This window comes from Tachysurus vachellii, chromosome 6 (genome assembly GCF_030014155.1).
Source record: "Tachysurus vachellii isolate PV-2020 chromosome 6, HZAU_Pvac_v1, whole genome shotgun sequence".
NCBI lineage: Eukaryota > Metazoa > Chordata > Actinopteri > Siluriformes > Bagridae > Tachysurus > Tachysurus vachellii.
The window spans coordinates 28,963,777-29,035,865 of NC_083465.1; the positions used below are offsets into that span (position 1 = coordinate 28,963,777).

Below are 72,089 nucleotides of genomic sequence, written 5' to 3' on the forward strand. Positions count from 1 at the left end.
GTTTTATTAGCTATTATTTGATGGAACGAGAACCGTTTCACACAGGATATGAGATCGTGGGAAAGAAAAGAAAAGAAGCTGCTGTACGCGAGAGATTTTTTGGCTGGTAGTGGAGTGTCTAGAGAGTGTGCCTTAAATTAGCAAACAACGCTAACATCTGTATAAGCATGGTGTGCTACCTTAGACTACAAGATTATCAAACATCTACGTTATACGTTAAAGGTGTATCGTACTGTTTAGCTTGTAAACAAAAAATCGTATTGGTTTCGTTCTGCGAGCGTGTGAAGATCAATCCATTCAGCGAGACGATTTATTGAACGATTCACCGGTTTGCAGCCATGAGAATCGTTTTCAACAAGTTGCACTGTGAACTGTATTTATCCATGTATTTATTTATTTATTCCTTTGTTTATTTGTATATACTCCTTTTTTTGGTCTACGATTCCACAGCCGAACAGGGTGTAGCCTCCATCTATACATTTGTAAGACTCAGAAAGCAGCAGAGGCAGACGATACTTATGTTTCTCATTATAGTGATCTATTTATTTTTTATAATGCTGTTATGGGTAAAAAGTACGACACGGAAGAAACAGAAGAAAAGAACTAGGCAGCATTTGTGATCATAACGTTTTAAAGATTCTTATTAAAAATGATGAAGCATCCGCATTGTTGTCTTTTCTTTTTATTCCTTTTTTTTAAAATAAAGTTGATCAATTTTCCTTCATTATTAATTCACACTAATTTTTGTTATCGATTGTAGGGAAGGTTTTGTTTGTTCGTTTGTTTGTTTGTTTTTACCTCAGGACATTTTGCATTTAATCCTATTAAAGTCTCATCTAGCATTTTTTTTCTGACCAACCAGGTTTTAAAAATATTTCTAGCTTTTATTTAACATCGCCTAGTGTTAACATATAAGATACGCTCACTAGGCACTTTATTAGGAACACCTGTGCACATTCATACAATGATCCAATCAGCCATAACATCCTGCAGACACGATCAGCAGCTTCATGTAATGTTCATTAACGTTAGAGTAAATAAAAGTAAATAATAGGATCTTAGTGGTTAGCACGTTCGCCTCACACCTCCAGGGTTGGGGGTTCGATTCCCACCTCCACCTTGTGTGTGTGGAGTTTGCATGTTCTCCCCGTGCCTCGGGGGTTTCCTCCGGGTACTCCGGTTTCCTCCCCCGGTCCAAAGACATGCATGGTAGGTTGATTGGCATCTCTGGGAAATTGTCCATAGTGTGTGATTGCGTGAGTGAATGAGAGTGTGTGTGTGTGTGTGCCCTGCGATGGGTTGGCACTCCGTACAGGGTGTATCCTGCCTTGATGCCCGATGATGCCTGAGATAGGCACAGGCTCCCCGTGACCCGAGGTAGTTCGGATAAGCAGTAGAAGATGAGTGAATTTAACCGTGGTTTCTCAGGAATTGTGACCGTTTCGAACTAACCTGTTTCATGGATGTTCAGATTCATCACAGCGTTACTATGTAGCTATAAATAAAAATAAAAAATCATTCCTAATATTCGGTCAAGGTAGCATTCAATAAAACAGGAATACACACAGTCTACTCGTGGCACTGCTAAGTGCTAAATAACATCCAATAGAAACATTAAATAAATAAAACACATCATGAAATATTTTTATTTATTCCGGTATATTTGTTGACATGCTGACGTTTCAGTAAAACACAGTACAGCTGTGATTATGATACACACTCGACACATTAAACACACCACCAGATCAAAGTGTGGGAGACGTGAGAAGAGCTCGGCGTTTCTGCAGCTGACATTCACATTTTAATTAACCGCCAGGACAGAAGGACAGATAACTCCGTGTTTGTCGTTCCGACTTCTCGTGAAGGTCACGGATCTAAAACTGGAATCATCTTCAATCATACACAATCGTGTATGTGTCTTAAAGTGTTCACATCAGGAGCTAATGTTTAAATGGAGAACTGAAGTAGAAAAGCTAGAACAGAAAAAAAAAATGCAAAGAAGACAGATCTGTCAATTGAAACCAATCGAGAAAGAGAAACAACTCGCCAGTGTGAATGTGGTGTGAGAAAACTTCCTAATGAACACAGTCATGATAAAAAAAATATGTTTTGTATTTTTTTACAGACATCGTATTTAAATCAAGACCAAGCACTTAATTATTTTGTGTTATAAAGAAGATAATAAATGCACTTGAGAGACAAAATAAACGACAATCTGATACACGAATACAAGAGAGATTAAATATCAAATAAAATGGCAGAGAGAGAGAGAGAGAGAGAGAGAGAGAGAGAGAGAGAGAGAGAGGTTAAATGAGAGACAAACAGATACACATGAACAATCAAGAACGGATTGGTAGAGCAAGAGACAGGTAGGTAGAGAGAAAGAGAGAGATGAAGAAAGTTGGAGAGAAACAGACAGGTAGAGAGGGGCAGGTGCTGAGAAACAAAGGTACACAGAGAGAGAGAGAGAGAGAGAGAGAGAGAGAGAGAGAGAGAGAGAGAGAGAGGTCTGGTGAAGAGAAAGAAACAGGTGGAGAGACAGGTGTGAGAAGCAGAAATAGACAGGTAGAGAGAGACAGACAGGTAGAGAGAACAGAGACAGACAGGTAGAGAGAATAGAGACAAACAGGTAGAGAGAGACAGATAGGTAGAGAGAACAGAGACAGACAGGTAGAGAGAGACAGACAGGTAGAGAGAACAGAGACAGACAGGTAGAGAGACAGATAGGTAGAGAGAACAGAGACAGACAGGTAGAGAGAGACAGACAGGTAGAGAGAACAGAGATAGACAGGTAGAGAGAGACAGACAGGTAGAGAGAACAGAGACAGACAGGTAGAGAGAGACAGACAGGTAGAGAGAACAGAGACAGACAGGTAGAGAGAGACAGATAGGTAGAGAGAGGCAGGTGGTGAGAAACAAAGGTACAGGTAGAGAGAGAGAAAGAGAGAGAGAGATACAGGTAGAGAGACAGGTGCGAGAAGCAGAGATAGACAGGTAGAGAGAGAGACAGGTGGTGAGAAATAAATTCAGGCAGAGAAGGACAGGTAGAGAGAAGAAAAACAGATACAGATGGAGAGCAAGGCATAGTGAGAAACAGAAATACTGGTAGAGTGACAGATGTGGAGGGAGAGACAGACAGAGGAACAGTAGAGGAAGGAGACAGATGTAGAGAGTGATAGAACCAGACAGACAAGAGAGATAGTGAAAAAGAATTAGAGACACAAACAGGTGGAGACAGAGACAGATATATATGGAGAGAGAGAGCGCGATAGAGAGAGAGAGAGAGAGAAAGAGGTGTCTATCTGTGCTGCAGGAATTTGTGGAGCAGAGGTGGCAGTTTCAGCTGAGGGATGAGATGAAGCCTCGTGCGTCCGAGATATTCTCTGATACACAACCTGCACAGCTCACTCAGAGAGCGTGGAGTAACTACACACAAACACACACACACACACACGTTATTACCATGAGCTCCAATTCACTCGTGCACTGGAGCGTTACTCGCAGCCACCACTTTAGCATCATACAATTTGAATATGTAAATCACATCAAAGAGCAACCTTCACGTCTCTATAACTCTTTAGGCCACGCCCCCTGAGGCTGACGTGAAACAGAAGGAAGTGTGTTTATATCTCATCGTGAAACCACATCATCTACCACCTCATTTGTTTCGCATCTGTGCCTCAGAATAAGAGGAAATTGTTTAAACATTTTATTCTGGTTCTTAAAAGAAAACGTCAGAGTTTTTCCTAGCGTTTACCTTCATAATGCAGTAACAAGCATTCTGCCAGGCTGCTAGGGGGCGCTGTCTCCACTGCTCTCTGTAGCTCCACGTTTCGAGCATTGATGTTGGCGCCGAACTCCAGCAGCACTTTGACGATCTCAGGGCAGTCTTTCTGTGCTGCGGCGTGAAGCGGCGTGTCCAGGAAACGGCCCTTTTGTACGTTAGCACCTGTTAAACCGAATTATTTAGATTGGACCTGTTGACTATTTACACCACAACGTTTTTAAATTCTTCAATCTTTAATCGATGCACAATTCTATCTGTAGCAGCAGCTCGTTCCTATACGGCATCGTTTCTATAGTAACGGCTCATTTATTACACAAAAAAGATGCAAGTTTTTTGATTATGGCAAAGTGTGTTGTGTGAGTGTGTATGTATACGTGTATATGTAAATGTCTGTGTGCGTGTGTGTATATATGTGTGTTTGTGTGTATGTCTGTATATGTATGTATGTATGTGTGTGTCTAAGTGTGTGTATGTGTGTCTAAGTGTGTGTATGTGTGTATATGTATGTGTGTGTCTAAGTGTGTATATGTGTGTATATGTATGTGTGTCTAAGTGTGTGTGTGTATATGTATGTGTATGTCTAAGTGTGTGTGTGTATATGTCTGTATGTATGTGTGTATATGTATGTATGTATGTGTGTCTATGTGTGTGTGTCTATGTGTATGTGTGTATATGTATGTGTGTGTCTATGTGTATGTGTGTATATGTTTGTATGTGTTTGTGTGTATGTGTGTATATGTATGTGTATGTCTAAGTGTGTGTATGTGTGTGTCTATGTGTATGTGTATATATATTTGTGTATGGATGTGTGTGTGTGTATGTATGTGTGTATATATGTGTATATGTGTGTGTATGTATATTTGTGTGTGTATATGTGTATATGTGTGTGTATGTATATTTGTGTGTGTATATGTATGTGTGTAGATGTATGTAGATGTAGCGCTATCAGTTATTATTAGTGCTGCGTTCATTTACCATGTAAAAATGATTCATTTAGAGATCAGTGACTTAAACTCTTGTAGTTTTCTGAGACCAAATCTAACAAACATGTTCATAAAAGATCACTAAAACTAAACCCATATTAGCAGTTTGTTTGTTTGTTCGTTAGTTAATTAATCAGGATCCCAGACCTCCATCTAGAAGTTTCCGTGTGCACTGTAGCTCTCGGGAGGCACAAGCGATGTACAGTGGTGTTCCTAAGTGAGGAATATCGTAATCCACATCTGCCCCCCATGATATCAGAGTCTCCACACACGCCGTCCTTCCTGAACAAGAAGATGACTTTAGTGTTGTACTGTTTAGGGCAAAAAAAAAAAAAAAAAAAAAAAAAAAAAAAATCTATGAAATTCTTTTCTTGTTAAAAAAAAGAAAATCTGAAAACACAAATATCTGCTTCCAACACCTTTGCTGCTGGCTTCGTGGATCGGTGAGGGTTGGCACGGCTCAGGCTGTGGGTTAGCACCATGCTCCAGAAGAACCTCCGTACACGTGGCACTGCCGGCGGAACAGGCGTTAAACAGAGGCGTCACTCCGTCGATGGTGGTAGCGTTCACCTATTACACACATACACGACACAACAGGCGTCACGCTCGCTGCTGCATGGCAGAGACTCAAACTGGTTCAGTCTTTCTTACTTTCTTTTTTACTCCAAGAGCGTTTTATTCATTTTATATAACATAAATGAGAAATTTTGACTTCACCTCTTAATGTGAATGTCTATAAAACTCACTTATGTTATAGCAGCTATTCACTGGTGGGTCCTTCTGTTCTCTCTTAAGGTTCCACCAATCCATCCATCCATCCATCCATTTTCTGTAGCATTTATCATACACAGTGTTTCAGGAAACGTGGGATCTATCCCAGGGGACTCGGAGCACAAGATGAAAGACACCTTGGACAGGGTGCCAACTCATCACATGGCACAATCTGACAGTCATTCACACATTTAGAGACGACAATCAGCCAACAACAAGCCTCTGGTCTGGAGGAGGAAACCTGAGTTCCCTGAGGAAACCAGAGGAAACTCCACGGAGGAAGGAATCGAACCCTCAAAGCGTGTTAATCACTAAGCCTCCATGCTTGCTTGAGGTTAATATGATGCAAAAAAAAAAAACAGCTTGTAATGACATCAGAGACTCTTTCCATTAATGTTAACCTATTTAACCAGTACACTGGTTTCCTTTTCGTCATAAGAATAAAATAGGACTTACGGGGACATTTTCAATCAGGGTAAACAAACAAATGGTTCTCTTCTCTGTTGGGTTTCAGTGTGATCGGTGATTACTCACCGTTTTAATAGTTTATGTGGAGAGTCTGTACAAGGGCATGGAGGTGAGCTTGGGAGTTTTCTCACTCTCTTTTTGTAACTTAATTAAAATAGATTATTTTTATTTATGTCTTCTGAGTTATTAATCGATAGCACAACAGTGACATGAAAAATAATTAGTATTATATTATTATTCATATTATTTTGGACTGAATCCACTTTCCAGCTGTTAATATAACAGCAAGCCAATCAGAAAGAAGTATTTTCTTTGGTTGTGGAAGAACTTACGTTAGCTCCGGCCTCTATGAGAGCTCTGGCACATGCCACATGGTCACCCAGACACGCCTCGTGCAGTGGAGTCACATGATCAATGGTGACCAAGTTTGCATTGTAACCCTGATGGGAGGAAGATGCATATTGAATGAAATTTGATTTTGTGTGTGTGTGTGTGTGTGTGTGTGTATACATCTATATATATATACACACACACACCTGTGAGAGCAGGGTCTTCAGGGCCAGAAGGCGTCCCTGGCTTGCAGCTTCATGGAGTGGAGATCGGTCTGCCCATGAGCCTATAACACACACACACACGCACACACACACACACCATGTAGTAATTATTGGAATATGCAGTTTCACTTTTAGATCATCTGTAAAACCTACTGTGGAATCTGCCAAAGAACAGTAACTCCTGGAACATATAGTCATGTGTTACATAGCAGTTTACCTTGTAGCTTTTATACTTCCCGTTTCACCCGGTGGCCCTTTAAGTGTTTTGTATAAAATAATCCATGTTAAATGTTCTGTGCAAAATGAGCAACAAAGCCACATCCTAAAACCTTAAAACATCCTAAAAGCTTTAAATCCTTTGAGAAGTGAAATACTTTTTCACAACATCACATCCTTAAAATCCAATCCAGTCTCCAAAATGATCCGATTTTATATCTATGACTCTTCCGGGAAACAGTGAGGATAACTAGCACAGCTACAACAGCAAAACGGCCTCAAAACCTCAATCGTCTGTCGGTCCTGAAGACGAGGACTCTTTCTCTCCAGAAAATCCAGCCAAATTTTCTCTTGGTTAATCTCACCAGAGATTTGTTCCATCTGGGTCACGGCACCACATTCTCTTGATGGTTATTCTAGTATATTCAATAAAACTGCTACTCCTTTTCACAAAAAAAGGAAATATTTGAGAGATATTAGCAGCGATTTAAAAAAACAGGTGACATCGTTTCCATCCGACTACATTATAATATTTCATTTTGATCCTGATTGCAGATATTTCATTTTGTGTAAAAACGTTTTTAGCACAAAAATTCCTCCATAGAATAAATAGCCAAGACTGGTGTCATTGTAAGGTTTAAGCTTATATTTTCAGTTTTTTCTGTATAAACACCCTTTTCAGGAAGTTCAATTAGTGTGTTATGATAATACTTGCCCATGGATTCCTCCTCTGACCGCAGCTATATATAGAACCATCTCCACCTGGTACTGTAGACTACATGCAAATGCCGAACCTTACACAACCCTCATTTCTCACCCGTCTGTATATATAAAAAAAGCTTTCTGCACCGTACGTACCCATGTCTCCGTCTCCCCATGGCACATCTAGCCACTGATACGTATACGACATGGCAGCCTGCGAACGAAAGCACGTCCATCATCTTTACGTCATGAGGTGTCAGTATGACGGCGTATCGTCGGAAATGGCTCTATTTGTAATGTTATTATTTAAAATTACATCACAAAAATGGCTTTATTATCCTTTTTCCATTCGTTCGTCACATTTCTCTATTGTAAATTCAATCAACATGACATTAACACACTCCTCTGGTGCTCTGTGATTCGACCAAACTCTGCGGCTTGTTTTTTTCAACATATGTCTTAAGCATTGGTTCAACAACAGGAACCCATTTTATCTGCTTTCCTTTCAATATGACTAGAAACAATATTATAATAAGTTCAATAATACTATTAAAAAAAAGAAGAAGAAGAAGAAGAAGACATAAGATAAAAACATTAAACATAAATAAATAAATGAATAAATATGTAGAAATGTTATTATAATTTAAATTATATTAAAAAATTATATTTATTTTGCACGTAGAGGAATGTATAACTATAATTTATAACTTTTCAATTAATTACTTTATAAATAAACATCAGTATCATCTTTCTGCTCTCAGGCTTGTGGTAAACAAAAAAATTAATTAAAAAATCCAAAACAAAAAAAAAATAATAATCCAGCCTCAGTAACCTCTTTATGCTGAGATGAATAAATAAATTAATTCATTAAGTAAGCAAACAAGTGAGTAAGCAACTCATTACAATAACATAATAATCACTTAATAATTAAAGGTCATTATGAGTTTTCCTCTTACTGATTTTTACTGCAGCACCGAGGACTTCTGGGAATCTTTCGCTTTACTTAGAGGAGTTCTTTCTGTGCGCCCCAATGGAGACTCATTAATATTCAACAGAATGGTAATTCCAAGAGTTTACTGCAGAGAGAAACCTGAGCTCCTTTCAGCAGAAACACAGCACTTGGTGTTATATTTACTGCTTAATAAAGGTGTTAAAGACTCTTAAGACTAGAGGTTTTTTTTCTGCTGTAATTAAATGAATTCAAATGACAAGTGATTATAAAACTGATTAATGAAATGATCTCAGCCTGTTTTTCTCCTCCATACTGAAGCGCTCTTCGTTTTCTATGTATTTAGCAGTGCGACTCTGCAAGAGGGGTTCAAATGTCCTGAACTAAACATAGCACAGGTTTCCCATGCCCTTCCTTAAGCCTGTTGTTTTTTAAAGCAAATAAGCTAGTGCAATTCAGATTAAGTGCACTAATTATTTGACGAGGTTACCGGCACTTCAGTTAAATCCGAATGCAATTCAGAGCTCAAGGTCAAACATTTTATAAATCAAAACCTCAAGCTATTGGCCAGAAAATTCACAATTAGCCGTCGCTAAGTGCAAATGTGTTTTAAGTCCTAATACATTTCATTATAATAAGGTGCGTTTTACTTAATAACCTAAACCACACAGTGCTATAACCTCCTAAATCTAAAATTAGTCTCTGTTGCTCTGAAATGTAAACGTAATTGTATTTTATTAACATGTTTTTATATAGATTTTATATATATATATATATATATATACGTATATATACGTATATATATATATATATATATTTTTTTTTAATTTTATATATATTATATATTTTATACTCACTCACTCTCACTCATTTTCTACCGCTTATCCGAACTACCTTTTTATATATTCCCTTTCCTACCTGTATCGGTAGATACTATTTGTTTTATTTGAAAATATATATTTTTTTCTATTTTTATTAGAAATTCTATTTATATTCTATTTTTATGAAATTTGTATGACAGTCAAAAAAATCTTTTCTAATTTTAAAATATTCTATATTTATTTATTTATTTATTTAATCAACGTTTCCAGTGTTTGAAAATAAAATCAAATCAAATCAAAATCAAAATAAACCTGCAAGGTAAAGAGGGCGCTGTGTGACTGTATGGAAGGCCAAAAGGGACAGACTATTACATATGATTGGGCTATCAACATGAAATTCATTGCTGAAATTCTACACCAATTTTATAACTTTTGACTTTTTCACAAGTCAAAAGTTAAATTCATGAAAACTGCATCACTTGCCAGTGTTATAGGAAGCTTCCAGTGTTTACAGTAAACATACTGTATAACACCATTATTGGAATATTGCTTATAACAACTAATCATACTAGTAGATTGGAAACAACTGTCGTATGTGGAGTATTTAATTAAAAAAAAAAACATGTTGTAAAATGTTTTATATGTGACATACACAACAAGCTCTGAAACTATTTTGTTTTAAAGACACATGAAGCATGCCCCTGAGGTTTTGAGCCTGTAGGCCTTCCATAGCAGCTTCCATCTCATGCTCGGTGTATTATTTGTGTGTAAAGAGAACAGAAAGAGGAAATCTCACTGCACTCACCCTGACTAGTTAAAACCCCCCAACGAGATTTCTTTCTAGAGGACAATTCGTCCAAATGTCCCTGCTTTCTCTTCTTGTTTGTATGTCCGGAGCGCTCGCGCTCTGCGCCGGGAACTTCAGGCATGTTTGTTTATGTGCTATAAGGAGAACGTAAGCACGCACGAGCACGAGCACGAGCACGGTGTGAAACGGGAGCGCGCACGCAGTGAAAGAAGTCTGAATGGACAAGGGTTAGGGTTCCATTCAATGGAATGATTGATAATATAAAGCAAAAAAATTAAGACCGTTCATTTAATACTAAACAATTTGATAGATAATGGCATAGATAATATTTCTATTTCTGTCTCCAAGAGACTTAATTTCACTGATTTCTTCTTCTTAATAAACAACATGCACACTGGAGCCCTTACCCTTAAGCTACATAACCCTACCTAAAGATAATAAATTCTTCCCTTAGCACTGGCTATGAGCCGAAATCTTTTAAGCTAGCATTTATCAAAGCTTTGATTAAAAAACCTGACCTCGACCCAACCGAAGCTGTCCAACTATAGGCCAATATCAAACCTCCCCTTTATCTCGAAGATCATAGAACTGTTTGTACACAACAGTTATGCTCAGACCTACATAGGAATATTCATGAAATGTATCAGTCAGGATTCAGGCCTCATCATAGCAGATAGAAATGGTGACCACTCTAAACAAACTAAGGTAATGTTTGGTGTTCCACAAGGTTCTGTTTTAGGCCCCCTTGCTTTTCTCTCTATATATGCTACCCCTTGGCGCAATTATTTTTAAACACGGTATTAGCTTCCACTGTTATGCTGATGACACGCAGCTATATGTTTCAGTCAGATATGAGTCACCAGCTTAATAAGATTGAATATTGTGTGAAAGACATCAGATAGTGGGTGCTTACTAACTTCCTCAGACAATACACCAGTCTCTCATTTGAAGCTCACAAAAAATACCACAAAGGTAGCCTTATTTCATATCAGAAATATTGCTAAGATAAGAAATACGATGTCATTACATGTTGCAGAAACACTAGTTCATGCCTTTGTTATATCTTGGTTGGATTATTGTAATGCTTTACTGTCTGGATGTTCCAGTAGGAGCATAAACAAGCTCCAGTTAGTTCAGAACGCAGTAGCTAGAGTCCTAACTAGAACCAGAAGATATGAACATATCACCCCTATCTTATCCTCATTCCATTGGCTGCCAGTCAAGTTTCGCATTGATTATAAAATACTATTATTAACCTAAAAAGCATCTAATGGTCTCGAGCTACAGTACCCGAGAAATCTTTTGTTTTGTTTTTTTATGATCCGTCAAGCCTACTCCGATCAAAATGTGCAGAGCTTTTTTCGCAGAGCCCCACAGTTATGGAACAGACTTCCAATTAGTGTTCAGGACTCAGATACAGTCTCAGTGTTTAAGTCCAGGCTGAAAACACATTTGTTTAGTCTAGCTTTTATGAATAGCTTTTTTAGGTAAAGGAGCAGATCTGGAGGGTTCATAGGCATAGAGTGTTTGGTGAACTGCGATGTCTGGATGCTGTCGGCTCAGGTTTGCAGGCTGTTTACATCCCAATAGGCCCTCATGTCTGTGCCACCTTCTTTCTCTAGCCTTTTAGTTATGATGTCATAGCTAGTCTTGATGGAGTCCATGTCTGCACTTTGTACATAATGTACATTGTCCATCACCTGATTACAATCATACCTAACAACTGTCTCTCTGTCGAACTATATACTGTATGCCACTCCTGACTAGACTGATCGTCTCTTCTTACGGAGCTACTTCGTCAATCCTGCTATTCTACCCCTGGTTGGAGTCTCGTTGCCTGGTGGTCACCCTGCCAGGGATTGATCTGCATGGTCAGTCAGTGACTCATGGGATTGTTGTGGATGGAGCCACCCAGAGACTCTCATGCCTTCTTTGAACCAATGTTGTGTCAGTTAGCTGTGTGTTCTGGTCTTTATCAGCAATCATTTGAAGACTTTGGCAGGAAGGAATTAGTGTTGGGTTTGCGCTGAACTCAGAGTTTGTGATGACCCAGTGTTGGGTTTGCGCTGAACTCAGAGTTCCTCAGGAGCTTTCCGTTGTACTATTATAAACTGTTGTAGAAATTGCATTATTTACATTTACACTATTTCCTGTCCAGTGTCACCCAAATGAGGATGAGGTTCACATCTGTGTCTGGTTCCTCTCAAGGTTTCTTCATCATATCATCTCAGGGTGTTTTTCGTGCCACCGTCGCCTCCGGCTTGCTCATTAGGGATAGGGATATATACTGTATGTAGTATTTTAAAGTTTAAATTTTTATTTTTAAAATAATTGTAAAATTTAAATGTATGTATTCATTGATTATTATTATTATTATTATTATTATTATTATTATTATTATTATATTTTTTTCTTCTGTTTCTGTACTTCTGTAAAACTGCTTTAAGACAATATGAATTTTTAAAAGCGCTATACAAATAAATTAAATTTAGATTGAATTGAATTAATAGCGGGTCGCGCAGGAGGGGTAAAAGGCTACTGTTCGTTAGTGATGTCAAGATTTAACTCAGAATATTAAACCTAATATAAATGTGAAGTTTACATGTAATATTCTCTGCTAATAGAACTATGTAGAAGTAAACAAGACAAGTGATAAAATGCTTGTTACCTTTTTGTCACAGAGACAAGTTATGTGCTAGCTAGCTATCTGACAGAGTGATGTTGCTAGGCAACTGGGAAAAACAGGTACAGAAGCCTAAGCTAGCTAATGTCTGAGCTGGATGATAAAACTATAATAGCTAGCATGGGGAAGCATCAGAAATATCAACTTTTCTAACAAAATTTTTAGTAAATTTGATAAAGGTCTCTGTTTGAAACATTTTACACAAATAAGGTAACGATAAAGATAAGATAGATGTTTGCCTATACAGTGAACTTAGCATAGCTAGCTAATCTCATCCACCACAACATATATTTTGTTTTCTGACAACACTGAGCCACACAGGAAGCAATTAAATCAAAGATTTGATGTTTATTAGTCACATGTTCCTATGCGCAATGGGTTGCTAATGTTAGCAATTGCGTGAGGTCATTTGTAAGAGCGATAAACATGTAGACTATTTAAAGGCTGTGTTTACTTTCCCATTGACCTGCAGTGTGTGTACGGCAGGCTGCTCTATTTATGGCTCGGCTTTAATCTTCAGCACAGAATTAACTCTGCCTTTTTGAAAGGATGCGTCACGTTAAAAAGGGAAGTTGTTCCACTGTGACATGTTGAGTCATGTGAGATGGATGTTGTGAGTGCTCAGCAATATGGCTGATTGTTTTTGAGATTCTTTTACTGAAGGTCATTGTTCTGTTGGAGGTCTTGCATGAAGTTGTAGCTAATACACAATTTCCAACCTTTGGCACGTGAGTGTTCTCTGCTAGGAGTGTTAATACAGAGGAATAGATTGAACTTAATTCAGGAGGGGAAGGGAATGAGACTGAAGGCAGAATTTTTTTTTTAGATAAAAAAGTCCTTTTTTATTTTGACCTTGGTACTTTTTCGGTCAACACTATCTTTTTTTATCAACAAAATCTTTTTAAAAAATTCCATTTAAGGAAATTTCAATCGATCAATCAATCAATCAATCAATCAATCAATCAATAAATCAATCAATCAATCAATCAATCATTCATTCAATCAATCAATCAATCAATCAATAACCAAATGTTTGACTTGGTTGGTTTAAATTGTATTTTTGAAACAAATATATTTAACTACATGTATTTATATAAATATATACAAAAAGAAAACTTTATTGAAAATAGTTTTTTTATTTCTTTCAAAAATATGTGAAATATATATAATACTAGTCACCATTTGAATACCAGCATCTATTTCTGAGAAAAATAAGACATAAGACATGAGAAAAAAAATACTAATAAATAAAATAAAATAAAAAAAATAATAATAATGATAATAATAATAATAATAATAATAACAATAATAATAATAATAACATCAACAACAAATACTACTACTACTGCTAATAATAATAATAATAATAATAATAATAATAATAATGATAATAATAATAATAATAATAATAATAATAATAACAACAACAATTATAAGAACCCCCTGCTTCTCCTCCTCCCCTGAAAAAAATAACTAAATTAAATTCATTATTATTATTATTATTATTATTATTATTATTATTATTATTATTATTATTATCATTATTATTATTATTATTATTGTTGTTGTTGTTGTTGTTGTTATTATTAGTAGTAGTAGTAGTAGTAATAGTAGTAGTAGTATTGTACATTATTACTGTCAGGTCAAAAGGAAATAATTTTATAAACAATATAAAATAACTTCATTAAAAGTTAAAAGAGTGTAATAAAGCACAATAGTTTATATTGTAATAAATATATATTTGTAATTTAATTAATTTATTTTTTTCAGGGGAGGAGGAGCAGCAGGGGGGGTTCTTATGTGGCCTTAAATGGTTAAAAGCAGTATTGAGCATCTGTACATTATTAGTTTAATTATAAATTCTACAGCTATTTCAGTTACTATATTTGTCTACAGATGAAATGTGCGCTCTGAAACCAGAGAATGATACAGTGTTGATATGACTTATAGTCAACATAGTGATTTTTATTGTCCTAACTAGATCAAAAACTCTCCCTAACCCTATTTTGAGACTCTAGAGCTATAAGAGGCAAAGCTATGAGCTCTCGCTGAGATCCTGGAGCTTGCAGCTGAGAATGTGACACACCTTTGCTCTGTGCTTTTATTTCCAGTAACTGCAGGCTGGAATATTATCTCATCATGCACATGACCCACATGACCTGATGTAAAACAAGGCTTCATTTAACGATGCTGAATGATATCAAGTAATAACAGATTTGTAAACTGCTCACTAACAAGACTCACACACACACACACACACACACACACACACACACACACACACACACACACACACACACACACACACACCTGCATGAAGAGTATGAAGACTTGTAGAAAGGCACAACATCGTCTCCTCACTTCTCCCAAACCCCCCTGCACGCGTCTCAGACATACTCAGATCACTTACTGTGCCCTTGGCCGAAATCATAAAACTCTGCGGCAATGCGAGCCGCCTCCTTCCTGTTCCCCTTGACAACGTAGAAATGTGTGAGGATGTTCAGGCTGATCTTGACGAAGAGCTTGAAGCAGAACAGGGCAAAGATGGACAGGTAGACATTGGTGTACTGCGAGCCGAATGGCCGCTCCTCCAGAAAGTCGGTCATTGCTGCTGAGCGCTGCTGATCTGCTATGGAATGAGGGTCAGCTGGGCATGTGTTGACACGGATCAGATGGCACGGCGACCCACTTTTCTCCACCGGGAACGCCCACTCCTGGCAGCCGAGAGCTCGAACTGGAGAGAAAAGGCAGCTGTGGAAAAATGGACCACTTGAGTCATGACAACAAAGTTTTGTTGTTATGGAGAGAGAGAGGGGGGGGGGGGGGAAACAAAGTTGTGCACGTCTCCTGATGGGTTTGTTGTGGAGAGAAATGTGAGACTCTGCAGTGAGGCAGATAAAGACAAAACCTTTTCTGGTAGAAAAGTTTACCTTCAACTTGGGGTGAGCAAAATGACAAAAATATCATCATAGACTGGTTTTCTTACAAAATGTCAGCAAATATTAAAAAACCTTTAAAAAATAATGACAAAGTTTTGTCATAACTCACGAGCTATATGTTCTGAATACATAGAGAATATTTTTGTTGATTTTTGTTTCAGTATCTAAGTTCTATTTAATTGTATTTGTTCCATGTGATAATAAGAAGACTTGTTGCCATAAAATTCGATTTCTTTGCATCTTACTTCATCCTCAAAGGTTGTGCAAACTTTTGCACTCAGCAGAATGTATTTAACAAGACAGGACCTGGGAGTTATTGCACTACTGTTATCATTTTTCTTTATTGTTATAGGTAGTGGAGGGGCACGGTGGCTTAGTGGTTAGCACGTTCACCTCACACCTCCAGAGTTGGGGGTTCGATTCCCGCCTCCACCTTGTGTGTGTGGAGTTTGCATGTAATCCCCGTGCCTCGGGGGTTTCCTCCGGGTACTCTGGTTTCCTCCCCCGGTCCAAAGACATGCATGGTAGGTTGATTGGCATCTCTGGAAAATTGTCCCTAGTGTGTGATTGCGTGAGTGAATGAGAGTGTGTGTGTGTGCCCTGTGATGGGTTGGCACTCCGTCCAGGGTGTATCCTGCCTTGATGCCCGATGACGCCTGAGATAGGCACAGTCTCCCCGTGACCCGAGGTAGTTCGGATAAGCGGTAGAAGATGAGCGAGTGAGTGAATTATAGGTAGTGACAGTGTTAGTTTGAGCATTTCAGAACGTCCTGATGTTCTGTAATTTACACAACAGTCTTTAAAGTTTACACAGAATGGTGCGAAAAACAAAAAAAATAAGTGAAAGCCAGTTGTTTAGGTGATAAAGACTAAAATGGACTAATATAAACACTGTGATGAGCAGAAAAGAATCTCCTTATCCGCATATCATTAAACCATGAGCTCCAACAGCAGAAGATCACATCAGGTTCCTCTCCTCACAGCCCATAACAGGAGTCTTTGTATTGTGTATTGTGTGAGTTTGTGTGGTGTTGTGTGTACCAACCTCACTATAAAGTGAATTTCTCTGTAAAGCACAAAAACAGTTACAAAACCATTAGAAATCTCCAGTTGTTTTGATGTACGTCTAAAATAAGAATTGTATCTTTTGAGCTTCTATTTGTAAGATAGAATTTAGCACATATTACAATCCAACATGTTACATCATGGAAAAAAAAAAAACATCCACACTTGAGAACTTTGGGACCAAACAAATCTGACAAAACCCCAAAGTCTTCATCAAGTGACTTATTATAAAGTATTTAATCTATGAGATCAAATACTGTTTTTTTTAGGTTCTATCTTTCTGTTTCTTATAAATGGTTAAGGCTCAACTGGTTAAGCCTCTGGGTTGTTGATTGGAGGATCAGGGTTCAAGCCCCAGCACGGCCAAGCTGCCACAGCTGGGCCCTTGAGCAAGGCTCAAAACTCCCTGCTCCAGGGGCGCTGTATCATACCTGCCCCTGCACTCTGACCCCAACCTCCTCATGTATATGTGGCGATAATAAAGGCATCTACCCCCCCCCCTCCCCCCTCCCCCCGGGTAAATCTGTGAATCTGATTAGATCATTAAGTTTTATAAACTCAGAGAAAGATATGTTGCGCTTATTAAAACCAGATTATGATCGTATAATTAAATTATAAACTATAGTTTTACGTTTAATTTAAAACAAGATAATAACTTTGAAATTTATAATTAAAATTTTAACAACATTATATTAGAATTATTCACTTTAAATTTATTCAAGTCGTTACATAAATAATTTAAAAACAAGTTTTTAATTACATAAAAAAATAATAAAATTATACATCGAACTTAGATTAGAATTAGAATCAGAATTTATTTGTCTGTTTGTTTATAGTCGTTTAATTAAGCAATTATGCTGTTATTATTAAGTAAAAACAAATAATATTTCAGGTCATTTATTCATTCATTCTATTTTTGCGGGGTTTTTACTCCTTCTCCAAATCACAAGGCGGCGCTGATTTTAACTTAAACTACAAAGAAGCTCAACTTCCGTATTAATGGAAAATCGCTTTTTTCATTTTCTACCCGTTTTCAGACTAATCCCCGCCTGCTGTGTGCTGATTGGCTAACATCTGCTTTTTAAAACATCACTGATTGGAGCTCAGCAAAAAGTATATTATATTATATTCTATTATATTATAAGTATTATATTATATTATATTATATTATATTATATTAATTATATTATATTATATTATATTATATTATATTATATTATATTATATTATATTATATTTGTATTCATTTGATATTTGATTATTTACTTGTTGGATTCTTATTTATTTGATATTAGTTTTACATTTTGTCTAATTGTACTTTTATTATTGTGATTATTTTTTTAATAATAATAATAATTATAATAATTGACACAATTTTTTATTTATATACTACTATTTATATTAATAATAATATTATTTATTAACTTAAATGAAGACAACAGGCAGTTAATTTATTTTATGTATATGTTATAATTTGTTGCTTCAAAACTGCCATATCATGCTGTTATTATTAAAGTAGAGCCACTTTTTGTCCGTATGATTACTGAATCAAAACAAAAATCTAAATTTCCAGATACTATGAACACAGCCACAATTTCACTCCTTCTTAAACCAAATAAAGACCCAACATTACCATCAAGTTATCGCCCGATTTCCCTAATCAATGTAGACGTTAAAATCATCGCCAAAGCACTAGCTCATAGAATAGAAAAAGTCACACCATCTATAATCCATCCAGATCAAACCGGTTTCATCAAAGGTAGACTTTCATCCAACAACACACGCAGACTTTTTAACTTGATGCATTATTCATCAACTCAAAAAAACAAAACCATCATAGTTACTCTTGACACAGAAAAAGCTTTTGATAGGGTCAATTGGAAATTCCTGTTTTCCACATTAGAGAGGTTTCGTTTTGGGGAGTCATTCATTAATTGGATCAAAATTCTGTATACATCACCTTCAGCCACTGTCATCACCAATGGACTAACATCACATATCTTCACGCTGCAACGGGGGACTAGACAAGGATGCCCACTCTCTCCTTCATTATTTACCATTTTCATTGAGCCACTAGCAGCAGCTATCCGTCAAAATAGCTACATTAAAGGAATTCAAACACTAAACATGCACCACAAAATTAGTCTTTACGCTGATGATATATTACTATATTTACAAGACCCCTCATCTTCATTACAAGAAACGATTAAACTCATTGATTCATTCTCAAATATCTCTGAATACTCGATCAACTGGAGTAAATCAGCCATACTTTCATTACATTCCAACAGCTTGGATGTGACATCCCAGACATCACCTATTCCTTTGTGCACCAACTATATCACATACTTGGGCATTAATGTTTCCCCCAGGCTGTCAGAGCTGTTTGGACTCAACTTTACTTCATTACTTAAAACAATAAATGATGACCTTCATCGCTGGATGAATTTACCACTATCCATTATGGGCAGAATATCAGTAATTAAAATGACTATACTTCCTAAATTAAACTATTTATTTACAATGACTCCAGCACTACCCACCCCCACCTGGTTTAAATCACTAGATTCAATCGTCACTAAATTCTATTGGAAAAATAAGACTCCAAGAATTAAACTGACTACACTACAGAAACCAAAAACACAAGGAGGACTGGAAGCACCACATTTCTACCACTACTTTTTGGCCAATCAGCTCCAAAACATATACAAATGGATTCATCCTAACCCATCAGAAAGCACATGGATAGATGCTGAACAGTCAATTTGCAAAGAGATGAACATTTCAGAATTACCTTTCTATAGTCAGACAATCAAAAAGCATCACTGTTTTAAATCACCAACAATAGCCACAGCTCTGACAGCCTGGTGGAAATTTCATCAAATCACAAACACCCCTCTTGCACCATCTAAATACACCCCGATCTGGAATAACCCAGATTTTATAGTTAATAAGAAGCCACTAAACTTACGCACATGGGTAGATAAGGGCATCACACAACTTCAACACATCCTCCTTAATAACAACTTGGCACCATTTTCCCACTTGGTCCAGAAATACGGCATTGGGAATAATTGTTTTTTGGAATATTTACAAATCAAATCATCTATTCAATCAAAAATCGACACTCAGACAATTAATCTAGACCTTTCGCCTCCAATTTCAGAACTAATTAATATAACCTCACCAAAAAAACTACTCTCCAAAATATATAAAATAATATCCAAATGAGACAACACATTAAGCCGACCCAATGCTAAATGGGAATCAGACTTATCCATTGCTCCCAATGCCGCTTTCTGGACACAAATCTGCAAAAATATCTACTTCATGACAAAAAATGCCAACTTACAACTTATACAGTATAAAGTACTTCATAGATTTCACCTAACTGGACAGAAATTATTTAAAATGGGTTTTACTTCAGAAACATGCTCACATTGCACACAAAATACCTCAGACACCTATTTACACGCTATTTGGCTTTGCACCTCAGTTAAAAAATTCTGGGAAAATGTTATTGACTCACTATCCAACCTTATGGGGTGTCGCATCCCGCTATCTCCCTCCCTCTGTATATTAGGTGACGTATCCATAATCAATTTAAACAGTACAAACAGTCAATTACTCCTAGTGGCTCTAACTATCGCCAAGAAAACTATACTCATGAACTGGAAATCAAGGAACACCATACACATTACAACTTGGAAAAATTTATTAATAGAGTACATCTCCATGGAAAACTTGTCCACCTCCATTCAAAATAGTACATCAGAATTACACCCTTCTTGGTCATCTCTCTTTAACTTCAAACAGTCATGAATCCAGTGACCTTCTTTGTCTGAAGCCATCCTCAATGAAACACCATCAATAATCCCATCAATAATCACACATGATTGGGAGGAGGGGGGTCAGGAAGAGGCAGCTACACAGACTAATATCAAATATAAATAAAATACTTATAAGATTATATTTAAATATCTCTCTCTCTCTCTCTCTCTCTCTCTCTCTCTCTCTCTCTCTCTCCCTCTCTCTTTTTCGCTGCTTCTGGACCCTGGTTGGATGTGGCATACTATGTGGCATACCATGCCATGTGCAGTTCTGATTAGTTGTGGGTGGGTGTGATGTGGGGCCGGGGGCATTGGGCTTTCGCCCTCCAGCTTGTACTTATGCCTGAGATTTCTTATCTCCAGTTGGCCCATCACTTGTCTCGCTGTTTTAATGCATCACATATTAGATGAGGTGTGCACACATTCATTTGGAGCATAATAAAAAATATATATATTTTATATATTTATAAATATATATATAAAAACTCACACATAGGGTAAGTGTGGCGCGAGCATGACGGCCTGGGCTTTGCACTGGGCTGGTTCCATGCTACACGCCATGCTTTTTTAATGCATCATACACTAGTTGACATAAACATATCATGATTATAACAATGAAAGCCAAAAAAAAAACAAAAAAAAAAAAAAAAAACACACACACACACAAACAGGGTAAGCGGGGCATGTGTGGGACGGCTGGGGATGGGGATGGATTTTGGGACCCTGGACCCAGCACCACACTTTGATAGCCCGTTGTAATATGACGCTGGCGGGGGTCTATACTATGCCATGGCCATGAGGGGTATCAGAAGCAGCTTTATAATACCTAATCATTAATAGCCGTATCAATATTACCGTTATTATTATTATTATTATTATTATCGTTGCTATTATAAGTACTACTATTATCATTACTATTAATGGCTGTATCAGCATTATTATTGCTATTTGTCTTTTTGCATTATTAAATGCTATTTGCATTATTATTTCTATTTGTCCTCTTCCTGATCCTTTAACCTCCCCTTCACTCTGGAGGAAATGAGTATATTTGTAAATATGTTTATTATTACTACTACTGCTAATACTATATTACTATTTCTTATTAATTGGGTTTTTCATTATAAAATATAATGTATATATATATATATATATATGTATATATACGTATACAGTTTATATTTGTTGTACTTCCCTACATGCTCCTTCATTCATATATCTCCACTCCCACACCCAGTTACACTTACAGTTTTACACAAACACACACACACACGCACGTTTTGTGTTTTCGTTTTCGTTGGTCTTAGTATTTGTATTTTGCATCTAATTTCTCTTCTGTAAATATTGTAATTGTCTGTTTGCATAATTAAAAAAAAAAAAAAAAAAAAAAGAAAAAAAAAAATTATTAAAGTAGAGGTTTATTAAAATAGTTAGACGTAAACCGGGTCATGTTATAAACACAATTCTGTTTTTTATTACAAATTTACAGCAATAAATCCTTAAACACCAAACACAAATACCACCAAAAAACACCTACATGCTATTTCTAACTGTATAAACACACAAAATAGTGCACATCAAAAGTAAAGGAACATGAAAAGGTTTTTATCAGAAAGTCTACATCTTTCCTGGAGGATTATTTTCAGGTGTCGTATATTACACAGCATCTGCAGACTGATGAGATGTTCACATGTGAGGGCCTCATTGAGCTCCAGGATTATTTTTTCTTCTAAAAGTTCAAAGGAAATAAAAATGTAATTAAAAAACTGATGGATTTTTACACATTTCTAAATAAGTGTGAAGAAAATACATAACAACAAACTTACCTTATCAGTGGAGTCTTCATTGCTCATTCCTGGAGAAATGGAGATATAGGAGTGTGTACAAACATACACGCACACACACACACGCACACACATGCAAGCACGCACACACACGCACGCACACACACAAATACACGTACACACACGCGCGCACACACACACACACAAATATTATTACTCACAGTATACTGTGTGTCGTTCTGTAAAGTATCAAACCTCTTTCTGTCTCTTTCTCTTATTGTCTCTCTTTATTTTTTTCTTTCTCTCTTTCTACCTTTCTCTCTCTTTCTGTCTCTCTCTTTGTCCCTCTCTCTCTCTTTCTGTCTCTCTCTCTCTTTGTTCCTCTCTCTTCCTCCCTCTCTCTCGCTCTTCCTCCCTCTCCCTCTCTCTCTTCCTCTCTCTCTGTCTTCCTCTCTCTCTCTCTCTCTCTTCCTCTCACTCTCTCTCCCTCCCTCTCCACATTGTAGTGTACACATAAATCATCTTACCGTTAGAGCTGAAAGTCCAGAAAAAGACTTTAATTACACCATAAAGTACAAGCGCCACAGCGACCATGGCCATGGAGTCCTCCACAGACGGAGCGCTCACACCTGAGACACAAAAGCCAAATAAAATCAATAATAACACAAAGCAGAGAAATGATAATTATTTCTGCTCTAAACAAAACTCTGTAAAAAGACGTTTCCATCAGACGGATCTTTTCACTCTACTTCCATCGATTCTTTGCGCTTGTCTTTTTCTCACTTTGCTTCTTGCCTGTTTCCATAGCAACAACTTTTATTATTATTTCACTCATTAATAAGCGCACACAAAGTCACAGTATGTTAATGAGTGAAATCTCAGTATCATTCCACACAAAACCTTACATTCGGTCCAACTTTGGGAAAATGTATCAGCCATTTTGTTCATTGAGAAAGTTAAAATAACAAAAAACACAGATTCCTTAAAGGACAAAAAGCTTTACTACAATCTCACTGTTAATATTCTAAAGTTCTTCTGCTGTAGCTGAAATTCATTGGAGTTGAAATCATCTGACTCAGCGATAATAAAGATTTGGGTTAGTTAGTTATCTGATATGGTTATTAGATCTAGGCTACAATGACGTGTTATATCTAGACATCCATGTGTACAACAAAAGCCATATTAAAGTGTTTACATGATGAAAGTATTGACATGATGCACACCACATGTCAATACTTCATCCAACTGCTGCGAATACACAAGAACCCTCTTAGTTCAGATTCCTATATTTTTGCACACTGTGCCCTTAAACTCACAGAATACACACGGGTCAGCTCTATTTTGTGTATTTGTCCTGTAGTGTTTTGTATTGTCTGCTCCCACTGTTGTTTGTCTCACAATGTGTACACCAGGTTGCACAGAGCCATGATCCTGGTAGAACATTTCACTGTGTACTGCGTCAGCGATATATGGTTAAAATGACAATAAAAGCTTCTTGACTTGACTACGACAGCATCGAGATGTCGTTATGTCTCACCGATGATGTTCAGAGTCACAGTGGCCCGTCGAGTTCCTCCCTGGTGTTTGGCTACACAGCTGACCTCTCCGCCTCGCCCGAGTCCCAGTTTAGCCGAGTCGAGCTGTAAGTGAGAGCTCTGGCTGTAGGTCTTGTCGCTGGCCTGCCTGTGGCCCGTCACGCTGCCCTGACCGAGCGAACGCTTCTTCCCTTCAGCATCAGTGAACTCCCACTCCAGGTCCAGAGACAGGGGAAAGAAACCAGAGGCCTCGCAGTGGACCGTCAGCACCTGCCCCGGGATTGACAGAGGCAGAGATGAGGGGTAGACCGTCAGCGATGGAGGCTCTACAAGGGGGTAAGATATACAGAGAGAGAGAGAGAGAGAGAGAGAGAGAGAGAGAGAGAGAGAGAGAGAGAGAGAGAAATGAGTTCTTCTACCAAGTGTGAAAAAAAAATCCATAATCCAGCACTATTATTATATTATGCTATTATATAATAATAATAATAATAATAATAATAATAATAATAATAATAATAATAATAATAACTCTGTATGGTCTTGAAGTGCACTATAATATTTCCCACTTTAATTTGATCTATATACGGCTAAATAAAGGTCACGTGTAAACTATCTGGGAATAGAACAACAACAACAACGTGTCTGAAATGTTACTCACCAATAACCTCTAGCTCTAAGGCCACCTGAGCCAGAAGGTGAGGGAGATAAATGGTGCAGATGTACGTTCCAACATGGCTCACTTGGGCCTCTTTCAGAACCAGTGATGCATTTCTGCTCTCAAAAAGACCTGCGATGTCCAAGTCAGCGTCCGTCACTGACGTCTCGGAAAAGCGGTCGTTCATTCCGTCATAAGCTACGATCAGCCTGCCTTCACCGCGGAACTGGTAACGCCACTCTACAGCGAAGCCAGAACCATGCAGCGGTGAAGACGGGTCGACCCAGAACCCACAGTCGAGAAGAACAGACTCTCCCAGTCTGGAACGGATGATGGAGGTTTTACTGAAGACGCTGAGGATTACTGAGAGAAGTGAAGAAACAAAGGAAGAGTGACATCTAACGTTAAATAATTATTTTAACGATCATTTTAAAATTCTAAAAAATTTAATTTACTAGTTAACAAATAGCTAACAAAAATAAATTTGAAATAATAGTGCAATTCAATTAAAAGTCAATGTATTTTGTGATTGGTTCTAAATGTGTTGTTTATGTTTATATATTAATTAGCTAATACTATGTAATTAACTACAATACACTTATGTTACAGCAAATTTCACTAATAAAATAGTTTATTAAAATCTAATTACTACAAAACTAGCTTTTTTTACAATACTCCTGAACTTTTAATAAATAAATGAAACTTTTATAAAGTAAAAAAATAATTAAATTAATTTTTTCCATAGTTATGATTTTGATGACAGTTTTTTTTTTTTTTTTTTTTTTTTTTTTTTTTATTATCAAATTTTGGTAACACATTTTTTTTAATTATTATTTTTATTTTATTCAAAGCATGATTTTGCAAGTATTTCTGTAGAAAACTGATAGGGTGACCAAAATAAACTCAACAGATAAAAATGTTTAAAATCGAACATACAAATTATTTTTAACTGGCAATATCATAAACATATGTACGGTGTTTTTGTTCTGTAAAAAGCAGTTCATATAAAATTTCTGGAAGGAGTCTCCAGTCTGAGTGTTGCCGAGCAACCACAAAGCGAAAAGCCCTCAGTCCTGAACATGTCAGAAAAGTTACAAACAAGTTGTGGGTTGTTACTATGGAAACAATAAGGTATCAGTACTAGTGTGGTAAAATAAACCTTTGATTCGCAGCAGGATTTTTAAATAAAATTAAAATTAAAATAAACAACACCTTCTGACGAACGAGATTTGAAATTTCAACAGTGACATTGTGTTACAATCAGTTATAATATAGCGTGAAAATATGATCTAATTACCGCTCGGCTCATTAGACCCAGACGGCGCCCGCATCACGTTGGCCAGCGTTAGTTCTCCGTTAAGACCTTGTGCTGCTACAGAATACCAGTCAGCACTCAGGTAGATGGGGCTTTGTGCGGAGGCAGTTAGGGGGGCGGCCCATTTGACCATGGAGGCTTGAGGGAAGAAAGGGTTTATCTCACACTGCGGTTTGTTCAAAGTGCCCTCTGGTGGATGGAGGGCAGAGTTGCAGAAAGTGGACGCAGGATCTGGAGAAATAAAAGCGAAAAGTTATCAAATATAGCAAGCGGTCATTGTATTATTAATATCCATCTATTCATCAAAATGTACAACAAACTGACCAGACACGTAGTAAATCCTGGAGGAACTGACGTCTGACGGAGGTTTGTGTTCAATCTTCTCGCTGTCAGGGTCGGTTCTGATGTACAGTGCGGATTTCTCCTGTGTCATTCTTGTTGAGAAACCTCCACCACCCGGCCTCTCCTGAACAAACCAGCACTCCAACACCGAGCATCTTGAACTAAACACTGCACCCGAACAGACACATTATGACTATTATTAACACTGACGTTCTCTGAGTAAAAAGTAAACAGCAAATATACAGGAGAGATGAATCACGACTACGCCACAGTCATCACAGGCTGGATAACCTCAGTAACAATATAGTCAATCATCGTTAGGATTCTGTATGCGGACAGGGCAGTTCCAGCCAATTATGTTAGAGTGGGTTGGTACAAATAATAGGTGAGCAATCGGAGGTAGTGCCACCAATATTCTTCTCTTCAACACTGTCTTAGGTCTGTTATGGGAAACAGAAACTCTGCACATGCTACTATATTGTATTACTGTCAGCAGCAGTTCAGGCGTTTAGCAATTTGAATAACGACCCATCACATCCAATATTAGAGCTAATTACCCAAAGTGTGCTTTCAGTAATATTCCAGGTATTGCACACGACCAAAGCTGCAGTACTCTGTTCTGTGGAATGCGAAACTAGGCAGATAGACCTTTCTTCTTCAAGTGCTAACCCTCATCCTCCATTTTTATGTATAGGGTGGAATTGAAAGAAATATGGTGTAAAAAAAAAACAAAACAAAAAAAAAACAAGGCCCACACTCTGGTCAACTGGCCCTGGTCTACCATAAGATCATCCTTTCAAGGTTTAAAGACTACTGAAATTACATTTACTGCTAGCAAAAACAGAATTCCTATGTCGCGTTACATCACCCTTTCCCAATCAAGCGATTTCTGTATCACAGCAGCATTTCAATTACTTTCTATATTTTCAGAGGTGGGTAGTAACGAATTACATTTACTTCGTTACATTTACTTGAGTACATTTTTTGGGTAACTTGTACTTTTTGAGTATAATTAAAGATGCGTACTTTTACTCTTACTCAAGTAGATTTTTAGTGGAAAAACTTTACTTTTACTTCGCTACAATCGGCGACATTCCTCCGTTACTCAAATTGTAATAAATATGAGATTTAATAAATAATAATTAGTTTATATGACAAGTCTCGCGAGACGTTGGCGAGGCTGCTTCACGAGAGTATGCTGCGCATCTCCCGCTGAAGTTTAGCGCCTTTAGTTGGAAGATGATGGCTGAAGCAGAGGAAGACGTTTGCGCTTTATTAAGGTTTTTGCTTCATATCAATCAGATGGGAAGTAACTAGTAACTAACTACTTGAGTAGTTTTTTCATCGGATACATTTTTACTCTAACTCAAGTAACAATTAAGATTGTTACTTTTACTCTTACTTGAGTAAATATTTCCATAAGTACTTGTACTTTTACTTGAGTACAGATTTTGGATACTCTACCCACCTCTGTATATTTTGGTGAAATTCGTCCAACTGAGTGTGTTGATAAACGCTTACTGGAAACTAATTGGAAATAACAGCAGGCCCAGAAAGGCATAATTAAATCCTTGTTGTGCTTTATGTGAAGATGATACGGTTCAGAGTTTTGTTTACAAGTGTACAAAATTGTAATCTCAAGATGGTGGTTTAGTCTTTGCCCACCCCTTTGCAGACGTTGTCTCTGTATCTTGCTAAATATGCTAAGTGTCTGCACATATTTGGTGGATGTGGTGGTGAGACATACAAAAATACAGTCTTGCATCCAGCAAATGTGAACCAGTGCTCCTGGTTTCCTAACTTGTAGCCAAAATGCATCAATTTCCAAATCATAGCTGCAAACGCCAACGAGGAAACTGGCAGCAAGCAAATAAAATGGCACCCAACAACAAAAGGTGGCACCAAAGAAACAAAAACTGAAAGTGAAGGCAATTCCTGATCAACAAACACAAACAATACCGTAAAACAATACAGTATATTTATTTTGAATTCTTTAACTCTGACATTTTGCATTTGTCCCATCTGTAAGTCATTCTTACTGAAAACTGAAAAAGTGGAGCATTTTTGACTCCTATCATGTCCCATACAGGAACAAGCGTATTTCCTGTAGTACTGTTATGTTTTTATTTGGTGTTCCTTTTAAAACAACTTCAGTGCGATTTAGTAAACATGACGCTCCAATATATATGTACACCTCATACACATTATAATAATAATAATTGTAATAATTATTGTGATACTCACCACCACCAATTAGAGCAAAAACAATCACAGAGAGTTTATAGATGGTGGAAATATCCCTCATGGCTTCGTTTAGCTCTTAAATCTGATGCTTTCTTTTGCTTTGGATGACACCAAATGAAGAGCAGACAACAAGAAACTTCCCCTGAAACACCAACATACATAACAACGCTTTCACTTTTACTCCTCAACTGCGCATGCGCCGGGAAAACCCCCACGGTCCAGAGCTGATCTGAGTGCGCGGTTACAAATCTTATGCATTTAAATAACATTTAAAAAATATTTATATATTTCAAATTTATTCTATTTTGAGACTAATAGAATTATATAGAAATTTCAGAAAAATGTTGGACAAAATAAAGTCCACTTGGTGGCGCTCAAAGTTAGAAAATAGAGTTATTTGAAGATCACGTGACTTATTTGAAATAATATGTTTGTTTTCTAGAAATAAGAATTTTTATTTATGTCAAAAAATACTAACAGTAATAATAATAATAATAATAATAATAATAATAATAATATACTAATAATAATAATAAAATGATGATGACGATGATGATGATGACACATATTTGATGATACACCAAATTAATGAAACAACTTATTAATAAACATCAACTATTTATTAACGAAACATGGAAAAAAAAAATCAAGTCATTTTTTATTGTAATTCCTCTAGAACAGAGGTCACTAACAGGCGGACCGCGGTCCGGGTCCGGACCCAGAAGCTGCCCAATTCGGACCCGGACCTACGGCTAAAACAAAAGGTTATGATGTAAAACTTGACGAAGCGCTTCTATTTTATCGGGCGCAGCTTTTGCAATCTTTACGGTAGTGGTAGTGGAAACACACAGACCAATTGCATGCGAGTTAAGCCATCCCACGTGACACCACTCAGCCAATCAAGTCTGTGCGTTCCTGAAGTAAACACTGCGACTCAACAGTGCAAGACGGATGAGAGAGAATTAGAGTAAAGTTACACGTGAAAGAAAGATAGCGATACATGTAGAAAACAAACTGAGAGAAACAGACGAGTGTGACGGAGAAAGGGAGAGAAACAGACGAGTGAGACGGAGAAAGGGAGAGAAACAGACGAGTGTGACGGAGAAAGGGAGAGAAACAGACGAGTGAGACGGAGAAAGGGAGAGAAACAGACGAGTGTGACGGAGAAAGGGAGAGAAACAGACGAGTGAGACGGAGAAAGGGAGAGAAACAGACGAGTGTGACGGAGAAAGGGAGAGAAACAGACGAGTGAGACGGAGAAAGGGAGAGAAACAGACGAGTGAGACGGAGAAAGGGAGAGAAACAGACGAGTGAGACGGAGAAAGGGAGAGAAACAGACGAGTGATATGGAGAAAGGGAGAGAAACAGACGAGTGATATGGAGAAAGGGAGAATAAAGAACAAATGGCGCTCTCCAAAAGAAGAAAAGTGGACAGCGAAAATAGAGCGTTTAATCCAGAATGGACAGATTCATTTCTGTTCACACTTCACACTAAACCAGTGTGTCTCATATTAAAAGTGACAATGTGAAACACCATTATGAGACAAAACATAAAGGTTTTGAACAAACATTTCCACTCAAATCTGAAGACAGCGTCCCTGAGACAACTTTCCCAGGTCTGAGTGAAGTAGCCCTATACATCCTGACCATGTTTGGCTCTACATACAACTGTGAGGCAGTTTTCTCTACAATGAACATAATCCAAACTAAATATAGTTCCAGGGTCACTAATGAGCACCTCCACATGTGTATGAGAGCGGCCCTGACTCCATTCAAGCCCAGGTTTAACATCCTGCCAAACTAGAGCTCAGTTCTCTCACTGAGATATAAAAGAGAAAGTTAAGCACTTTATTTATTTATTTGTTTGTTTGTTTATTTTGAAATGTAGCCCTACTTTTATTTATTTAATGAGAGAACGTTATACATATCTACAATCATACATATGTTCAGTACTGAATTTATTTGATTTGACAGTCAGGTATTGATTACCTGTAGATGTTGATACAACTACTAGGCTACTTAAATATATATCACACTAACTAGTGAGACATTATGATCTTCTGGACCTTTGCTTCAAGAAATGTTCTCTTACTGGACTGCTTTAAATTTTAGTTGAATACCTCTGTCCTAGAAGAAGAAAAAGAAGAGGAATGATGATGATGATGATAATGAAGAAGAAGAAGAAGAAGAAGAAGATGATGATGAAGAAGAAGAAGATGATGATGATGATGATGATGATGATGAAGAAGGGCCTTTATTATGTACATGTACATTACAGTCACATCGATATAAAACCTGCAATAATATCATGAAAGGCATCTTAAATATCCAATCAGCGAACTTCTCGTGTAAAGTATTAACCAATCGTTAAGCCTCACGTGGATTACGGCCTAACGAATCAGAGTGCAGAAGGCGGGATTTGTCCGAATACGGGTACGCAAATAAACTAATAACAAGTCGGGAAACGTACAAAGACTTCCTGCTTTCAGACGTCTTGTAGCGTCTTGTAGCCAAAATATCTAATTATTCTGAGTTAATATTGAAACAGGCTGAATAATGAATACGGTTTTATCGCGAGCGAACTCGTTGTTCGCGTTTTCTCTCAGTGTGATGGCGGCTCTCACCTTCGGCTGCTTCATCACAACGGCGTTCAGAGACAGGAGCGTCCCGGTCAATATCCACGTGTCAAAGGTGTTCATGTGAGTCACACGTCTGTTATACACGTGTTCATCTCTGTACAGCTTCTGTAAACATCACTGTGTTGGTTATATAGTGTCTGTGTTCACCTCACATAGTGTACAGTATGTCTAGTGTCTGTGTTCACCTCACATAGTGTACAGTGTCTAGTGTCTGTGTTCACCTCACATAGTGTACAGTGTGTCTAGTGTCTGTGTTCACCTCACATAGTGTACAGTGTGTCTATAGTGTCTGTGTTCACCTCACATAGTGTACAGTGTGTCTATAGTGTCTGTGTTCACCTCACATAGTGTACAGTGTGTCTATAGTGTCTGTGTTCACCTCACATAGTGTACAGTGTGTCTAGTGTCTGTGTTCACCTCACATAGTGTACAGTGTGTCTGTGTTCACCTCACATAGTGTACAGTGTGTCTATAGTGTCTGTGTTCACCTCACATAGTGTACAGTGTGTCTATAGTGTCTGTGTTCACCTCACATAGTGTACAGTGTGTCTATAGTGTCTGTGTTCACCTCACATAGTGTACAGTGTGTCTATAGTGTCTGTGTTCACCTCACATAGTGTACAGTGTGTCTATAGTGTCTGTGTTCACCTCACATAGTGTACAGTGTGTCTATAGTGTCTGTGTTCACCTCACATAGTGTACAGTGTGTCTATAGTGTCTGTGTTCACCTCACATAGTGTACAGTGTGTCTAGTGTCTGTGTTCACCTCACATAGTGTACAGTGTGTCTAGTGTCTGTGTTCACCTCACATAGTGTACAGTGTGTCTAGTGTCTGTGTTCACCTCACATAGTGTACAGTGTGTCTAGTGTCTGTGTTCACCTCACATAGTGTACAGTGTGTCTAGTGTCTGTGTTCACCTCACATAGTGTACAGTGTGTCTGTGTTCACCTCACATAGTGTACAGTGTGTCTGTGTTCACCTCACATAGTGTACAGTGTGTCTAGTGTCTGTGTTCACCTCACATAGTGTACAGTGTGTCTAGTGTCTGTGTTCACCTCACATAGTGTACAGTGTGTCTAGTGTCTGTGTTCACCTCACATAGTGTACAGTGTGTCTAGTGTCTGTGTTCACCTCACATAGTGTACAGTGTGTCTAGTGTCTGTGTTCACCTCACATAGTGTACAGTGTGTCTAGTGTCTGTGTTCACCTCACATAGTGTACAGTGTGTCTAGTGTCTGTGTTCACCTCACATAGTGTACAGTGTGTCTATAGTGTCTGTGTTCACCTCACATAGTGTACAGTGTGTCTATAGTGTCTGTGTTCACCTCACATAGTGTACAGTGTGTCTATAGTGTCTGTGTTCACCTCACATAGTGTACAGTGTGTCTATAGTGTCTGTGTTCACCTCACATAGTGTACAGTGTGTCTAGTGTCTGTGTTCACCTCACATAGTGTACAGTGTGTCTAGTGTCTGTGTTCACCTCACATAGTGTACAGTGTGTCTAGTGTCTGTGTTCACCTCACATAGTGTACAGTGTGTCTGTGTTCACCTCACATAGTGTACAGTGTGTCTAGTGTCTGTGGTCACCTCACATAGTGTACAGTGTGTCTAGTGTCTGTGTTCACCTCACATAGTGTACAGTGTGTCTAGTGTCTGTGTTCACCTCACATAGTGTACAGTGTCTAGTGTCTGTGTTCACCTCACATAGTGTACAGTGTCTAGTGTCTGTGGTCACCTCACATAGTGTACAGTGTGTCTAGTGTCTGTGGTCACCTCACATAGTGTACAGTGTGTCTAGTGTCTGTGTTCACCTCACATAGTGTACAGTGTGTCTAGTGTCTGTGTTCACCTCACATAGTGTACAGTGTGTCTAGTGTCTGTGTTCACCTCACATAGTGTACAGTGTGTCTAGTGTCTGTGTTCACCTCACATAGTGTACAGTGTGTCTGTGTTCACCTCACATAGTGTACAGTGTGTCTAGTGTCTGTGTTCACCGCACATAGTGTACAGTGTGTCTATAGTGTCTGTGTTCACCTCACATAGTGTACAGTGTGTCTAGTGTCTGTGTTCACCTCACATAGTGTACAGTGTGTCTAGTGTCTGTGTTCACCGCACATAGTGTACAGTGTCTAGTGTCTGTGTTCACCTCACATAGTGTACAGTGTGTCTGTGTTCACCTCACATAGTGTACAGTGTGTCTGTGTTCACCTCACATAGTGTACAGTGTGTCTGTGTTCACCTCACATAGTGTACAGTGTGTCTGTGTTCACCTCACATAGTGTACAGTGTGTCTGTGTTCACCTCACATAGTGTACAGTGTGTCTGTGTTCACCTCACATAGTGTACAGTGTGTCTGTGTTCACCTCACATAGTGTACAGTGTGTCTAGTGTCTGTTCACCTCATAGTGTACAGTGTGTCTAGTGTCTGTGTTCACCTCACATAGTGTACAGTGTGTCTAGTGTCTGTGTTCACCTCACATAGTGTACAGTGTGTCTGTGTTCACCTCACATAGTGTACAGTGTGTCTGTGTTCACCTCACATAGTGTACAGTGTGTCTGTGTTCACCTCACATAGTGTACAGTGTGTCTGTGTTCACCTCACATAGTGTACAGTGTGTCTGTGTTCACCTCACATAGTGTACAGTGTGTCTGTGTTCACCTCACATAGTGTACAGTGTTTCTGTGTTCACCTCACATAGTGTACAGTGTGTCTGTGTTCACCTCACATAGTGTACAGTGTGTCTGTGTTCACCTCACATAGTGTACAGTGTGTCTGTGTTCACCTCACATAGTGTACAGTGTGTCTGTGTTCACCTCACATAGTGTACAGTGTGTCTGTGTTCACCTCACATAGTGTACAGTGTGTCTGTGTTCACCTCACATAGTGTACAGTGTGTCTAGTGTCTGTGTTCACCTCACATAGTGTACAGTGTGTCTAGTGTCTGTGTTCACCTCACATAGTGTACAGTGTGTCTGTGTTCACCTCACATAGTGTACAGTGTGTCTGTGTTCACCTCACATAGTGTACAGTGTGTCTGTGTTCACCTCACATAGTGTACAGTGTGTCTGTGTTCACCTCACATAGTGTACAGTGTGTCTGTGTTCACCTCACATAGTGTACAGTGTGTCTGTGTTCACCTCACATAGTGTACAGTGTGTCTAGTGTCTGTGTTCACCGCACATAGTGTACAGTGTGTCTGTGTTCACCTCACATAGTGTACAGTGTGTCTAGTGTCTGTGTTCACCTCACATAGTGTACAGTGTGTCTGTGTTCACCTCACATAGTGTACAGTGTGTCTGTGTTCACCTCACATAGTGTACAGTGTGTCTGTGTTCACCTCACATAGTGTACAGTGTGTCTGTGTTCACCTCACATAGTGTACAGTGTGTCTGTGTTCACCTCACATAGTGTACAGTGTGTCTAGTGTCTGTGTTCACCTCACATAGTGTACAGTGTGTCTAGTGTCTGTGTTCACCTCACATAGTGTACAGTGTGTCTAGTGTCTGTGTTCACCTCACATAGTGTACAGTGTGTCTGTGTTCACCTCACATAGTGTACAGTGTGTCTAGTGTCTGTGTTCACCTCACATAGTGTACAGTGTGTCTAGTGTCTGTGTTCACCTCACATAGTGTACAGTGTGTCTAGTGTCTGTGTTCACCTCACATAGTGTACAGTGTGTCTAGTGTCTGTGTTCACCTCACATAGTGTACAGTGTGTCTGTGTTCACCTCACATAGTGTACAGTGTGTCTAGTGTCTGTGTTCACCTCACATAGTGTACAGTGTCTAGTGTCTGTGTTCACCTCACATAGTGTACAGTGTGTCTAGTGTCTGTGTTCACCTCACATAGTGTACAGTGTGTCTAGTGTCTGTGTTCACCTCACATAGTGTACAGTGTGTCTAGTGTCTGTGTTCACCTCACATAGTGTACAGTGTGTCTAGTGTCTGTGTTCACCTCACATAGTGTACAGTGTGTCTAGTGTCTGTGTTCACCTCACATAGTGTACAGTGTGTCTAGTGTCTGTGTTCACCTCACATAGTGTACAGTGTGTCTAGTGTCTGTGTTCACCTCACATAGTGTACAGTGTGTCTAGTGTCTGTGTTCACCTCACATAGTGTACAGTGTGTCTAGTGTCTGTGTTCACCTCACATAGTGTACAGTGTGTCTGTGTTCACCTCACATAGTGTACAGTGTGTCTAGTGTCTGTGTTCACCGCACATAGTGTACAGTGTGTCTAGTGTCTGTGTTCACCTCACATAGTGTACAGTGTGTCTGTGTTCACCTCACATAGTGTACAGTGTGTCTGTGTTCACCTCACATAGTGTACAGTGTGTCTGTGTTCACCTCACATAGTGTACAGTGTGTCTGTGTTCACCTCACATAGTGTACAGTGTGTCTGTGTTCACCTCACATAGTGTACAGTGTGTCTAGTGTCTGTGTTCACCTCACATAGTGTACAGTGTGTCTAGTGTCTGTGTTCACCTCACATAGTGTACAGTGTGTCTAGTGTCTGTTCACCTCATAGTGTACAGTGTGTCTAGTGTCTGTGTTCACCTCACATAGTGTACAGTGTGTCTAGTGTCTGTGTTCACCTCACATAGTGTACAGTGTGTCTAGTGTCTGTGTTCACCTCACATAGTGTACAGTGTGTCTGTGTTCACCTCACATAGTGTACAGTGTGTCTGTGTTCACCTCACATAGTGTACAGTGTGTCTGTGTTCACCTCACATAGTGTACAGTGTGTCTAGTGTCTGTGTTCACCTCACATAGTGTACAGTGTGTCTAGTGTCTGTGTTCACCTCACATAGTGTACAGTGTGTCTGTGTTCACCTCACATAGTGTACAGTGTGTCTGTGTTCACCTCACATAGTGTACAGTGTGTCTGTGTTCACCTCACATAGTGTACAGTGTGTCTAGTGTCTGTGTTCACCTCACATAGTGTACAGTGTGTCTAGTGTCTGTGTTCACCTCACATAGTGTACAGTGTCTAGTGTCTGTGTTCACCTCACATAGTGTACAGTGTGTCTAGTGTCTGTGTTCACCTCACATAGTGTACAGTGTGTCTAGTGTCTGTGGTCACCTCACATAGTGTACAGTGTGTCTGTGTTCACCTCACATAGTGTACAGTGTGTCTAGTGTCTGTGTTCACCTCACATAGTGTACAGTGTGTCTAGTGTCTGTGTTCACCTCACATAGTGTACAGTGTGTCTGTGTTCACCTCACATAGTGTACAGTGTGTCTGTGTTCACCTCACATAGTGTACAGTGTCTAGTGTCTGTGTTCACCTCACATAGTGTACAGTGTGTCTGTGTTCACCTCACATAGTGTACAGTGTGTCTGTGTTCACCTCACATAGTGTACAGTGTGTCTAGTGTCTGTGTTCACCTCACATAGTGTACAGTGTGTCTGTGTTCACCTCACATAGTGTACAGTGTGTCTAGTGTCTGTGTTCACCTCACATAGTGTACAGTGTGTCTAGTGTCTGTGTTCACCTCACATAGTGTACAGTGTGTCTAGTGTCTGTGGTCACCTCACATAGTGTACAGTGTGTCTAGTGTCTGTGGTCACCTCACATAGTGTACAGTGTGTCTAGTGTCTGTGGTCACCTCACATAGTGTACAGTGTGTCTAGTGTCTGTGGTCACCTCACATAGTGTACAGTGTGTCTGTGTTCACCTCACATAGTGTACAGTGTGTCTGTGTTCACCTCACATAGTGTACAGTGTGTCTGTGTTCACCTCACATAGTGTACAGTGTGTCTGTGTTCACCTCACATAGTGTACAGTGTGTCTTGTCTGTGTCACCTCACTTAGTGTACAGTGTGTCTGTGTTCACCTCACATAGTGTCCAGTGTGTCTGTGTTCACCTCACATAGTGTACAGTGTGTCTAGTGTCTGTGTTCACCTCACATAGTGTACAGTGTGTCTGTGTTCACCTCACATAGTGTACAGTGTGTCTGTGTTCACCTCACATAGTGTACAGTGTGTCTGTGTTCACCTCACATAGTGTACAGTGTGTCTAGTGTCTGTGTTCACCTCACATAGTGTACAGTGTGTCTGTGTTCACCTCACATAGTGTACAGTGTGTCTGTGTTCACCTCACATAGTGTACAGTGTGTCTGTGTTCACCTCACATAGTGTACAGTGTGTCTGTGTTCACCTCACATAGTGTACAGTGTGTCTGTGTTCACCTCACATAGTGTACAGTGTGTCTGTGTTCACCTCACATAGTGTACAGTGTGTCTGTGTTCACCTCACATAGTGTACAGTGTGTCTGTGTTCACCTCACATAGTGTACATGTTCTGTGTTCACCTCAATAGTGTACATGGGCAGTGTCTGTGGTCACCTCACATAGTGTACAGTGTTTCTTGTGTCTGTGTTCACCTCACATAGAGTACAGTGTGTCTGTGTTCACCTCACATAGTGTACAGTGTGTCTAGTGTCTGTGGTCACCTCACATAGTGTACAGTGTGTCTAGTGTCTGTGTTCACCTCACATAGAGTACAGTGTGTCTGTGTTCACCTCACATAGTGTACAGTGTCTGTGTTCACCTCACATAGTGTACAGTGTGTCAGTGTCTGTGTTCACCTCACATAGTGTACAGTGTGTCTGTGTTCACCTCACATAGTGTACAGTGTGTCTGTGTTCACCTCACATAGTGTACAGTGTGTCTGTGTTCACCTCACATAGTGTACAGTGTGTCTGTGTTCACCTCACATAGTGTACAGTGTGTCTGTGTTCACCTCACATAGTGTACAGTGTGTCTGTGTTCACCTCACATAGTGTACAGTGTGTCTGTGTTCACCTCACATAGTGTACAGTGTGTCTGTGTTCACCTCACATAGTGTACAGTGTGTCTAGTGTCTGTGTTCACCTCACATAGTGTACAGTGTGTCTAGTGTCTGTGTTCACCTCACATAGTGTACAGTGTGTCTGTGTTCACCTCACATAGTGTACAGTGTGTCTGTGTTCACCTCACACAGTGTACAGTGTGTCTGTGTTCACCTCACACAGTGTACAGTGTGTCTGTGTTCACCTCACATAGTGTACAGTGTGTCTGTGTTCACCTCACATAGTGTACAGTGTGTCTGTGTTCACCTCACATAGTGTACAGTGTGTCTGTGTTCACCTCACATAGTGTACAGTGTGTCTAGTGTCTGTGTTCACCTCACATAGTGTACAGTGTCTAGTGTCTGTGTTCACCTCACATAGTGTACAGTGTCTAGTGTCTGTGTTCACCTCACATAGTGTACAGTGTGTCTAGTGTCTGTGTTCACCTCACATAGTGTACAGTGTGTCTAGTGTCTGTGTTCACCTCACATAGTGTACAGTGTGTCTAGTGTCTGTGTTCACCTCACATAGTGTACAGTGTGTCTAGTGTCTGTGTTCACCTCACATAGTGTACAGTGTGTCTAGTGTCTGTGTTCACCTCACATAGTGTACAGTGTGTCTGTGTTCACCTCACATAGTGTACAGTGTGTCTGTGTTCACCTCACATAGTGTACAGTGTGTCTGTGTTCACCTCACATAGTGTACAGTGTGTCTGTGTTCACCTCACATAGTGTACAGTGTGTCTGTGTTCACCTCACATAGTGTACAGTGTGTCTGTGTTCACCTCACATAGTGTACAGTGTGTCTGTGTTCACCTCACATAGTGTACAGTGTGTCTGTGTTCACCTCACATAGTGTACAGTGTGTCTGTGTTCACCTCACATAGTGTACAGTACAATATTTACAGAATGTCGTTGTTTCATATTCTGTCAGGTTCCTCAGTAGCGACTCTACAGTGTGCTCATAATTGTGTATATGTATTTAAACGTTTACATTTCTCACCTTGTTTTTTTTTTTTTTGTATCCTTTTTTTGTCCTCCAGAAAAAACGTGAACGACTTCTCAGGACCTAGAGAAAGGAGTGATTTGGGTTTCGTGACCTTTGACCTTACTGCTGATATCCTTTGATTAATGTACCTTGTTTTTATAAAATTTCTACTTTATACATTATAAATGATAAAAGGTTGTAACCTTGTGACCAGGGACTATTTATGCAGGGGGCAAATCTCTGCCCTGTTCCAGACAAAGCAACATGACCTAATCCTCATAAACACAACCAACAAGACATTAAAGTCTGGCTCCACAAACACATGCTTAACAGCAGGGCAAGTCTTACTTTGTCCAGTGTCGTTATCACCAAACCGATGATCACAAAAATGATGCTTCCTCTCAGTGTTTAGATTTTAGATTGTCGTTAGTTTTGGTCATTTGTTTTACCCATTTAATGACTAGTTTTTCCCCACTGAATCTCAGCCCAGACCTGATCCCCTCAATGACGGGGTCACTGATCCCCTCAATGACGGGTCACTGATCCCCTCAATGACGGGTCACTGATCCCCGCAATGACGGGGTCACCGATCCCCGCAATGACGGGGTCACCGATCCCCGCAATGACGGGGTCACCGATCCCCCGCAATGACGGGGTCACCGATCCCCGCAATGACGGGGTCACCGATCACCCGCAATGACGGGGTCACCGATCCCCGCAATGACGGGGTCACCGATCCCCTCAGTGACGGGGTCACCGATCCCCTCAGTGACGGGGTCACCGATCCCCCGCAGTGACGGGGTCACCGATCCCCCGCAATGACGGGGTCACCGATCCCCCGCAATGACGGGGTCACCGATCCCCCGCAATGACGGGGTCACCGATCCCCCGCAATGACGGCGTCACCGATCCCCCGCAATGACGGCGTCACCGATCCCCCGCAATGACGGGGTCACCGATCCCCCGCAATGATGGAAAATTTATCCCCACTGACTGTCTCACGATATACTTTTTTTTTATTTCAGCTCTCATCTCAAGATATTTACAAAATAAAAGCAAGGGACAGTTTCCTTCATGACTAATCACGTTCACGACTACTCACCAACACTGAGTCTTTTGGCCTGCACTCTTCAGAGAAAGTTCTGTATTTTGTAAATGAATAAAGTTTAGTGTACGGTTCTGTTATTTAAGTATATTATTTTAGAGATATTTTATTATTATTTTATATCTCTATATCTCTTATTTTAGCGTCTTAACAAAGCTCTATTTGTTATTCTGTTCTAATAGAAAATATTCCCTCGCCTTTCTTCCCTAAGCTCTGATTTTAATGCCAGTGATCATGGTGAATAAATGAATATGTAAAGTGAGAGTGTGAGATGGATGGATAGAAAGAAAGAAAGAGAGAACACCAAGGCCAGTCAGTCTCTCACTGAGTTTAAAGGTGGGGTCAACGATGTTTGAAAGCCAACGTTGACATTTGAAATCACCAAAACAAACACGCCCCTAACCCAAATGGGTCCCACCCACTGTATTGATAGCTCCGCCCACACATACATACGTAACCCAGGCAACTAATAGAAAGAAATGTGTCTTTATCATAGCTGAAGGGAAGAACAATACGATTGCAGATAAACAAACAAGCAAAAATGACACACAAGCATAATCATGTAAAGGACAAAGGCATATATTAGTTCTGTGTAACAAAGCAAAACCAACGTTACTCACCTATCGAGAAGGAAAAAAGTTCTCGGCGTCTTAAGTAAAGTTAATATGTGACCAACTTCCTGCTCCTTCAGTTCTCTCCAGCGCTGGAAAGCTGATCCTATATTAACACGTCCTACTTCTTACCTTATCGTAAGCCTTTCTTCGCTTTCTTTCTTTGTTTTTATCCTCCATGTCGATGTTAAAACCGCTTTCTGCTAATGTCACAAATGCGCATGGAACACTGTCTCCGCCCATATTGACAAGACACGCCCCTTTCTGCTCACTGGCTACACGTTAGTTTTGATTTTTGTTTAGTTTGTCGGCCCGACTCAGTTTTCTGAAGCGTTTCTCAAACATCAGAGACCCCACCTTTAATCTTTGCTTGTTAAGAGCCCTCTATTGGCCAGGATGTGTCCAGTTCACCCAGTCAGTAACCCGTTCGTGTGTGTGATCATCTTCATGTTGTTTACTATAACTGACTGTTACATCTGCAGCAGATATTCGACTGGAACGTGAAGGAGCTCTTCCTCTATCTGTCTGCTGAATATTCAACCAAAAGCAATGTAAGGGTTCAAATACTACACACTATTCTCATTGTGCTGTTTTAGTAGTACTATATTTGTGTGTGTGTGTGTGTGTGTGTGTGTGTGTGTGTGTGTGTGTGTGTGTGTGTGTGTGTGTGTGTGTGTGTGCGCTCCTCAGGCACTGAACCAGGTGGTCCTATGGGACAAGATCGTTAAGAGAGGAGAACACACCAAACTAGAACTGAAGGAAATGAAGTCCAAATACTATTTCTTTGATGATGGAAATGGACTGAGGTGTGAAAATTATTATTATTATTAAACAATTTAAATGAAATTATTCCTGTCTAAATTCACATTAGATCTCATACTGCATCTGTACCTAATGTACCTTTACTGTACTATATGGTGTACAGTCTAGGGTTTGTATGCCCCCTACATAGTGCACTATATTTTCAAGTCCAGTCTGATGACTGGCTTTTCTCAACTGCCCAACATGTGTCTGAGCTCTAAATGTATCACTGTTTGTGTGGAACTGAGTGTAAAACAATATACATTTTTAACCCCAGGGGGAATAAAAACGTGACTCTGACTCTCTCCTGGAACGTGGTGCCGAACGCCGGGATCTTGCCGCTGGTCGTGGGCTCGGGTCACATCTCGGTGCCGTTCCCCGAATCGTACGAAAGCACCAGGAGCTACTGAACCATCCTGAAACCATCTTCATCAAATCTGTGCACTGTTTTGGGTTTTAATAATAAATAAAAAAAACTAAAACAAACAGTACAACATTGTTTTTCTGTTGGTAAATACTTGAGCTACAAAAACTAGATAATTACCACAACAAAAACTTATTCAACAAGGCGTGCAGGTCTGATTATTATTATTATTATTATTATTATTATTATTATTATTATTATTATTATTATTATTTACATTTTAAAACTATTTACTGTATAAAAAATTACCACCACAAAATCTAAATCAAATAATAAATAAATAAATTGTTCAACAAGCTATAATAAAAATAAATCTTGGCATGATAAAATCTTCGTGACATCATAATTTAAAAAACAAATATTTTTTTTAATAGGTTTTTATTAATCCTAACCCAAACCCAATCATACAAACTTAATTTGTTTAACTTTACTGCAATATATTCAAACAAACTTAGTTTTCCCAAACTTCATAGAGGAGAGTCTTGTGTGGCAATTTTCAAATCTTAAATGTATATATATATATATATATATATATATATAAAATAAGACTCATTTTCTGAAGTTTAATAAGTGCTTTACTATTGATTGTTAGTTATAGAGTTAATGTGGACAAAATTGTTTTGTATACTTTATTAACTTCTGAAACATGCACATGTTGCAGTAAAGTAAACTTTAATTGTGTTTAAAATGTGTTTTATCCTTTAGTTTACATGCAGGTTTGTAAATGTAATATCATATACTTTGACCGTAGTGCCACGATCAGGCCAGCAGGGGGCAGCACACGACCGCACTAACACTCCTGCACTTCTGCCAGGGTCTGAAATCGATGAGATTGTCTTTATTTATTGAAGCAGAGTTTAATACCTGGTTATGTGTTTTAGGTCTGATAGAAAAGTTCAGCCGTCCCATTGCTAAAAAAAAATAAAACTTTAATACTGACGTAGTCTTAAGTTGCACAGCAAAAGTTAAGTTAAAACTATTTATTAAAAGACACGTTGATGCAATTAATTTGGTTACAGTTTTTTTCAGTCGCTAACAAGCGTTTGTCCAAACAGTTGTCACATTTTCAAAACTCTAAACACAATTAGCACAGCATCAGTCTTTTGTGGCCATACCATTCACACATTTCATGTCGTTTTCACACAATATGCAATCAGTAAACACATTTCCACAATGCTTACATTTCCTTAACAGACAAGTTATACCTCTCAACAAAATTATGGATTGTTTTTGTAGTATTCAAGAATGTTAACACACAACATCCCACAATAGCAACAACAATATTCCAAACCTTAGATACAGTATAAAAACCTCTGCTTCTGCAATGATATCAGTTCAAAAACAATATATCTCAGCTGATAATAAACAAACAATTGAATAATTGACACACAGCTGATTTATGTTGGGTGAATTGGGCCAACCACAGCTGATTCCAGTCTGGCTTAGACTCAGTGGCAGGGGTTATTTTTTTCTATTACTATAAAAAGAGGACTTTGAGGAGTGATGTTTTTGGAAACAGAAACAGAAAAAGACAAACACTGTAATGTTTGGACGTGGAAGAGGAAGAGCAAGGGGCCCAGGGAGAAGACCAGCTCCAGTGAGAGATGCAGGGCCAGGATGAGGTGCAGTAAGAGATGCAGTAGGAGGTGCAGTGAGAGGTGCAGTGAGAGGTGCAGTGAGAGGTGCAGGAACAGGAGCAGGCCCAAGGAGAGGGCAAGGTAGAGGTGTAAGAATGCGTGGTGGTGGCATTCCAAGGGCTGCAAGAACAGTAGTCAGTGATGAAATTCGTGCCACTATCATTGACCATGTCTCTCACTAAGAGAGGCTGGTGAAAGAGTGCAACCCAATTTGAGGCGGTCAACGGTTGCCGCCATTATTCACATCTTTCAACAAACCAACAGGTAAGTATTGCATTTTACATGGATTGTTTCTATTCTCACTTGACATGTCAATAAGGTCATACAGTAATGCATATGTTGATTTTTTTCCCATCTAAAGAATGCAACGTCTTCCACCCTCTGGGGGAAGAGGAAAGCTCCTCAATAATGATCAAGAGCTTGCCATTGTAGAAATGGTTGTTGCAAAAATGCAATAAAACTGCATGAAATTAAAACTAGAATTGTGGAGGACCATGAGATATTTGGCAATATAGAAAGCATCAGCCTCACAACCATTACGCGTACATTGTCCAAACACAGAGTGCGGATGAAGCAGCTCTACACTGTTCCCTTTGAGAGGAACAGTGAGAGAGTCAAGGAGCTACGACGACAATATGTCCAGGTATAGTGTATATTCAATTCAATGTCCAGTTCTATAAGCTTTGCACTTTGCAAGTAGGTAACCTACACAGTAATAGGTTACAGTACAGTATGGTATACAGTAATGACATGATATACTGTACATAAACTTTGTTTCAGAGAGTTATGGAATTGAAGGCCAACCAGGCCCCTCATGAATTCATTTACATAGATGAGGCAGGATTCAATTTATCCAAAAGGCGTCGACGTGGACGAAATATAATTGGAAAAAGGGCCACAGTTGATGTGCCAGGACAGAGAGGGGCAAACATTACCATGTGTGCAGCAATGGCAAATGCAGGATTACTCCTTCACAGATGTCAGGTTGGACCCTATAATACCGAGCGCCTCCTTGCCTTTCTCAATGATCTCCACCAGCGCCTGGTACCAGAGCAGGATCAGGAGGGTGAAAACATGAGGACCTTTGTAATTACCTGGGACAATGTTGCTTTCCATCATTCGCAAGCAATAACAGCATGGTTTGAAGTCCACCCAAGACTGGTAAGTCTCTTCCTTCCACCCTATTCACCTTTCCTCAACCAGTTCTTTTCTGCATGGAGGTGGAAGGTTTATGACCATCAGCCACATGACCAGATGTCCCTCCTTGAAGCCATGGATGCTGGCTGCAGGGACATCACAGTTCAAGATTGGCAAGGGTGGATCCGACATACCAAGCGGTTTTATCCCAGATGCATCGCCTTGGATGATATCAGATGTGATGTTGACGAAAACATGTGGCCGAACCATGAAGATCGCAGGGATTAGATACATTAATTTTGTGCTATTTTTAGTTCCCCCCTTCTTATCTGGGCTTTTTGCTGTTTTGTTTTTTGTTTTTCAGAATGCTCTTATATATGATATTTTGTTCACTGTAAGCAATACTGTAAAACTTTTTCTGTTCTATTATATTGTGTTTCTACTGTAACTCCTTTAGTAAACAGTAAAGAAAAAAATAACTGTGGACATACAGTTCCCAACTAAGAAGTTTTGTGTAAAAGGTGGATTGCATGTTACCTGAAACATAAAAGTCTATGCAGTTTTTCTAATGTCAACAATAGCCAGTATTTTGAAACCTGGTGTACTTTGATTGACTGCATATACCTTGTGAAGTGAAAACAAGTGTTATTGTTTGACAGAATAATTTCATTTTGAGTCAGATTTCCAGTGTTTCGGTAAAGTTAGTGTGTGCAGAGAAAGATGTGTTCTGTTTTGAAATGGAGAGTTAGTATATGTTTAACAAAATGTGTTTTTGAGAGGAAAATTATCTATTTGGCCAATTGTGTTCTGTAGGTGTAAGTCTGTGTTAAGAGTTTAGAAAAATTATCTTAAGTATAGGTAAGCGCTTGTTAGCGATTGAAAAAAACTGTAATATTTATGTACTATTATAATTAATAGAATTATTATGTATTTTATGGAATTATTTATTTATTTACCATTTACTATTTAAAGTGAATGTTGTTTAATATTTACTTTATTTTTATTTATACTTTTTTATGTATATTTATATTTATGTATATATCTGTTTTACAAGTATAAATTATTATTATTATTATTATTATTATTATTATTATTAAATATTCATTAAATATATTATTTACTATTTACTAAACCAACTAACAACGTTTTTTTTTCCTGTCAGTTTTGAGAAGAATAATTAATCTTCATTATAATAGTTGAAGTGCTGTAATCACTTTATCCATTTACATTTACATTTACAGCATGTGACAGACGCCCTTATCCAGAGCGACGTACATAAGTGCTTAAATCTCTAACATTGAATACATTAATGCTGGCTCACTAAGTTACATACTTAGTTATCCAACAGTGTTACATTTTTTTTCCTTATCCACACCATCAGCAGTTCCTCCTCTTGAGCACTTCAGACTCCAGAGTTCTTGTTTTCTTCTAATCTCACGAGTCCAGTGTTTTCCCAAAACGCTCCATCTGAACACAAGGCCTCTTTGGTGCCCCACATGGGAGACTGTCATACATCACCTGGAGGAAACGTGTGTGAAATTTAATTCGCAGTCTGGCAGGCAAACGTCGCCAGCAGAGCGAAAGAAAAATGTTGGAACCCTCGAAAGAGCACGGAGATCAACACTCAAGAGGACGACACGAGCGAAGCAGCTCTCAGAAGTTCTTCATGCTTGGAATGGGATTGTGTGACAATTACGAGAAAAACAACGGACTTATATTTGTTATTGCAACAGCAAAAAAAAAGGAGAAAGGAAAATAATTACACAATTACATCAGGACAAATATTTGCATCCAAAAGACCGATACAATCTGGGCTAAATAACCCGGAGGAAAAAATAACAAGTTTACATGAGCTGTTTGCTGAACATCTGTGGTATGCAGGGGGTACAAAGCAAGGGTACAAGGGGTCGGACAGAACGTTCCAGGCATTTCTCCCCCTCTAAAGTGACTTATAAATCATCAGCGAGCTCTGGATGGGGGGTTTGGATCATTTCAGCGTGTTCTTTACACTGGGGTTGTGGTGATACATCACTGTGATGGCGAACAGAGCTGAGGAAATCTGAAAGAATTATTTATAATGTTGTTGTAACGCTGTACCAGAGTCAGCAGTGACGGCAAAACAGATCCAGGTGTGAAAAGGGTTTTTGGGATTTTGCTAATTCTACAAAGTAATAATTTAATGCTAGCGGTTATTTAAGGAATAAAACCTTCTGGGATGTGCTTTTATAGGAAAAGAAGAAACAACATGGTGATCTAACGAAGCGCTGTGTTTACCACCATGTAGTAGATCAGGAAGATTTACTGTATGTTACACACTCTGCTCCATTCTACTGCAAAGTATGCTAGCTGTACTTAGCTACGTACGCTCAGCTGAGGTACTGATGATCTCTGCTGCTTATTTTTCCATGTAATATCTCTATGCATGCCTAATGAAAGGTCGGATGAGACAGGATCAGATAAATTCATGGCTTTATTCCAGTTTTTCATCCAAGAGTTGAGAACCGAGGAAACGTTGGACCAAACTCACCACTTCAGTGATCCAAGGAAGCGTTCAAGTTATTTACTGAACGTTTTGCTTGCTTGTGAAAATCCAGGCTAAGTGTACAGGAGTCAATTCTGTCATGGCCTTGAGTCTGCCGGGTACATGGAGGGGTTGGCTAGGCTGTGCGATGATGCCCGGAAGTTCTTCCCTTCTCTCAGGTAGAACCTGCTGAGTCTTATATAGTGCCACTTTGACTACCTTTTTGCTAGCTGCAATAAGATAACAATAAGGAGCAGAAAATCCTTTATCAAAATCTTCAGCGTAAACATGACTAAATTAAATGCCATGACACCACAGACACAATACAACAAAATGATAAGTTAAACGATATTGCGATATCACGAGCCCCAGAATCTGTCACGACCCAGTTTAGGGTTAAGCTGCACAGGGTGATTAGCTCACGATCCAAATGAACTAATATCTCTATATGGGAAGGAAAGACAAACAACAGGATTATTACAAAAACATTGGTATATTGTGAGAAAGTGAGCACATATATAATATATATATACTGTATATACAACAGAACAATGGCACCGGTTCAGATTAGGCCAGGGCCAGAATAATTAATTAATCTAATAGTTGATTAAGCTTCTTTACCTAAACAACAACAACAACAACAACAACCATTAAGACTCGCTTTAATAGTTTGAAGCTACAGAGCAAAACTAAAGTACTTTAAAATAACAAAGTAAGGTTTTTATAGCTAAGCATTCCTTAAAAAAAATAAAAATAATAATTAAACTCCCCTTAGCAACATATAATAAATAAATAAAAAAAAGTTACAGCAATTATAGATGTAATCAATATAATTGTGGATTTTTTGGCAACATAAATAAATCAAGATGAGATTTCAAAGCAAGCTGTCGTCCTTTCCTTTAGCTGTGATTTCTCACTTTATTGCTATAAGTCACTTTATTGACCCAGAGATTAAAACTGTCACTATGTGATAATGTGCAGACGGGAAAGAATTTACACGCTTTATTACATCCCCAGCACGTATAAACCATGTAAATGAACTCACCTCCTGTGTCTTTACAGTATCCACACACACACACACACACACGGAAAGACAAAAGGATAATTAACTACAGACAAACTCACCTTCAATTCAATTCGATTTATTGGTATAGCACTTTTTAGACAGCTGACATTGTCTCAAAGAAGAATTAAGTTACTATTACAAATAATTAAGTTACTATTTATTTCTAATGATCAAGTCTAAGGTGAAGATGGTGAGGAAGAAACCTTGAGAGGAACCAGACTCAGAAGTGAACCTCATCCTCGTTTAGGTGACACTGAACAGGAAATAACATAAAACATTTCACCTTCTTCTGCGATTATTTTCAGTAATTTCACCTTATTACTTGCAAGATGAATGATTAGTAATAGTTAGCTAGAGTTAGCATGTGCTGAGTGTTAGCTGTTCTAAACGTGAGCAGAAACACAATATGTGGTACAGGAAATGATTGGTTTTCTCACTGAGGGTTTCTTTCTTATTAATCCTTTATGTTCTGTTTGATGTGTTTAGACTACGTTTAAATGCATATTGTATTATTTTTATCTCTGGGTAACTTAAAGACAATAAAAATACAAATCTGTTAGAATAATCTATAAATACTCAATTTAGGTTCACCTTTTGATTTTATGAATCAAATTATACATGAGTAAATTAGAAATGTACAGAAAGCTTGAAGTACGGCTTTAAGTGTGTGCTTAAGATTTGAGAGAATTCATGCATAAAGTCTAGTCATTGTACTTTAGTGAATGTGTGTTAATGTCAAAATTGTATAATCAGACAGTTATTGCTACAGAAAACTGTTTTTTGTGTGTGTCCTCTTACTGTTAAGGCTGCATGTAATCATCGATTATAAAAATAAATAAATAAAATCTGTCAATAAACAAATAAAAATATGTTAATTTTAAGCAAAAATAATAAATGAATTATTTGATTAATTTTAACAAAAGTTAGATATACATCAGACAGACAGACAGACAGACAGATAGATGGATAGATAGATAGATAGATAGATAGACTGAAGGGTAAAATTTAAATGAAGGTCCAATGTTACAGACCAAGTAAATAACTAAACAAATCTGAATTCTGAAATATTTCATAAATCGATTAAAAAATATTATTTCTGCCCAAAATTCAGGTATGAATTTAATTTATTACACTATTATAGTTCTGAATGTTTTCTTCACACCATTTAAGTTTTAGGAAGAAGAACCAAGTGAAATAAACAGATAAACAGCAGAAGAATCCTGAACAGTGCAGGAACAGTATCACTGTCATGGTTATTCATGTGGGACTCAAGATAAATAGAATTATTTTGGAATCCAATCAAATCCACTTTAAACTAAAGCAGTTAACTTTCTGATAAAAATCTAAATGTGAATATTCTTTAGCAGAAGGTGGCGCTGTAACTCTAAACCCACACAACACGCATCAATTATATAAGAATTCCACCATTCTGTATTAAAGCGCTTCATCATAACACTTTAATAACTGATTAAATAATGAGGATTATCTCATGCAGACATAACTGCTGATACACACTCACTCACTCACACACACACACACACACACACACACACACTCACCTACACACTCACACGCGCACACACACACACACACACACACTCACACACATACTCACACACACACACACAGGCACACACACACACTCACCTACACATTCACGCTCTCATTTTACAAGCTACAAACACCAATGTTATGACATCATGAATTGAAAGAAAGTGAAAAGTTAAATTATTTACTGTCACACACACACACACACACACACACACACACACACACACACACACACATTGGATCTATTATTTAGTGTTTGAATTGGCCCAAGAATCCTGTGTTTATGTGGTCGCTGAGGTCAACAGTGACATTTATAAAATATGTCCTTCTACCACAAATTTTGGCCAATCATTTAAGACATGTCACTTTTGTCCTAGAACATTCACATCCTCCATTTTAGCACTGTGCAACCTGCAGCACACAGTAAAAACCAGTATTTGTAAGTATTTGTAATAAAAAAAAACCTCTGTGTATTTGCATGACATGATGCTGTAATCTCAGTGAAGTAGCAAACAACAAAAGCAACAGTACGAAAAAATCATATTTAAATTTACATTTTAAAACATTGCACAAAACAATGTTCTGTAACTCAGTGTTTATGAATAATTGTACCTCGGATCTAGCTTATATAGTGGAAGAAGGCAGTGGCCCTAGAGTAGAGCTTTGTTGGACACCAACTTTGCTTTAATATGAACAGTCACCATTTACATTTACAAAACAGTAATGGTCAGTCAAACAAGACCTAAGCAAGGAATGAGCCAACAGAAAAAAGATATTCTATACTGTCTAGAACAGGGGTGTGCAATCATATCCTAAAAAGGCTGGTGTGGGTGCAAGCTTTCATTCTAACCATGTAGAAGCTACACCTTAAAAGTATTTTTAAAGCCAAAGTCAACTGATTAAACGTGTGGAATCAGGTGTGACTCCTCGTTGACTGGAAGGAACGTCTGCACCCACATTGGCCCTTTGTGGATAAGATTGGACACCCCTGGTCTAGATGAATATAGTGTTCTCTGGTATAAACATTCAAACTGGGTATTATGAGTAATATAAGATGGGAGACACAACCATCCGGTAATGTACTTGTGATGAGGCCTAAATTGCGACAATTTTATTTACATGATTTCTGTGCAGATATGGACTTAGCATTTGAAGCCTAGATCGTAAAGATGGGGGGTTGGGGGGGTTGGCACATGCATATACTTTATCTCAGAAATATTAAATAACTATGACAGTAAATTGAATAAGGGTTAAAGTACAAAAAACGATATAAATGACACTCCAATAGACAGGGAGATGTTCTCACACAATGCCTATTGTAATACAAAATAAAAAAATGTGGAATTCACAGCAGAAGGTCCCATATGTCTGACATTCTCAGGTGTTCATTTTCAGAGGGACTTTAAGTCACCTGAGATCATATTGTGCTCCTCCTGCAGGTGCCATTTGTACATTATATGCATTTTTCTAGTCCCTGGATGTATTATTAGCTGCTGTTAGAACAAAATGAGGAACTGCTCTGTGAGTCATCTGTTTCCTCTCAGAGGTTATTATGCTATTTCCTAGAGAGTGACACTACTAAGAGAAATGTCAAAAATAGCAAAAGTGCTCACATTGTACCAGCTGTAGTTGTGGCTTTGGTAAACTGAAACATGACATTTGGGACGCTTTCAGGAAACTGGCATCCAGGAATGAGATGTCTTGCAGCTTTCTGATTGATTTGCGACAGACTCTATGCTTTTTCAGGACTTTGCCATTGTCATGCCATTGTCTTTATTGTGTGAGTTTTCCAAAAGCTGCTTCTATGGTCGAATGAGCAAGTACTTGGATTTATTACCTCAGGAAATACACAGGACCTTAATCAGTTGTATCGACAGCTGGAGTTCTCATTTACCAGGCCAACATCAAAGACGCTGATTTGGTGTGGCTCTGTGTGTGTGTGTGTGTGTGTGTGTGTGTGTGTGTGTACATGCTTGTTTGTGTGTCCACATTTTTCCAGATTATTAGTATCCATTTTAACAATTACTCACCCACTCACTCATTTTCTACCGCTTATCCGAACTACCTCTGGTCACGGGGAGCCTGTGCCTATCTCAGGCGTCATTGGGCATCAAGGCAGGATACACCCTGGACGGAGTGCCAACCCATCACAGGGCACACACACACACTCATTCACTCACACAATCACACACTACGGACAATTTTCCAGAGATGCCAATCAACCTACCATGCATGTCTTTGGACCGGGGGAGGAAACCGGAGTACCCGGAGGAAACCCCCGAGGCACGGGGAGAACATGCAAACTCCACACACACAAGGTGGAGGCGGGAATCGAACCCCAACCCTGGAGGTGTGAGGCGAACGTGCTAACCACTAAACCACCGTGCCCTCCTGTTTTATTTACATTTTTCCCAATTATATAAAAAATAGTTCTTTTTTTCTGTTTGTTGGAACCTTTCATTAAAGGTGTAACAAGTCTGAGATTTATATTGTTGTTATTTCTGTCTTTATATTTTAAAAACCTTCACATTCATAAGGCCACGTAGACTTTTTTTATCCACCGTATCCACTATTTTAGCTCAAAACTCGCAGGACTCTGCTAAACAGCCGAAGACTTCCTGCACAATAACGAGCCGAAGCACAATTCCAATTCAAGAAAAGCACATCTTCAGGAAAATAGATCAAAAAAAGCTCAGATCTAAAACCTGTGGAATGATTGAAAGAGTGGAATCGAATTGGCGAATCAATTCAGTGAATCAATGTTGATTCAATGTTGAGCCACCAGGTTATTGGAATTTTTTTCATTTGTTTTTCACCTGAATTTTAGTATCACATTAAATATGGAAACAGATTGAATTACTTGTGGTTACTATAGAAACGATAGCATAGTATTAGTACAAGTTTTAACCCTTGTATGTTGTTCGTATTTTTGTTACTCAGCCAGTGTTCGTGGGTCTGTTGGACCCGCTGCATTTTTGGGTTTTTAATTCAACACAATCAAAAATTTTATGTTAAAATACTCTACATATGTTTACTTCATCCTAGTTACAAGCAATATAAACAGCATATATGGTTAATATTTGCCCTTTACCTTTATTACAGGGCAAATATTACAGAGGGTATGCGGGTATACATAATAAAAAAAAAAAAAAAAAAAAAAAAAAACAGAGGGTATGCGGGTATACATAATAAAAAAAATAAATAAAAAATACCTCAGGGACATAGACGCCCCTGCCTTGCATAGTCTTCCGCTGCCTTGTGGGACAGGTCCTTGTCAGAACTAAAGGCTAAGGGAGACAACCCCGACAGAAAACATGCAAATGTGGAGGCATCGAGGGCAGTCGATGAACGGAACTCCCGTAATCCTCTGGCCATCCGCTGCAGGGAATATTAGTCTGCGCCTGTCTCAACATGTTCTTGCCGGCGTAGATCCACTAATAACTCCCCCAGAGAGTGCTGCTAGTAACTTGCAAAAGCTAACAACACTTCAACACTCCTTGCAAGCAGTTTTCATGACATGAACAACCGCAATAAACTCCATACCGGATCGGTCGTCGCCCGGGTTACCAAGGACCGCGCTGCTCGATATCATCTTCAGTCGACAGTGAAAAATGGACTAGGAAGACGATCCAAGAATCTGACAGTTGCTCAGTGGAATGTCAGGACACTTCTTGACCGAGATGAAGCCAACAGACCAGAAAGACGCACTGCACTTGTGGCAATGGAACTCGCAAAGTACAGGATCGACATCGCTGCCCTGTGTGAAACATGATTCCCAGAGTCTGGCAGTCTCAACGACTTGGATTACACCTTCTTCTGGAGTGGCAAACCTGATGGAGAGAAAAGAGAGGCTGGAGTGGGTTTCGCCATCAGAAAAGACATTGTATCAAAGCTGACTGAGACGCCAATACCAATCAACGACAGGATCATGACAATGCGGCTTCCACTGGCAAAGGATAACTCTGCTACAATCATCAGTGTGTACGCTCCAACATTGACAAACACGGATGAAAAGAAAGAAGCCTTCTACAGCCAGTTAGCATATACTCTCAGACAAGTCCCTCACACCGACAAGCTTATCCTGATGGGAGATTTCAACGCCAGAATAGGGAGTGAATACGACAAATGGCCATTGGTCTTAGGAAAACATGGAATTGGGAAATGTAATTCCAATGGAGAGCTCCTACTGTCTCTGTGCTCTGAATTTGAATTGACAGTGACAAACACCATGTTCAAGCAGAAGGACGACAGGAAGACCACATGGATGCATCCTCGCTCCAAACATTGGCACATGATAGACTTCATCATAACAAAGCGCAGGGATAAGATGGACTTCTGCAATACCCGAGTCATGCGTGGAGCAAATTGCTGGACTGATCATCAGATGCTGAGATCAAAAGTGGCATTTCACCTTAGACAAAAGTACAACAAGCAAGGTTCTAAGAAGCCATCCAAGCTCAATATAGCGAAACTCAAAGCCATCGATCAAAGAGAGGGTCTAGCAAGAGATATGAACGATGCTCTCGACAAACTTGAAGTAGTGGAAAGATCTTCAGTGGACCAGGAATGGGCAGCCCTACAACAAGTGGTATACAACACAACAAAAACGTCTCTTGGCAAACCCAACAGAAGACATCAAGACTGGTTTGATCCTGACGACCAGAAACTACTACAACTGCTGAACAAGAGAGACCAAGCCCATCAGAAAGTGCTGCAAACCAGGAGTACCAGATCAACTGTTGCATCTTACAAAGATGCCTGTAGACAACTCCAACAGCACACCCGTTCCCTAAAGACGGCCTGGTGGGACAGAAAAGCAGAAGAACTACAGGGAGCTGCGGATAGAAATGACATGAAGAGCTTCTACAGTGGACTCAAGGAAGTCTGGGGTCCCCAGAAAAAAGGACCTGTACAACTGAAGTCAGCAGACGGGCAGGAGATCTTCTCAGACAACAAGAGAGTCCTAGCAAGATGGAGTGAACACTTCCAGAAGCTTTTGAATGTCCCAGGCGAGATTGAGACTGAAGCCCTTGACAACATACAGCAGCATACCATCAAAACTTGCCTTGATGAGACTCCATCCATGGATGAGATGAGGAAAGCAATTGCAGGCCTGAAAGATGGCAGAGCACCAGGTGGAGATGGGATTCCTGCGGAAGTATGGAAGCACGGAGGTACCAATCTGCTTGCTAAGCTACACCAACTGATATGCAAGGCATGGGATGAAGGCTCAGTCCCGCAAGCATGGAAGGATGCCACCATTGTAACCATCTACAAGAAGGGTGACAGAACAGATTGTGGGAACTACAGAGGAATCTCTCTCCTGTCTATTGCAGGCAAGGTCTTTGCCAGGATCCTCCTTGACAGACTTTCCCAGCACATCACCCCAGAAGTAGTTCCAGAGTCACAGTGTGGATTCCATACAAGGGTTAATATAAATCTGTGATTTGCAGATGTACTAATGACAGAGCTGCTCTTATAGGAAATCCATCCATGCCTCCTGACCAATCAGAATCCAGATATATGCCATTTTTTATCAGCAACAATCATCACAGTGTGCCAGGATTATTATTATTATTATTATTATTATTATTATTATTATTATTATTATTATTATTATTATTATTATTTTATAAGGCATTTTGAAACTATCCGTCCAGCCTACGTTCTGCACCGGGTCGTGGAGTTACCATAATTCACTGGTCGTGTCAGCAGTGACATCTCTGTGTGTGTTACAGCGAAGGGAGTCTCACTTCCTTTCACCACACAGTGTTTTCCTTTGATTAAGTCTGCTCTGGCCTTTGGACCATTTCCATCATTGGAGATCTGCCGTCCAAAGATGAAGTTCAACCATAAAACATCATGATATGATGACATGACATGAATGATGCAGGGTGAAAAAAATATTTCCTTACTTTTTTGTTGTTTTTCTTGTTTCTGTCTTTTTTTTCTGTCTTCTAGTTTTTGATTCATTAAAAGTCTGTTTTATTTTTATTACTTACTTCCTTATTTTTCTATCTCAGTGAATGTCACAGTACACGACGTCCAAACGCGATGACGGAAATATAAAGTGACCACATCTCTTTAAATATACAGAAGATTCCCATCAAATATAAATACTCGACATCAGGACTTCACATTCATTTAAACTCAACAATGTTTTCTGCTCTACTTCTGTCCACATGTAGGAAAGATGTAGGAAAGGCACCTAGATAAAATCCTGTCACATGACTCTATGAAATTTATATAAATTCTAGTGATGAGTTATTTAGGACATGTCATTTTGTTCATAAAAATCAAAAAGTTTTTAATGCAGTAACAAACTTCCAGGGAATGGAGCTGGATCTTATCAAACTATAATAACTATTAAAACTAAAGTAAGCCATATTCTACTTCCTAACTTCTTTCCCTAACCTACACAATGCAGTACAACAGCACATTAAACACACACATCCAGTCTGAAACATCCAGGTCTCTCTATCTATTAGGCTTTTGGCACAAAGTAAGTGCTTATTTTTGCAAGCCCTTATAATCATTTGATTTTGTATTTATTTTGGTTGCTATACAGCAAACACACAATTGTGCCATGAAAGTGTCAACTTTTTAAATTCACTGCATTCCTCAATAGACATTTTTATTCCTCGCTGGATGAATAATTATTCATTCATTCATCTTCTACCGCTTATCCGAACTACCTCGGGTCACAGGGAGCCTGTGTCTATCTCAGGCGTCATCGGGCATCAAGGCAGGATACACCCTGGACGGAGTGCCAACCCATCGCAGGGCACACACACACTCTCATTCACTCACGCAATCACACACTACAGACAATTTTCCAGAGATGCCAATCAACCTACCATGCATGACTTTGGACCGGGGGAGGAAACCAGAGTACCCGGAGGAAACCCCCGAGGCACGGGGAGAACATGCAAACTCCACACACACAAGGTGGAGGCGGGAATCGAACCCCGACCCTGGAGGTGTGAGGCGAACGTGCTAACCACTAAGCCATTTATGTTCTAGTTATTTAAATATGTACACACTTTGTTAATTTGAAGCTAAGTAAGATTTCATGAAACAATTTCAGCCATAGTTACACAAAGAAGAGCAAGAAGTAGTCAAAAATATATTAACCTCTAACCTCAGAATCTGATCTGACTCAGTGAGAAGAACAACAAGCCTCGTCATTAGAAGTACAGCGTTTTTATTATTTGCCTTTATTTTCTTGAATTTATTTATTTAGCAGTAATAAGAATTAAAATTGTATTGATCACATACACAACCATATACAGAACATGTAGTGTTCATGATTTCAGCTGTCTGTAAACATAAAAGTTCACTGATGGCAGAAAGATCATGATGTGATATGACGAGGCCGATCGTTTATATCCATTATTTAACATGTCGAAGACTTTTATCTTTCCGTCTTTTCTGAGTTTAGACTTTTGTAGAACCACTGGGATCATTTTTAGTCTTTAACTTTTTATTTGAGCCGCTAGAATAATTTGCTGTCATCACTTCATGCTTGATAAACGAGACGCATCATAATTACAGAGTTGGGATTTGGCAGGCATCAAATACTCAGATATTTATACACACACATAGACATGAATACACACAAACACACACACACACACACAAACACACACACACACACACACACAGATATTTATACAAACACATAGACATGAACACACAAACACACACACACACACACAAATACTCAGATATTTATACACACACATAGACATGAACACACACACAACACACACAAATACTCAAATATTTATACACACACATAGACATGAATACATACACACACACACATACACACACAAACACACAGATATTTATACACACATAGACATGAACACACACTCACACAAACACACACAAAGATCTTTATACACACACAGACACGAACACACACACACACACACACACACACAAACACACTGATCTTTACACACACATAGACATGAACACACACATACACACACAAAGATCTTTACACACACACATAGACATGAACACACATACACACACACAAAGATCTTTATACACACACATAGACATGAACACACACATACACACACACACACAAACACAGATCTTTATACACACACATAGACATGAATACATACATAAAAACACACACAAACACACAAACACACAGATCTTTATACACACACATAGACATAAATACACACACACACACACACACACACACAAATACTAAGATGTTTATACACAGACATAGACATGAACACACACACACAAATACTAAGATGTTTATACACAGACATAGACATGAACACACACACACAAATATTCAGATATTTATACACAGACATAGACATGAACACACACACACACACACAAATACTCAAATATTTATACACACACATAGACATGAACACACACACAAATACTCAGATATTTATACACACACATAGACATGAACACACACACATATTTATACACAGACATAGACATGAACACATACACACAGGCCTGTACATACATGTTGGGCTGAATCCAGGAGCCTCCCGTCACTTACACCTCCAACAGGAGCCTCCTTAGCCACGGGTCATAAGTCTTCCAACATTTCTATAGAGGGAAGTGCGCATGATAGTCAATAATAAGAGCTGTGATGTAATATACGGTGTGAAAGGGGTTGCGAAAGATAATCTGCAGATCTGGAAAGCGTGGTAATTGACACGGTTTCCTTCCCTCCTGGAAGGATATTGGCCATCCTTAAAAGACAAGCTGGTTCTCTGTAGCACTTTCTTATTGTCTCTGAGTATCCAGGAGACGGGCTCACAACAAATAACTGTGCACAAAGACTTTTTTCTTCTTGTTCTAGAAAGTAGAAAGCACTAAAACACAGGGGATTGCTGTAAAACGAGGAAACGAGGCAGCTTTCTATTACCTGGGATCCTGGAATTAGCAAACATTTATAGTCTGTGATTCAATCGAAGAATAAATCGACGTTGGCGTTTTCAGTCATTACATCCATTGAGTTTATAGAGTTAAGTTCAAAGATATCTGTGTTGCTTTAGAGCTTCAGCACTGTAACCTTGGACTCTGTGAGTGACCTGAGGTTTGATTAAAGTCACCCACCTCGAAATTCTCCTGAGCGAGCACATCCAGATGGATGGAAATAAAAACCCCGACATGACCGCGAGCATTCTGGTGATCTGAGTGATTTATGCACGGCATTGCAAAACCAAAAAACCAGGCAGTACCTGAAATCTTTGGCTGTGTCTTTGTCTACTGAGCCATGGTGAAGATTGCAGCTCCAGGCACAGGGGAAATTCAGTTTAGTCAACATATTACATTAATGGAAGTAAAAAAAACATGTTCATTCCAATGTTTAAATACAGAATAAGACAAAAATAATGACAAGATGGTGTCACGGAGCAGTTACTGTTACCCTGAAGTTGATTATTTTAATACTATATACCGTCACAACCAGGGAAGGAAGGAGACAGACCCGTACGCAGGATAGCTTCAAATGAAAGGGGTTTAATAAATAAAAAAGACAAAGACAGAAAATGACGATAACTGAAACAATACAAATGACGACACTTCACATTGACTAGACATGACGAGGGGAAAACGTAACTAATGATTCCGTTCTGCCATCGGCAACGCGGCTCACTTAAATATAAAAGACAATGATGACACAATATGGATCAGGTGTGACGACAGGGAGGAGCAGACGAAGGCAGGGCAGACACGTGACAAGAAACAATAACAAATGCACATGGCCAAAAAGTCCGGGCTGAGTCCTGACAGTAATATACATATTATACTATACTATATATATTTTTACATTCATGACCTTTGACCAGACACCTTTATCCAGAACAATGTACAAAGGAGCTTTGAAGTCTCCATCAATGAATACATCAATACTTGTTTACTAGATTACAGACTAAGGATATCATGAGTCTAAAATTTCACTCACTGTTAGAAGACAACCGGGCTATTCGGACATTTAGGGGAAGTTCATTCTCACACCTCGGTGCCAGAACAGAGAAGAAGTCAAGAAGATCTAAAGGAAGCATGGTGCAGTGCGAGGAGTGATAAGAGCTTTGAGGTAAGAGGGTCCAAAACTTTTGAGTGTCATTGTTATCAAGAAACCTGCACATTGTAAATTCTTCCTTTAAGTTAGAACGTTACAAAACACTTACACTAGACACTTCTATCCATAAACCTTAAATATAAACATCTCCATACTCATTTCTCTGGATATTTGTGTCTCATCACATGGATTCTGCTCACTGCTGCTGAGGATGGACCACATGTTCAACCTGGAGATACATGAGATTTCTGTGGATCTGTAGATCCATAAAGATTATTTTAGGGCTTCAGTTGATACGCACAGTTTTGCACTCAGGTCTCCATCAGTGAACAGTTTTTTATCACCTCAACCAGACAAACATCATGTTAAAACTAAAATGAATCTCCTGGTTAGACAATTGCACTTTTTGTCCAGAGGAGAATGTGCTTTTCCTTTAGAGTCTGGTTCCTCTCAAGGTTTCTTCCTGATATCATCTCAGAGATTTTCCTCACTATCGTAACCTCTGGCTGACTCATTAGGGAAAAATGTAATACTCCAAATAAAACTGAAGTGAAATGTTCTCCTTGTGACCCTCTGGGTTTCCTCAGGGTTCTCTTGTTTCCTTCAACCTTCTAAAAACATCAGTAGTTGGATTGGTGTTTCTAAATTGATCTAAGAACAGTGATGGAAAGTCAGCAGGTCCGCCACGACCCAGACCAGGATACGGAAACGGGAAGACGTACATTCCTTTGTCCTGGAGTCTTTCCCTTGATGCTACTGAGGTAAAATTCTCTCAACTTTCCAGTTCGGTTCTCTTAAAAGTTTCAGTATCACTGTATTGTAATGTTAATAAGAATCTAATAGCTAATTTAAATCTAATGGTAATCAGGTGAAGAGAACGTCCTCCAGCACAACCCCTGCCATACATTTTTCTGGCTGTCCTCAACTCCTAAGCTGCATTTTCAGATAGCAAATTATCTGTAATTGCACATTATATAGAAAGGTAAATGACATAATTGCACATAATTGCAGTCGATGTTTTCTATGAGCATGTAGCAAGCACATTTCCTGTGGCACATTTCATAAAGCACGTAAGTGACCTTGGACATTAAAATGATTTATGATACATACACTCCTGACAAAGCAAGTCAGACTCATGTCAGCGGCATGGCCTAAAGTTGGAAAATGGATTTATTTATGTTCTAAAATTCTGATATAGTTAAAAAAAAAATAATAATCAATGCATTTGACAGTTACAGTGCAGTTTGTGGCAGTTATTCAATAAATAAGCAATAAAACAAGAAAATAATCTATATGTAATGAGTCTGTCTGTGTTTCTGTCCTGTTTCTGTCTGCTGTCTTTCCCTGTGGCTAATTGTTTGCTCCACCCACTCTTTGGTTTCCATGGACATTAATTGTACTCCTTCTCTCCTTCAGGTGTGTTGTCTTTGTCTCTAATTAGTTCTGCTCTGTGATTGGTTCTTGTCTGTTATTTATACCCTGTTTGTTCACTTCCCTTTTGTTGGTTATAGCATTGTGCTTGTATGTCTGTTGTGATGTTGGACACAGGCGAGTGAGGATCCAAATGCAGTTTTTAGACTTTACTGAACCGAAACAGGCAATACAAACAAGCAGACAAACCAGAGCAGAATACAGGGCAGACAAACCAGAACAGAATACAGAGCAGACAGGAGACCGGAACATCCACGACATACATACAAGCACAATGCTATAATGACCAACAAAAGGGAAGTGAACAAACAGGGTATAAATAACAGACAAGAACCAATCACAGAGCAGAACTAATTAGAGACAAAGACAACACACCTGAAGGAGAGAAGGAGTACAATTAATGTCCATGGAAACCAAAGAGTGGGCGGAGCAAACAATTAGCCACAGGGGAAGACAGCAGACAGAAACAGGACAGAAACACAGACAGACTCATTACACTATACAAAGCAGAATTCCATTTCCATTTTAAAATACATAATAAATTGTTTGAATCAGAATGCTGTGGTATAAGGAGAATAAAACAATTTGGGAAATTATTTTACATAAGAACATCCTTAAAAATATTTTGGTTTGCAGTAACAGTAAAAAAAAAAAAGGGTCGGTAGGTAGGTCTATATTTTTTTTTCAATTTTCAATGTAAAAAAAAAAGTAAAAAACTTTAAACAAATTAGCATATTGGGACGTCACTGACTGGGTCTTCAACCCGTGCCTTCGGGCGCATCATTGCAAACCTCATTTTGATGCTGGGCACAGTTTTTCCAGAACTTCGTGCCCAGTTAAAGCGGTGTCGAGCTGTTTTAATGAATTTTTTAGATGTATTATGGTGCCCGAACCCGTTAATATTATTTTATTGCTTTTGTATTAGTTGTTTGAAGAGTAAAAAAAAAAAATTGGTCGATCTTAACGCAAATTTACAACCGGCAAGTCGGTCGGACTTAAAGCAAAAAAAAATAAAAAATTGAGTCGGTCCTAAATTGACAGGGTCGGTCGGGTTACGGCAAACAAGAATATTTTTAAGGATGGCCTCATGTTAAATTCTTTCACTTGAAGTTTAATGGACTTTTTTATTTATTTAACATTGACTTCCTTCATTTTATTTAATATTATGTATTTCACTCACTCTTTCTCCTTTTAAAAGCTGATTATTGTATTTAACAGTGACTTATTTGTATTTATTGTATAATTTGTATATTTTTGTTTATTTGAAGTTGAAACCTATTGTTTGTTTGTTTATTTATTTATTTATTTATTTATTTATTTATTTATTTATTTAATGTCACACTTTATTATAAGTGTAAGCAGGCAACATTGTATAAACTGATTTTCAGCTACAGTTATGATATCAGACTCAAGTGCTAAACTAAACTAAACTAAAGAACCCTAAACACAAATATGTCTTGGCTCACTGAAAACGTTTACAGGACTTTGTGTATGATTGTTTTTGGCTGAACTTTTGGTGGAAGCTTGAACATAAATTAATTCAAGTTTTCAATTCAAGTTTATTTGTATAGCTCTTTTTACAATGGACATTGTCTCAAAGCAGCTTTACAGAACATAAACATAGAGCATAAATGTAACAAATTAACAAAATAAAAAAAAATTAACATAAATTTAAAGTAAATTGTGTGGACAGAAATATTCTATATGACTCTTTCATATGACATCCAAATCTCCAAGGAATGACTGATATTTTTGCTTTCTACACAACAACATTAGTATATTCTGAAGTCTTAAACTGTACAGAAGGTCTATAAACATGTCCTGTTTACAGGAACTGCTCTGGAACTTACCTGCGAACTTCAGCCGATGTTATTGTGTGTAATTTATTAGGTTGGTTTCAGACTGAACCTTTGACTCCTAACAATGACGCCATCCTAATATGAGAAAAAGAGTTGGCCGGAAAAGAGCTTATGTAATGTTTTGAACTGTTTTTGCTTCTTTCAGGGGTACACATGCAGCCAATTCAGTCCAAAACCAAACTGACGCCTCCGTACAGATGGTTAATATCAGACAAATGAAGAATTATTTATAATAGCGTCACTTATGATCGGCTTCTATAAGAGCCGTTATCTGTATAATCTATAGAGATATCCTGATAAAAACAACTAAATTCAACAGACATGACATTAATGTATTCAATTCTCGTGAGTAATATAGCTTTACTCCTAAAAACTCTTAACAGCTCTTCAGTGGAAGAAAAACGTGCATTTATCAGTCTAAAAATATGAAATATTTAGAAAACCTAACATTTTTTTTTGTTAATATCAGATTCTGATACCTTTCTAGAATCAATCTGGTATTTATTACTAGCATGTAATTAATGAATTATATCTTCATATTTCGGGGAAATGGCAGAAATAAGCAATAAATATTGTACATGCTTTAGTAAGAGATCCAGTCCTGTCTGTCATCGAGTCATTTAGTTCCTCTTTATCACAAACAAGCTAAAAGAGTCTATTACTGCTGTCTCAACAAGATATAGTCCAAGGAAATGTCAGCGTCCATCTAAAAGCTGATCATTCAAAGTTAAAAATATAAATAAAGCAATCAGGAACTTGAAATGTGGATTGTGGTTCATCTAACCAGGCCAGGATTCTGACTCGAATCCAGCTGATTTGCATTTTAATCATCAAATATTTAATACTATCCCCGAGGCAAGATGATGTCTTAAAATCATATAACATGAAAAATGAAACCAAGCTAAGATGATGTGCTTGGATGTCAAAGACAAGACATTTAGCACGAAGTACAAGAACTTGCGGCACCAAAGAACAGGCAATAAATAATGTTTTATTTGGTTACAGAGTTTAGGACCAAAGCTTCCACTGAAATGGCACTTGGCTGATATACTAACAGGATGTAATGGTGTGTCTCAATGGTGTGTCTAGCAGCACTGTGATGTCATATGGCTATAAAATCCATTTGGAACCTCAGAGCTCTAATTGTGGATCTAACAGTCAATTAACATCACGTTTTAGACCTCACCTTGTCCTCCGAAATAATAAAAAAAGTGGTAGATTCTAAAGGCAAGAACGCATAAAAATATATAACGGCTTATAATTTCTGAAAGAAGTAAACAAAATAAGCTTTAAATGTTTCTACATTTTTTGCTACACATGTAGCATTTGTCGCATTTGTCTCCACACCTGTTCCTAATCGTGTCTCATTGTCTTTTGTATTTAACTGTGCCACGTTGCCTTGTGCAGCACGGAATCAACTGTTGTCTGGTCCTGTCTCCAGTCCGTGTCATGTTTCGTGTTTTTCTGTTATTAAACCCTGTTTATTTGTCTATCCTGCGTCTGGGTCCGTTTTATCCGGCATTCATGACATAAAGTGGCATAGAATCTTTAAAAAAAAAAAAAAGAAAAAAGAATTGTCTCCCTTCATTATATTACTTAATAAGAGGAATGTTCAGGATTGTGATTTGGTTTCAGAATTAAGATATGATCAAATCCAGACAAATGCAAAGTTCATTACAAGTGCAAAGTTTACTCAACTGAAAGGAGTCAGTCTGAAACTTCCGAACAAAGCCAAATGAAACAAATCATAGGATTGGAATAATAAAAAATATCACAGAACCGAGGCTCAGCAGTGTTGAAATGATTTTAATCACAAGTTTATGTTCTCTTTGCTTTATTGCAGTTTTTCCCAGAGATAAATTGTGATTTTGGCTCTGCAGATTGCATTGTGTTTTCAGCCTTACTGTATATGATTTCTTTTGGATATTTACCAGTTTATATAGTAAGTACTGACTTGGATCAAACCTTTTATTAATGTGTTTCTGATGCATTAACATTTACCAACATTTTGTCAGCGACAAAAATTAGCATAGAGTGAATTTAGAAACGTTATATATCAGTCATGACCAACTTTTAGCCGAGGTCTTAGCAACACTCCTTTGTGCCCTGTAATGCCAGTTAAGGAGGAAATGCGGTGGGTCTTTCATTAACTTTAGCATTTGGTTATTTTCTTTATAGATGAACATACACTCGCTTTTCACTGTCGACGGAAATCACACTCCCCCACCTTGCCTCGCCAATGTCCACATCCTCCCTTTCTTGCCCATTTCAATTAATTCTTCATTACCACCTAATGACTTCCTTTTCCCACGCACTGAACAAACAGGCGTGGAGGTCACGCTGATCCGAATGGCTCTGGCGCTTATGTTAGAATCAGGGTATGACAGAAATGACGGACTGGACTCCTTCCATAGCAGCTCGAAGATCCCCTTCGGATTGGAGAATAAAACAACACTGATCATGGCTGGCGTACATTGGACACGCTCTGGAAGGTGTGAGGAGAAGAGGCCGAGAGGTCAGAGTCAAGTTTCTGATGGATGGACTTGCTGATAGAAGGAGATGTAAGGGAGTAAAGCAGCGTCCCTCTCCCTTTCCTCTGAATTTGATTACATTAAGATTATAGATGAGAAGACAATTCCTCCGGTCTGGCTGGAGCACTAGGGCAGGAAGAGGAGCTGAAGTGGCTGGAGTTAATTGGGTGGAGGTAGCGAGTGAACTTTAGTTCTTCAGGTCAACCTGACCAGCTTTATTTCCCCTCTTGAGACTAGTGTAGCCAAAATGATTTGTTCGACGCTTGGACTTGGTCTTCACCTCTTGAAAGGAAAATTTCATCAGAGTCGATGAACGTTTTGGAACTTAGACAATCTCACCTTCCAAAAAAGTCATCTTATTCTTATCAGAGCTTCTTATCAGTGAATTAGTTTCAGATCAGCATGTTTCTAGAATTGTAAAAGTCTTTTGGTGTCAGAAATCTGGCAGACAGATTAGGACCAAAGATTCAGATGTATTTTTTTTTTTTTACACATAATTCATATTGCTACTATATGCAAATTTACATTCAAATATAGTTGTATAGCGCTTTTAGCAATGGACATTGTCTCAAAGCAGCTTTACAGAACATAAACATAAAACAAAAAGTTAATATAAAGATTAATATTTACATTTACATTTACATTTACAGCATTTGGCAGACGCCCTTATCCAGAGCGACGTACATAAGTGCTTAAATCTCTAACATTGAATACATTAATGCTGGCTCACTAAGTTACATACTTAAGATACCATGAGTTTAAAACATTTGTTCAAAGTTACAATGAAAGTGTCAAAGGTGTGTTTTTTTTTTGTTTTTTTTTAAATGCAAAAGATAATGAAAGAAGTGCTAGTTGAAGTGTTTCCTGAATAAGTAGGTCTTCAACCACCGCTTGAATATAATATAATCTAATATAATACAAAAATATAAGATTAATATGAGATATATTTAAATGTGTTTGTATTTATCTCTAATGAGCAAGTCTTAGGTGACTGGTGAAGAAACCTTGAGAGGAACCAGACTTAAAGGGAACCTCATCCTCATATGGGTGACACTGGAGAGTGTGATTATAACCGATTATAATTACTAAGTAAATAGACTTGGTTCTAGCATCACCAGATATTGCTGATTGGTTTGTTTGATGGTGCTGTCAACAATAACACACATGGTATAGAGTTTGGTTTATTTTCCTGAACAAATGGTTAAGAACAAACTCTAAAACCATTTAAAGTAATGTAAAGGGCATGTACAGTTTTGTACACAGCATCGTTCATTAATTCATTCATTCAATCAATCATTCATTTTCAATGACCACTTCATCCTGGACAAGAAATGGAAACCCAAAACTATCCATCTTTCTGAGAACACAGAAGAATTGGTAGCATTATATGAATTATATTATATATAATATATATTATGGGGGGCACAGTGGCTTAGTGGTTAGCATGTTCGCCTCACACCTCCAGGGTTGGGGGTTCGATTCCCACCTCCACCTTGTGTGTGTGGAGTTTGCATGTTCTCCCCGTGACTCGGGGGTTTCCTCCGGATACTCCGGTTTCCTCCCCCGGTCCAAAGACATGCATGGTAGGTTGATTGGCATCTCTGGAAAATTGTCTGTAGTGTGTGAGTGCGTGAGTGAATGAGAGTGTGTGTGTGTGCCCTGTGATGGGTTGGCACTCCGTCCAGGGTGTATCCTGCCTTGATTCCCGATGACGCCTGAGATAGGCACAGGCTCCCCGTGACCCGAGGTAGTTTGGATAAGCGGTAGAACATGAATGAATATATATTATATGACCATGGATCCTTGGTAGCTGCTCTGACTAATCCCCTTTTTACCCAGTCAAGGGGCTTTAATGGCCTCCTATAGGCAGGTCTCTTCTTGGATGTTTTTTGATAACTAAACCCTTCTCTAGATCTTTTCCCAGATAAATCTTGAAAGCTTATTTTTATTTATGATGCTGTTTGCTCTCTAAATCTCTGGAGCCTTCAAAGAACAGGTGTATTTATATTGAAAATACATGACTAACCTTTTCCATTTTTATTTTTATTTAAATGCATTTGTTGGATGAAATTTCATCCTACAGTGTATAAGGTTGAAGTAGTTTCAGGCTAGTATCAAGTGCCAAGTTATCCATAATGATTTAGCTGTCCATGGCTGTGTTAGATCTGTTGATTCTGATGAATGGGAGGGGGTGAATGGGAGGCTTGGCTAGAAGTTTAACAACAGGTTTCCTGACATTTCTGTACTATGGGTCCTGAACCCTTGGCAGATCGTATCAGCTGTTCTTATTTAATCATTGCTGTTTTGTACTTGTGAGGTAGAGGGCAATGTAAGGACTGTGACAGGCTTCATTTCTTCTGCAGCCTCAGAAATATGATCACTTGCTGTTCAGTGTCCAGATGATGGAGACTGTGTTCCCTTCCCAGTTGTGATCAGCAACATTAGTGACTCCATAGTATCTCTACTATCTAGAGAACCTCCGATGAGCATCAGATGACAGTGATTACACGAAACCAGTTGATAGATAGATAGATAGATAGATAGATAGATAGATAGATAGATAGATAGATAGATAGATCATGTTCCTGAACAAGCTTCACTATTACTTCACTATTACGACATGTAAAAACAGAGGGTAACTGTTTTATTGGGTCATAAAGGGGATATGATGAATCAAAGATGAAGTGACGTGACGTGACATACAGCTAAGTGCGGTGAGCCATACTCAGAATTTGTTCTCTGCGTTTAACCCATCCAAAGTGCACACACACAGCAGTGAACACACACACACCATGAACACACACCCGGAGCAGTGGGCAGCCATTTATGCTGCGGCCCCCCGGGAGCAGTTGGGGGGGTTCGGTGCCTTGCTCAAGGGCACCTCGGTCGTTGGCATTGCCGGCCAGAGACTCGAACCCACAACCTTAGGGTTAGGTGTCAGACTCTCTAACCATTATGCCACGAATGGAGCTTGCGTTCCTGTTTGTTATGAGGTTGACTCTGATGGTATCACCTGCACATGTCAGACTCTTCATAGATTGTTCTCTAGCCTTACAGTCACATCTGTTAGAAAGTACTGACTGTCAGAAAATATGATGGCCCACCGTTATTTAGAACTAGAACTTCCTGGCATTGGCTCCAATCAAGAGGACATCATGGTCAATCTTGATCTCTCAACAAAGAGTGAACATGGGGGTGTCCACTATCTGGCTCTGGTTTGTATTTAGCAGTAGGAAAATGGCCTAAGGTTTTACCACACCATCAGGAGATTGCCAGTATAAATCCTGAGAGTTCCACAGGGACCTTGGAGCCAGGGGCCCTAAAGAAAGTATGTGTAAAACCCACAGATTCCCTCTGTCTCCTCTGCTTCTCAGAGCCAGTGCATACCTAAATAAATGGTAACGCTGTACAAGTAAATTTGAATAAATCTGATGGCCCCAGGCTCTCTTAGATTAGGAGCTGTTGTACAACAAGGAGACACTGCTCAGTGGTGGGAGTTGTCTACAAATAAATTGTGAGAAATCTGTTTTTTTCAGGTCATTGTGTTCTGTTATTTTTTATGAAACAAAGGAACCGAATTGATGGTTTAAATTTACCAAATGAACACATAGCTGGAGATAAAAAAAAAAATGGGAAGCATCAGTGAGGAATTTCAGGGAGACATTCTCTCTTGGAAAAATGATAAATAGATTAACCTAATTAGAAGTTGAGAACATCTGGTGAATCCCCACAAGTATTTGGTGTTACATGTTAGACTGGATATAAATGACTTGAAACAGATCCATACTGTATGTGTGTGTGTGTGTAGGTGGACACTTCAGGCAGTAGAAAGTAGTCTCATCAACTACATCTCAAGAGATCAGGCAACAAAAGGGAGCAAAGCTTCAGAGGCGCTGACCTCTTGGTACTTGTGATGATATCATCATACAAATAAATCATGTTAGGTGTCTTTCTTATCAGATCAGCTCGTCGTCTGTTTGCTCTAAGGGAAATGGATGAGCTGTGAGTTTCGGCTCCCTGCTATTTTTAAGATAACACAAGCAAACTGCTTCTCTCTCGCCGTGTTACAGGCACCGAGCCCTCACTAATGCAATTCAGAGAAACAATAAAAAAGCACTTCTTCAAAAGGTTTGACGTCAGTAAATGTCTGTCTTGCTGACCCAGGATTATTCATTAGATTATTCATCATTTTAAAATAGGACTATGTGTTATAACATGATACCAGGCGATTTTGCAAGATATATAAACACAGTTTCCAGAAATCCAGGCACCGGATCCACCGCTGACTGAAGATATTTAACTAAAACACTAACCTATACCGTATTATCAAGTGTTTGTAGGGAAAACACTTGATAGTGTTTGTAGGTGCAGATGTTTGCAGGTGCTTAACGCATACAGTAAAACTTAGCATTTGTGAATCCATGCTAGCTGCATGTACTGTATCTGCTGCATTTCTCAGAAACGGTCAGTGACAAATGATCCTAGGCTTCAGTTCGACTCCAAATCAGCAGCTGCTCGCTAAACTGCCGGCGGTTTGTGGTCATTTAAGTTCTCTGCCATTTAGCCACTCGTCATGCAAATATGAGTGACAGCAGCGTGGCTAAACTTTCCAGCATATCTAGCACAATCCAAGGGAGGAATCACAGAAGAGACGTGATTTATGGGTGTGAAAGCAGCAAAAGAGACAGAGCATGTTTCCCAGGCTGGTCCATCATCTCACACTCCAGATTTGGGTCATGGAGTGCTTTACTGACATTGAGGTTTGAGAGGGTTCATCTGAATGATGGGGGATAAACATAATATATTCAAATACAAAAAGACACCTGTTTTAAAATCTGGATATTAGAAGAAACAAACAAAAAAATTGAATATTAGGAGTGCCAACCCATTACAGGGCACACACATACTCTCATACACTACAGACAATTTTCCAGAGATGCCAATCAACCTACCATGCATGTCTTTGGACCGGGGGAGGAAACCGGAGGACCCGGAGGAAACCCCCGAGGCACGGGGAGAACATGCAAACTCCACACACACAAGGCGGAGGCGGGAATCGAACCCCCAACCCTGGAGGTGTGAGGCGAACGTGATAACCACTATGCCACTGTGCCACCCAGCTGTAACAGCAAACGATGCAAATCCTCAATCAACAATCTGAAAGTCAAAGTTTCATAAATACGTTTAAAATTTTAAAGGTGTTTTGATGGATGCATAGAGTCACACTAAACTATCTTCTGAGATCCACTTTGCTATGAAGCACTAGCATTTTTTTTACTCCAATAAGAGAATAAGAGCCAGACCTCACAATCAGATGAGAAAATAAACTCACTCTTCTTCTGACCAAGTGAGGAACCACAGCCAAGTCGGGCCTCCTCCATTTCCTGATTAACTCGAGTTGAAAAATGACATCTAGCGTCAAATCAACACCGCTGGATCGACATGTTCTCAACCTTTCAAACTAATTTTTTTACTACTTTACTAGTAAAATCTTTTTATTAATTTTCACCATTTTACATACCGAACTGAACATATAATTATATAATTCATCATTTTATCTGCTGCATCATTAATAAATAAAGAGATTTCTAAATACTGTAATCCCTCATTAGTCTTTAATTTATGCAGCTAACTTAAAACAATGTCCATGTGTTTGTATTTACATTTACACAGTGATATTATTGGAGATATTCTTCACCCTGTACCAGCTCCTAGTACAAGATAAATAGTCTCAAGGCCATGTGCAGGGACACGGTACAAGAATAGCTGCAGTATAATTTCTATTCCAGAGAAAAATGTAGAAGAGGATCAGGTAAGTGAAGCCAGGTGTCTGATACTGGACCCAGTTCAGGTCACTCATGCTGCCAGATGTTGTGGATTTACACGTACATGTACATTTTTGAAATATTTTGACATTTCTCTAACTACACCAAGCGTGTAGAATAATGTTTTTATTACTTTACTTCAGCTATTGCTTTTTGACCTGTGGTTCTTCTAAACATTTGTTCAGATATGAATAAGCGGAGTGTCATCACTCTGGGAATCAGTGTAGTGATCGTGTAGTGATGGCTGTTTTTCGTTTAGTATTTGTTTTGGTGAAACATGCAAGCACCAAAACTCAAGATTCGGTATGACTTGATTACATTCATTCATTTTCTACCGCTTATCCGAACTACCTCGGGTCACGGGGAGCCTGTGCCTATCTCAGGCGTCATGGGGCATCAAGGCAGGATACACCCTGGACGGAGTGCCAACCCATCGCAGGGCACACACACACACTCTCATTCACTCACGCAATCACACACTACGGACAATTTTCCAGAGATGCCAATCAACCTACCATGCATGTCTTTGGACCGGGGAAGGAAACCGGAGTACCCGGAGGAAACCTCCAAGGCACGGGGAGAACATGCAAACTC

General features: G+C 38.8%; 4 protein-coding genes across 6 annotated transcripts; 2 read left to right on the plus strand and 2 right to left on the minus strand.

The window, feature by feature from the left end:
- Positions 1 to 1,619: 1,619 nt before the first annotated feature.
- asb5b (ankyrin repeat and SOCS box containing 5b) lies at positions 1,620 to 15,432 on the minus strand. 3 transcript variants are annotated; one of them, XM_060873208.1, is made up of 8 exons: positions 10,057 to 10,195; positions 7,638 to 7,695; positions 6,546 to 6,625; positions 6,342 to 6,449; positions 5,190 to 5,340; positions 4,918 to 5,052; positions 3,758 to 3,949; positions 1,620 to 3,426 (listed from the first exon to the last, which is right to left on the minus strand). In XM_060873208.1, the coding sequence occupies exons 2-8, from the start codon at positions 7,687 to 7,689 to the stop codon at positions 3,299 to 3,301; spliced, it is 846 nt and encodes a 281-aa protein (XP_060729191.1). In that variant the 5' UTR covers positions 7,690 to 7,695; positions 10,057 to 10,195; the 3' UTR covers positions 1,620 to 3,298. The 3 variants fall into 3 exon arrangements, with proteins under 3 accessions (XP_060729191.1, XP_060729189.1, XP_060729190.1); XM_060873206.1 differs by lacking the exons at positions 7,638 to 7,695; positions 10,057 to 10,195 and adding an exon at positions 15,153 to 15,432; XM_060873207.1 differs by lacking the exon at positions 7,638 to 7,695 and having other exon boundaries at positions 10,057 to 10,215.
- Positions 15,433 to 22,019: 6,587 nt separating this feature from the next.
- LOC132847699 (tapasin-like) lies at positions 22,020 to 28,629 on the minus strand. The gene is made up of 8 exons (XM_060873209.1): positions 28,449 to 28,629; positions 26,187 to 26,372; positions 25,845 to 26,093; positions 24,551 to 24,910; positions 23,895 to 24,218; positions 22,885 to 22,986; positions 22,400 to 22,428; positions 22,020 to 22,302 (listed from the first exon to the last, which is right to left on the minus strand). Exons 1-8 carry the CDS (start codon positions 28,507 to 28,509, stop codon positions 22,291 to 22,293), a joined length of 1,323 nt encoding a protein of 440 aa, XP_060729192.1. The 5' UTR covers positions 28,510 to 28,629; the 3' UTR covers positions 22,020 to 22,290.
- Positions 28,630 to 30,853: 2,224 nt separating this feature from the next.
- Positions 30,854 to 41,917, plus strand: spcs3 (signal peptidase complex subunit 3). Its single transcript, XM_060873211.1, has 5 exons — positions 30,854 to 31,147; positions 38,962 to 39,035; positions 41,097 to 41,173; positions 41,313 to 41,428; positions 41,701 to 41,917. The coding sequence occupies exons 1-5, from the start codon at positions 31,005 to 31,007 to the stop codon at positions 41,831 to 41,833; spliced, it is 543 nt and encodes a 180-aa protein (XP_060729194.1). The 5' UTR covers positions 30,854 to 31,004; the 3' UTR covers positions 41,834 to 41,917.
- Positions 41,918 to 42,866: 949 nt separating this feature from the next.
- On the plus strand, positions 42,867 to 45,060 carry LOC132847700 (uncharacterized). The gene is made up of 3 exons (XM_060873210.1): positions 42,867 to 43,748; positions 43,846 to 44,127; positions 44,265 to 45,060. Exons 2-3 carry the CDS (start codon positions 44,053 to 44,055, stop codon positions 44,907 to 44,909), a joined length of 720 nt encoding a protein of 239 aa, XP_060729193.1. The 5' UTR covers positions 42,867 to 43,748; positions 43,846 to 44,052; the 3' UTR covers positions 44,910 to 45,060.
- Positions 45,061 to 72,089: the final 27,029 nt, after the last annotated feature.

Coding starts and splice junctions, on each gene's coding strand:
- LOC132847700 (XM_060873210.1), top strand. CDS start 44,053: ATGAAGCAGCTCTACACTGTTCCCTTTGAGAGGAACAGTGAGAGAGTC. Junction 44,128..44,264: donor TACGACGACAATATGTCCAG/GTATAGTGTATA, acceptor ACTTTGTTTCAG/AGAGTTATGGAATTGAAGGC.
- asb5b (XM_060873206.1), bottom strand. CDS start 15,348: ATGACCGACTTTCTGGAGGAGCGGCCATTCGGCTCGCAGTACACCAAT. Junction 5,053..5,189: donor CCACGAAGCCAGCAGCAAAG/GTGTTGGAAGCA, acceptor CTTCTTGTTCAG/GAAGGACGGCGTGTGTGGAG. Junction 3,950..4,917: donor ACGGAAACTTCTAGATGGAG/GTCTGGGATCCT, acceptor TCGGTTTAACAG/GTGCTAACGTACAAAAGGGC.
- spcs3 (XM_060873211.1), top strand. CDS start 31,005: ATGAATACGGTTTTATCGCGAGCGAACTCGTTGTTCGCGTTTTCTCTC. Junction 31,148..38,961: donor CACGTGTCAAAGGTGTTCAT/GTGAGTCACACG, acceptor TTTGTCCTCCAG/AAAAAACGTGAACGACTTCT. Junction 39,036..41,096: donor GACCTTTGACCTTACTGCTG/ATATCCTTTGAT, acceptor ACTGACTGTTAC/ATCTGCAGCAGATATTCGAC.
- LOC132847699 (XM_060873209.1), bottom strand. CDS start 28,509: ATGAGGGATATTTCCACCATCTATAAACTCTCTGTGATTGTTTTTGCT. Junction 26,373..28,448: donor TTTTGCTCTAATTGGTGGTG/GTGAGTATCACA, acceptor GTTCGGGTGCAG/TGTTTAGTTCAAGATGCTCG. Junction 24,911..25,844: donor TGGGTCTAATGAGCCGAGCG/GTAATTAGATCA, acceptor CACTTCTCTCAG/TAATCCTCAGCGTCTTCAGT.